General features: G+C 35.5%; 1 protein-coding gene across 1 annotated transcript; it reads right to left on the reverse strand.

The window, feature by feature from the left end:
- Positions 1 to 17228: 17228 nt before the first annotated feature.
- On the reverse strand, positions 17229 to 45190 carry LOC120221480 (sperm-associated antigen 16 protein-like). The gene is made up of 5 exons (XM_039218880.1): positions 45055 to 45190; positions 34934 to 34980; positions 33720 to 33815; positions 24073 to 24185; positions 17229 to 17382 (listed from the first exon to the last, which is right to left on the reverse strand). Exons 1-5 carry the CDS (start codon positions 45179 to 45181, stop codon positions 17229 to 17231), a joined length of 537 nt encoding a protein of 178 aa, XP_039074811.1. The 5' UTR covers positions 45182 to 45190.
- Positions 45191 to 72089: the final 26899 nt, after the last annotated feature.

The raw sequence follows: 72089 nt of genomic DNA on the forward strand, positions 1-72089 counted from the left end.
AAGAAATGCATTGAGAAGATGCTGTATATACATACAATGGAATATTATTCAGCCCTAAAAGTGAATGAAATCTTGCCATTTGCAATAACATGAATGGAGCTAGGTGAAATAAGTCAGTCAGAGAGAGACAAATACCATATGATTTCACTCACGTGGAATTTAAGAAATAAACGAAGGAGTAAAGGTGAAAAATGACAGACATGTATACAGACGTCAAACTGATGGTTACCAGAAGGGAAGTGGGTGGGTGGATGGTTAAATAGTGATATAGATTAAGGAGGGTAGTTGTAGTAAATGCCAGATATTATATGGGAGTGTTGAATCTCTAGATTATATACTGGAATTTAAATTAAAACTTCTAAAAAAATTACTGCTAATTCCTTTCTGAAAAAAACTATTTAGTAATCAGTTCAAATCCAGTATTGAGCAATTCTAGAGATAATTTTTTTAAATTCCATTATAATTCACATTGAAGGATTCTCACCAACATAGCGTATATAGAGTTGGGAGATGAACAGGCCACCACCTAGAGCTTCAAGAACATTCATATTTCATTTGAGTAAAAGGAAATTAAATGTATGCTGCCAAAATAATTTACAATCCAACTACTTACAAAATGAATTGTTTATAGAATTGAAATTCATATTTAAAACAGAATAATTCAAGATAATTACAAATAAAAGACAACCAAATTTAATTCTAAATGTCCTTGAATATATGTTTAAAAGACAATGTATTCGGTTACTTAGTTCTGATAATTGTGAAAAAGAAAGCATATATGTTCTGGAAAACAAAGATTTTATTCTGGCAATGCATATGAGACATATATACCACCTGCATATCATTTTAGTAAAATAATTGGTAACTTGATGAGAAAGGTTCATTAGTATCAGTATTGTAATAAGAAACATTCTTCAATGGGATACATCTTCTGCAAACCTGTGATAGAAACCAAGCAGGACTATTTTTTTCTAAGCCTAGGCGGTAGGTAAAAAATTAATAGGAATATTTTACCTACCTCAATAATACATTAGTTTCAATCTAATAATGTAAAATATAATTATAATGAAAAAGTAGCTATCTAACAGTCTTAAAGTTAACTGACAAAGTGCTACCTCATTGAGACTCCCATGTTCTGAAATATGGGTGGACTGAATTAGGGTGTTTACAATGTACAACAAGTCAGAATATAATAAATCTACTTCTCTGTTTCACAGAATTTCAAAACTCAGATTCACATAAAATAAATGCACAAAGATTTCTGCATTAAGAGCTATGTCAGAGCAATCACTGAGGAGCAGTTACTGTGATGCTGCCCAAGAAATGGGGTAAGCCTGATAGGGATTTAGATTTAGATTTACATTTACATTTAGATTTAGATACACTGTATATCTTTATAAAATAATTTAAGCTTCTTTGAACATCTATTTTGAGTCTACCACAGCTCTCTTATTTTCAACAACTTCATGAATTATATAAAAGAATGAATGTTTTATATCATCTGAAATGTAACCCATAAGAGGTTAAAAAATACTTAGAAAAATAATGCAAAGTTTCTTAAGCTGAACTATAAATGTGCAGCATTGCATCAGCTCCCTTTTTAAATATACATTTGCAGGCCTATTTGTACTTATCCCAGAAAAGAAAGCATAGGAATTGATTGAAGTATTAGACCTTAAAGTTTTTCTGACCATTAAATTGGTTTTCAGGGACTTGCTTTCTATTTGCACAAATGAAGTCTACTCAGTAAAACAATTTAAATTCATTTCATGGTGATGCTTCTGTTATGACCTTCCTACTGCCCATCTGCTTAATAAAAGGAAAATAAAAGTTGGACTGAAAATAAAATTTATAATATTTGTATAAGCAATTAGTATTTTAAACTATATAGTATTTTCTCATTACATTAATACAGCATCATAGTGATTTAAAAACAAATCTTTTACTAAGACAGACACCAGGAATTCTATTTCAAGTAGAGTACAGTAAGTTATTCGGTGAAACTTTCTATTTAGATTTGTATCATAAAGAACACACATCTTACATATTTTTCTCTTTAGTTCTATTCTATTTATGTACTTATTCAAATTTTTATTTAAATTCTAGTTAACATATAGTGTAATATTGGTTTTAGAAGCAGAATTTAGTGATTCATCACTTACTAATATAACACTCATTGCTCAACACAAGTGCCCTCCTTAACACCCATCACCCATTTAGCCCTTCCCCCACTTACCATCAACCCTCAGTTTGTTCTCTATAGTTAAGAGTCTCTTATGGTTTGCTTCCCTTTTTCTTTTTCCCTTCCCCTATGATCATCTGTTTTGTTTCTTAAATTCCACATATAAGTGAAATCATATGGTATTTGTCTTTCTCTGACAGACTTATTTCACTTAGCATAATACACTCTAACTCCATCCATATTGTTCCAAATGGCAAGAGTTCATTCTTTTATATGGCTGAGTAATATTCCATTATATGTATATAATCACATATATACATATAATACGTCTATTTTTTCATTTGTCACTCTATGGACATTTGGGCTCTTTCCATAATTTGCCTTTGTTGTAATGCTGATATAAACATCGGAGATGTGTGTCCCTTCAATCCAGTATTTTTGTATCCTTTAGGTAAATACCTAGTAGTGCAATTGCTGGGTCTTAGGGTAATTTTATTTTTAATATTTTGAGGAACCCCCATTCCGTTTTCCAGAGTGGCTGCACCAGTTTGCATTCCCACCAGTAGTGTAAGATGGCTCCCCATTCTCCACATCTTCACCAACATCTATTGTTTCCTGTGTTATTAATTTTAGCCATTCTGACAGGTGTGAGATGATATCTCATCGTAGTTTTGATTTGTATTTCCCTGATGATGTTATTGAACATATTTTCATGTATCTGTTGGCCATCTGGATGTCTTCCTTGGAAAAATACCTATTCATGTCTTCTCCCCATTTCTTAATTAGATTGTTTGTTTTTGGGGTTTTGAGTTTGATAAGTTCTTTATATATTTTAGATACTAATTCTTTATCAGTTATGTCATTTGCATGCTTTTTCTTAATAAGATGGCAGAATGACTATATAATTTCCCCATTTCAAGAAACCAGTATTTCAAAATCTATAATTAAAATATAAAATATTAAGATATTCATATTTGCATCATACTATAAAATACTATCCCCAAATCTCCATGTTTCAAATTATAAAGGTGATTTAACAGTGTGCTCTTAAAAATTAGTTTTAAGTGTATTACATTTTTGTTTATCATCCATGTTTTTTAAAATCTCCAATCTGATCTTTATTATTTTTATTCTGACATCTTTGCATTTCAATTGTTTTTTTTTTTTCTTGTACTTTAAGTTGTACAGTTTGGTTTTTGAGTCATTTCTTTTTCTCTCTTTTATTTTTTTTTATTTTTTTTTTTTACAAATAGTTTATTGTCAAATTAGTTTCTACATAACACTCAGTGCTCATCCCCAAAGTGCCCTCCTCCATGCCCATCCCCCCCTCCCCCCCACATCCATCAGAATAGAAGAAAACATCTGCGTGATGATCTCAATATATGAAGAAAAAGATTTGACAAAATCCAAAACCTTTTCATGATAAAAACACTCAGCAAACTATGAATTGAACTTCCTCAATCTGATACAGGGCCACTGTGAAAAACCCACAGTATACATCATACTTGGGTCAAAAACTAAAAGCTTTCCTACTATCCCACTAATATAGGAGTCAAAGATATCTTTTTTCTTTACTTCTATTCAAAATTGTAATAGAAACTGCAGCCAGGAAAATTACACACAATAAAAAACAAATCTATATCGGAAAAGAAGTAAAGTCATCTATTTTCAAATGACATGTATTCATATATAGACAACTCTGAAGAACTCAGAGAATAACTATTACAGCTAATGGAATAAGTTCAGCAAATTTGCAGATACAAAGCCAATATAATACATTGATTTTAAAATACTTTCAATATCCAAACTCCCCATGAAGACAAGAAATAAACTACATTTGAATCACAGAAAAAAAAAATTAGTTTTAAGTGAATGCTCCCAGTAAAATAATTTTATTAACTAGTTTTAACTAAGTATTTGGAGTAACCATTTAATAATATATTTACTGGGTTACTTTGTTATACAATTTGGCAAAAGGAAGCATACAGTTACTTGTTTATCTGCACCAAAGTAGGCCATCTTTGTCATGTATTTTTCTCATGCACAAAAAAAAAAATCAAGTTAACTTCTGGTAACAGTATTACATAATTACCGATTATTTCATTATTTTCAACTGGTAATAAATTCATTTGACCCACTAATATTAATATTGTAATAATCGTTGGATAGCCAAAATGGGTTCAACCATATTAGAAGAAAACTATCATTATATTCTTAACCAAAAAAGAAAGGGTATATCCATGTCCAGAAAAAATACCTTCTTAATTTAACAAGCAATTACCTAAACTCTAAACCATAACATTTTATGGGCTTCATTATTATCTTTATTTCCACAGTGTCTGAATGTCATTAAATTAAATGTCATTAAATTAAATGGGTCTTCAGAAAAGCTGGATACTCTCTGACCTTCTATACAAGTAAATTTTGTAAGATGTTAGGGCTGCTTAATAAAGCATCTAATTTGTCCTCAATATTAACTGCCACTTAATTTTAGTTTTCTTTGTCTATATTTCAGGCAGAAGGTTAAAAACAGTATTTCATTATTTTTAAAATGATACACTTTAATCTTCTAATTAGCAAGCCCTACTCAGTTTTTCTTTTCGGCCAAACCTTTACTACACTCAATAAAACTTTTTTGGTCTGCATTATATGTTTATTATGTAAAGGCCCAGCAAAGGACCACAGTAGTCTAAATGGGACAAGACTTAACTTTATAGTTCACTGTTAAAAAAATTTCCATCATGAAGGAAAAATGATGTCTACTCCAAAGGCAGTAAGGGGCAAAATCACCAATTACTCTAAAAATTATTTTGAAGTTTGTTTGTTTGTTTATTGAGAATGAGCTAGAGAGGGGCAGAGAAAGAAGGGGACAGAAGATCCAAATCAAGCTCTGTCCTGACAGCAGAGAGCCAGATGCAGAGTGTGAACTGTGAGATCATGACCAGAGCTGAAATCAGACGCTTAACCCACTGAGCCACCCAGGCGCCCCATCCTAAAAATTATTAAAAGCTTAACTAAAAAGCCAAAATGTTAACAGCACACATCACTTAAGTCCCTCCTATTTGTCACAGATAGGCCATGGGGTTACACTCCCTATTATATGGAGCTCACAAAATAAAACAAAATATATTACATTAGATAACTAGATGCAAAAGGTGTAAATTTAAATCTCTCTCATAAATACACAGTATTAAATTAAGGATAATCTAAATAAACAGAGGGATATACCATATAAAGAGAAGATTAAATTTATGAATGCATCAATCCTTAAAAATATATATGTATTTATAAATATGTGTACATACACAGACACACACTCACACACATATTCTTCCCAAATCATGTTATAAATTCAACTCAATCTCTAACCTTCACTTTTCTATAGAAATTAACAAAGTGACTCTAAAATTTATATGGAAACAGAGAGGACCTAGAATAGCCAAATTATCTTTAAAAAAGAACAAAGCTGGGGCGCCTGGGTGGCTCAGTCGGTTAAACATCCGGCTTTGGCTCAGGTCATGATCTCACGGTTCATGGGTTCAAGCCCTGCGTCAGGCTCTGTGCTGACAGCTAGCTCAGAGCCTGGAGCCTGTTTCAGATTCTGTGTCTCCCTCTCTCTCTGACCCTCCTTTACTCATGCTGTCTCTCTCTCTCAGAAATAAATAAAACATTAAAAAAATTTTTTTAAAAAGAATGGTGCAGGAACAACAGGATATTCCTAGAGTAAAGAAAATTAGTCTCAAGCTCCTACTTTACACTATATACAAAAATGTATGGAACAAGAAAATACCCCAAAAGCCAAAGCAATCTTGAAAATGAAAACCAAAGCAGGAGGCATCACGATACCAGACTTCAAGCTGTAATCATCAAGACAGTATGGTACTGGCACAAGAAAAGACATTCAGATCAATAGAACAGAATAGAGAACCCAGAAATGGACCCACAAATGAAGAAGCCATCAAAATTCTCACAGAAAAAGCAGGCAAGAACCTCTTTGACCTTAGCCACAGTAACTTCTTACTCAACATGTCTCCAGAGGCAAGGGAAAATAAAAGCAAAAATGAACTATTGGGACCTCATCAAAATAAAAAGCTTCTGCACAGGGAAGGAAACTATCAGCAAAACTAAAAGGCAATTGATGGAATAGGAGAAGATATTTGCAAATGACATATCAGATAAAGGGTTGGTATCTAAAATCTATAAAGAACTTATCAAACTCAACCCAAAAGCAAATAATCCAGTGAAGAAGTGGGATAAAGACATGAACAGACACTTCTCCAAAGCAAATAGTCAGATGGCCAACAGACACATAAAATGATGCTCAACATCACTCATCATCAAGGAAATACAAATCAAAACCACAATGAGATACCACCTCACACCCATCAAAATGGCTAAAATCAACAAGTCAGGCAACTGACAAGTCAGGTGCTGGCGAGGATACAGAAAAAGAATCTCTTTTGCACTGCTGGTAGGATTGCAAACTGGTACAGCCACTCTGGAAAACTGTATGGAGGTTCCTCATAAATTAAAAACAGAACTGCCCTACAACCCAGCAATTGCACTACTAGGTATTTATCCAAGGGATACAGGTGTGCTGTTTCAAATGGACATATATATAGCAACACTATCAACAATAGCCAAAGTATAGAAAAAGCCCAAATGTCTATCAACAGATGAACGGATAAAGAAGATGTGGTATATATATACACTGAAGTATTACTCAGCAATAAAAAAGAATGAAATCTTACCATTTGCAACTAGAGAGACAAATATCATATGACTTCACTCATATAAGGACTTTAAGATACAAAACAGATGAACATAAGGGAAGGGAAGCAAAAATAATATAAAAACAGGGAGAGGGACAAAAACATAAGAAACTCTTAAATATGGAGAACAAAAGAGGGTTACTGGAGGGTTCGTGGGAGGGCAGATGGGCTAAATGGGTAAGGGGCATTAAGGGATCTACTCTTTCAATCATCGTTGCACTATATGCTAACTAAGTTGGATGTAAATTTTTAAAAATTAATACAAAAATAAAATGTAAAGGGAGAAAAATAAGTAACTGAATAAATGTTATTCAAAAGTCACTATCATATAATAATCAATGACCTAGAGTTCGCAGTGAGATAGATCACCACCATCACCACATTTGTGACCTTGGACAAGTAATGTTGAGTCTGTAAAATGTGGTAATAATGTAAATTATACCACTGTGTTGATAATAAGGATCAAAAAAAATAATACATATGAACTATATAGAGTGGTGCCTGACGTGCACTATGGATACAATTAAAAAAAGAATGATAGGTATAAGCTGAAATAAAACTTCTAAACCTTTAAAGGTTTTAGAAGAAAGCATAGAATAGTATCTCTCAGAGCTGGGAATAGGCAATGGTATCTCAGACAAAATATGAAAAAAAATACAAAAAATTAATTAGACTTCATCAAAATTTAAAACTTCTGCTCACCCAAAGACACCACAAACTGGGAGAAAATATTCACAATGTTCTGATAAAAGATTTGTATGCATAATACATAAAGAACACTTACAAGTCAGCAAGAAGATGAACAATCCAACTAAAAATGGGCAGGACTTACACAGAAAACAGGAGAAATGAACACCCAATAATTACACACACACACACACACACACACACACACACACACACACACACACGTTCAATATCATTAGGTACTGGGAAGTGCATATCAAAATCATAACAAGCTAGTAAAATAGCTAAAATGAAAAATATTAACGAAACTTAATATTGATGACAATGTGGAGCAAACAGAACTCTCATACATTGTTATTGAGAATGTAAAACATTCCAACTCAATGTTGGAACATGGACTGTCGATTTCTAACAAATATGAACTTACCCTAAACCAAGTACAGAAATTCCACTCCTAAAATTTTAATCGAAAGAGGACACATTCCCAGAAGAAGACTTATACACAAATCTTCATAGTAATATTATTCATTAGGGACCACAGTTGGAAACAACGCAGTAGGAAAAGAATAAACAAAATGTGGTATACACAATGAAACAGAATACTACATAGCAATAAAAGGGGGGAAAATTACTGATAAGTTTAAAAAACATACATATATTTTACAGAGTTCATGCTGAGTGTAAGATACCAAACACAAAGAAATGTACATTCTATGATTCCATTTATGAAATCCTCAAACAGGCAAACTGATCAACTATCAGAATACTTATATATCAGGACACTGATTGCCGGTGCAAAGATACAAGGAACATAGAGAAGGGACACAGAAATCTCTGGATAGATAGGGATGTTCTATATTAAGATGGGTCTATAGGTCACAAAGCTATCTGCCAAAATTATGTAGCTACAGCTTGTACATTTTAATTTATGCAAATTATAATTCAAAAAATGAACTGTAGAGGGGCGCCTGAGTGGCTTAGTCGGTTGAGCGTCCGACTTTCGCTTAGGTCATGATCTCGCGGTTCGTGGGTTCGAGCCCCGCGTCGGGCTATGTGCTGACTGCTGGCTCAGAGCCTGAAGCCTGTTTCAGTCTGTGACTCCCTCTCTCTCTGACCCTCCCCTGCTCATGCTGTCTCTCTCTCTCTCTCCCTCCCCTAGAAATAAATAAAAAAAAAACATTAAAAAATTAAAAAAAAATGAACTGTAGAAAGTAAGATACTAAGTTGGGGTAGGGTAGGGTACAGGTAGGGGTAGAGATGAAATAAGAATGGCAGAAAGATGCTAAGTGTTGAAACTAAGAGGCCTATGAGGTCTAATATTCTATCTTGTTGACTTTCTGAATACTTGATATTTTTTCATAATTAGAAGTTATTATACGTAAATAAATAAATTGCTGTGTACCAGCCTTCTGGAAGAAATACCACTTTTGGTTGTTTATTAAGTGTTGCTGCTATTGTTAAGAAGGTTGACAAAGATAATGATGATGATACTATTCTACCTACTTAATATATATCTTATACCAGGTACTATGTTCATTCTCCTATAAAGGGTAAGTCAAGTACAATTGCTGCCTTCATCAAGTTTATAGGATATAGAGAAGATTAATAAGGAAATATAACATGCAATACAAGTTCAGATAACCATAAACTATAGTGAATGTTATAAAAGAAAAAAAGGGTGCTGTAATACAGAAAACAGGTTTAATCTTTATTGAGCACTGACCATGTAATAGACATTGTGCTAAATAGTTTAAAATGATTCTCCTCAAGGAAAGATAATATCAATCTATTTACATATGAGGAATATGAGTGATAATTATATTTGTATATCTAATAAAGGGTAGAGCATCATGTATTTGTGTTGCTCTATCCACAATACCTGATCTGATATTAATGTCTGTTCTAAACCAAAGTTTGAGTGGGGTTAGTATGCTGAGTTTGACAACACCAGATACTGTACTTTCAAGAACCTAAATGTCCCATAAAATGTTTGTTTGACTTCATTACTATTATGCTGTAGCCAGATAAGTCAACCTACAAAAAGACTATGCAGGGTATAATATATTCCCTATTTCCATCACGCCCCTCCATCCTATTTTTTTGTTTTGTTGTCTATTTCCAACAAAAACAAGCTCCCATCATGCTTTTTTAAAAAACTATCCATTGGCCTCACATTTCACTCAGAGGGGAAAAAATCAAACTTCTAACAAAGGCCTCTACCAATTACCCCCTGGTTCTAGGCACTACGGTCTCCTTACCAGCCCCCTAACAAACCAAGCTGTGCCCACCATAGGTTCTTTGTACTTCCCCTTCCCTCTGCCTGGAATTCTTTTTGCCCAAGTTTAGGCATGACCTTCTCCCTCAGTTTCTTCAGCTATCAGGCAGGACTTCCCTCACCACCCTATATAAAACTGCACCCCATTTATCTCTACCAGCTTCACCCATATTACTCTTCTTCATGGAGTTTACCACCACATGTTACATGTGTTACAATCCACATGTAGTTAGTGCCTATCTTATTGTACAGCACAGCCTTAGTGAGTGTTAGCAGTGCAGAGGTAAGAAATGAGGGGTGGGGGTGCGGAGGGAGGATGCCTGTCATGGAGTTAGAAGAAGAGGTAGAACGGCATGCTGTCACCAAAACTGAAGGAATAGAGGAATGAAACAGGATGCACAGTTCAGTAGAAAAGGTGAGGTGGAAGCCAGACTACAGAATATTAAAGTACAAGTACAACGATGTTTTTAGGGGTAAACCATCCAACTAAGAATATTTTCAATGTCTACACTACGAGAGATAACATAAAGCACTGTAGTCAAGATACAAAATAAGATTAAGCAAATGGGTTCTTAATAAAAATCGTAATAGCTTTTGTAGAGTGAGACAAATATTGTGGCATATCAACTATCAGATAAAACAAGGTTTATGAAATAGTGTCAGCTGTAAAAGATATGATAATTTCAAGTGATGCTTTCTAGTCTTCATTCAACCAACAACTCCTTAAGTGTGTGGCAAGTTGCTTAAATTCTACCTCTGCATTTAAAATGACAGTTGGGACTACATCAAAATAAACTATTGAAACTACATCAAAATAAAAAGGTTTGCACAGTCAAAGAAACCAACAAAACAAAAAGGCAATCCACTGAAGTGGAGAAGATATTGGCAAATGATATATCCAATAGGAGGGTAATATCCAAATATATGAAGAACTTATACAACTCAACACCAATTTTAAAATGAGTAGAGAAATTGGCATTTCTCCAAAAAAGACATACAAATGTCCAACGGACATGTGAAAAGATGCTCTACATCACTAATCATCAGGGAAATGCAAATCAAAACTACAATGATATATCTATCACCTCACACCTGTCAGAATGGCTAGTATGAAAAACAAAAGAATAACAAGTGTTGGCAAGAATGTAGAACACAAGAAAACCTCATGCACTGTTGGTGTAAATGTAAATTGGTGCAGCCACTGTGGAAAAGAGTTTGGAGCATTCTCAAAAAATTAAAAATTGAAATACTATATGATCCACTAATTCCACTACTGAGTATTTATGCAAAGAAAATGGAAACACTAATTCAGAAAGATAAAAACACCCCTACATTTGCTGCAGCATTATTTACAATAGCCAAGATATGGAAGCAACCTAAAATGTCCATTGACAGACAAATGGATAAAGATGTGTTTTCTCTCTCTCTCTCTCTCCCCCCCCGCCACATACACACAAACACACACACACACACACACACACACACACACACACATATTATTCAGTCATAAAAAAAGATAAGATATTACTCTTTGGAACACCATGGATGGACCTAGATGTATTCTGCAAAGTGAAACAAGTCAGAGATATAAGAGAAATACGTCAGAGTTTTTCTTTCAGAGAAATAAAAACAACATATGAATTCACTCATGTGGAATCTACAAAAGCAAAACAAATGAATAAACAAAAAGTATATAGACCTATAAATACAGAGAACAAATTGATGGTTGCCAGAGGTTAAGGGAGGTGGAAGTGAGGGAGAAGATGGACAAAATAGATGAAAAAAAGGGGGAGACACAGGGTTCCAGTATGGAACGAATAAGTCACATGAATAAAAGGTACAGCCCAGGGCATACAATCAATGACTCTAAAATAGTGATGCATGGCAACAGATGGTAGCTACATTTGTGGTGAGCATAGCATAACATATAGAGAGGTTGAATATGTTCTCCACACCTGAAAATAATGTAACAATATGTGTCACAAATAAAAAATATATTAAAAAATTACCAATCCAGAGTCATGAATTAAAAAGCTCATTTGAGAAAATAAAAACTTTTCTCTATATTCTTGACTCTAAAGACACCTGCAGATTAAAAGTGAAGGGGTGGAGAAACATTTATCACAAATAGATGTCAAAAGAAAGCCAGAGTAGCAATACCTAATATCAGACGAACTATTCTTATTTGTTCTTGTATTGTCTCTATCCTGCTTTCATATCAGGGTAGTACTGGCCTCACGGAATGATTCTGAATGTGTTCCCTCTATTCCATTATTGTAAGATTTTGATAAAAATTGTCATTAATTTTTTTTAATACTTGGTAGAATTCACCAATGAAACCAACCATGTGGTCTCACAGTTTTGTTTGCTGGGGGACTTTGGTTCCTAATTCAACTTTCATTCTTGTTATTACTGTAAGAAGATTTCCTATTTCTTGGATCTAAGATCTAAGATCTGGTGGGTTTTTTTTTTATAAGTTATCTGATTTGTTAGTATATAATTGTTTATAGTAATCTTTATCACAAGGCATATTTCTATGAGTAGATGTCATATTGTTTTCTCTTCCACATTTGATTTTGAATTTTGAGTCTTCTCTCTGTTTTTCTTAGTTAATATAGTTAAAGCATTGCCAAGTTTGCTTACTTGTTTTAGAAAAACTTGTCATTACCTTCAATATTGTATTATTGTTCATTCTGGTCTCTATTTTATTTATTTCTGATTTTTGTTATCTCCTCTACTAAATTTAAGCAAAGTTCTTCTTTCTCTAGTTCTTTGTGATATAATGTTTATTTAAACTTTTTTTCTTAATACAAACATTTATAGTATAAATTTCACTCCAACATCTGCCTTTGCTGCATCCCATAGATTTTAGAATATTGTGTTTCCTTTTCCTTTTGTTTTGAGGCATATTTTGATACCCCTTGGTTTTATTTGGCCCATTGCTTGTGTAGTACCATGTTAATATTTACATATTAAATATTAAATGTTTACATTGTAGACTTTCCAGCTTTGTTTTGTTGTTGCACAATTGTGGTTGAAAAATATACTTGGTATGATTTCAGTCTTCCCAAATTTGTGATATTTGTTATGTATCTTTATTATGTGATTTAAGAGGGGATTTTTCTGTGTGTACTTGAAGAAAATGTGTATGTTATTTTTCTTGGAGGGAATGTTTTATATATATATCCTTTAGAACCAGGTATTCTGAAGTATACTTCAAGTAAAAAAATGTTCTTGTTGAAAAATAGTAACAATTGCTTTAAAGGAGGGTACACATTTAAAATAAAGCATATCAGAGGAGAGGTGGGTAGGGGATGGGTGAAAGAGGCAAAGAATACTAAGAGTACACTTATCATTCTAAGCACTGAGTAATGGTGTACAAAATGTCGAATCACTACATTGTACACTTTAAACTAACATAACACTGTATATTAACTATACAATAATACTAAAATAATAATATTAGAAAACCATTGGAAAATATCAAAACCAGTAGTAATTCTAAATCTAGGAATTATTGAAGCAGATGTCAAGAGAAAGTGAATCCATGATGTTGAGTGTTAAAATTATGTTTAAGTAAGTGTAATAGTATTAATTTTGTAAGAAATTGCATTTGGATGTTTTTGCCTATTCTTTAATATGTCTGAAGGTGTCACAATAACCAAATACATGTAATTTAGGAAAAAAAACTTTAATGAAAGTTAATTGATTGCATAATCTGTTCAAAGCTACAAAAAAGGATTTTTACATGTTTATATATTATGTTATAAATTTTAAAATTGAGTATTAAAACATATGTGCAATAAAAATAAAAATTTTAAAAATGACAAACGGTCTGTATTTTAATATAAAAGTACAGGTATATTCTTTTTCAAGAAAGATTGTCAAACTTCTATCTATATTATTCTTCTCCAGTATCTAGTATATACTTTTACCTTTAAGGTAACACTTTTTAATACTACATTTTTCCCCTTATAAACATCTCTGTATAAAGAAATTTTCCAGTTATTTCTAAAGCTTTTTATAATTTATACATAATGTTGTACAAGTTTCAGGTATACAACATAGTGCTTCATATTTGTATATAGTGTAAAACAACCACAATAATTATAGTCAACATTCATCACCATACATACATATATATATATATACCATACATGAAACTCTTATATACGACAATCCACATTTGTAGAAAGATAGGGAAAACCTCAGTTCTAAAATTGGCATTGCTCACAACAGAGAAAGAGACCATTTTTTTATGTATAGTGATTCAAATGATATCTTAGAGTGAAATATTTCCCTTTTCATGTCTTCCTTTATGCTTCATCATTACTGAATTTCAAAAATATTAATGATGTGATTAAGAAAATCCAAGGATGACAGTCTTTAGAGATATTGATAATAATAGCTGACATTTTCAAAGCTCTTTGTGATTTACACAGTTCTTTAATATAGATTGTCTCATTTAATTATCACATCACTCCCTAGGAGTTAATAAAATTATGTATAATTACTCCCAGTTTAACAATAAGAAAACTGAGTTAATAAGTAACAGAATAATGGAAGCCAGGTATTTGAATCTTAAGTTCAATATTCTTTCCATGGCAACTCTCTTCTCCAGACAAATATTAACTTTATAGCTATATGATTTCTCTAACTTTTCTAGATACCAGTATAATCAAGACAATGGGTAAAGGCCAACTCTTTTTACATACTAAAATTAATTCTTATTAGAAAAATGTTTAACATCTACACTTACTTTGCCTTAAAAAATAGCTTTAAGGGGCGCCTGTGGCTCAGAAGTTTGAGTGTCTGGCTCTTGATTTTAGCTCAGGTCATGATCTCATAGTTTGTGAGACTGAGTGCTATGTTGGGCTCTGCACTGTGAGCACAGAGCATGCTTAGGATACTCTCTCTCCTTCTCTCCATCCCTTCCCCTCACTGCCACCAAAAGTAAATAAAAACACTTTAATAAAAACTTTAAAAAATAAATTAAAAGAGAGAAATAGCTTTAATCCTAACCAGGAAAACTTTAAAGTAAATTCTTTTTAAAAAGAACCCTATGTTTATTACTAATTCCTATGGGAAAAATACTTCAAAAGTCAAGTTGAAAAACCTGTATGATAAAACATTACAATTTGGGGCAAACTTGTAGTGAGACAGTAGTAGCTTGGTAATATTTATAAAATATTTTTAAGAATATATCCAAGAATTAGTTTCCATGAAAGTACAATGTACTTAATACTCATTTCATGACATAAATATTAGGCATCGACTAAGTCTCAGGCATCTTTCTTCAAATTTTCCATGTCAAGTAGATTAAAGGAAATAAATATTTTTCTTTTCTAATATGTTAAATTATATCAAATAAGATAGATTTGAGAGATAATCAGAAGCCACTGAAACAAAAATACATTTTAATAAATATAGTCAATTTTATATACATTTAGTAAACTGATATTTTAGTAAACACAAACAAGAAATAGATTTCATTTATGTGATATCTGTCTTGATTATGGGCTAACAGTTTTCAAAGGTAATAGTTTATATGGTTTTGATTACAGTTATTATATACAATATTCAATAATAAACCAGTAATCAACAATGAGTAGTTAATGTCACTATGGCAAAACTCACTGAACAAAACGACTCTATATATTCAAAAGAAAGTTAGCAAACTCAAGCAATAATTCAAAGGAGATCAGGAACTGAAACAGTATGCCAAGCAGCACTCTGAAAAATTTGCTGTGTCAAATTCCCAGTGCATCCATTAGGTGTCAATACAATAACACAGTGAGCATCAGGGCCAATAGTGCAAACCACTTCTGAGAAATGAACTAAGAATAGAGAGAATGCTTGTTCTAGTAACTTATCATTCCATGGATTATCATACACTTCTCTCTAAACCATAAAATATCAAAAAGTACATCCATAGATAGTATTAAATTTGTATAATGTGCGAAAACATTTCTATGAATGTAAACATAAGTGAATAAATGATCATACAAATTATCTATTATTCTTTTATTCACCACTTTTTTTTAAATTTTAAGTTTATTTAATTATTTATTTTGAGAGAGAGAAAGAAAGAACACAAGCAGTGGAGGGGAAGAGGGACAGGGAGAGAATCCCAAGCTGGCTCCACATCCGAGGAAGGGTTTGAACTCACAAATAGTGAGATCATGACCTGAGCCAAGAATAACACACTTAACCAACTGAACCACCCAGGCACCCCTCACCACCACCTTTTTAAAAGTAGGAGCTTATTTTAAAATTTCCCCTCACTTTACAATACAAAGCCTTGTTTCTTTAAACTTTTTTTTACAAATATCTTAAAATATAATGTTCCTATATGGTAGTTCCACTTATCTAATTTTTGGTTTTAATATGATCTTTAACAGAGAAAACTCCTCCTTAAGTATGTTTAATTTAAAAGAAAAATGAACAAAGCATGAACTTTCTCTACTCCATATCTAAGCATTGACTTTCCAATTAATATCTTATTTTTTTACTTTTTTAATTTTTTTAAATTTATTTCTTTATGAGAGATAGAGACAGCATGAGTGGGGGAGGGGCAGAGAGAGAGAGACAGAATCTGAAGCAGGCTCCAGGCTCCGAGCTGTCAGCACAGAGCCCGATAAGGGGCTCAAACCCACAGACTGTGAGATCATGACCTGAGCCAAAGTCTGATGCCCAACCAACTGAGCCACCCAGGTGCCCCCATTTAATATCATCTGAGATGAATAGATTCATCCCTAGTCAACATATTCACATATGTGCCTTTGCCAGAATAATAGTGTTTATTTAAATTTGTTCGTCAAAACTGCATGTCCTCCATTAGTTTCAGAAAGAAAGATTTGATTCTTCTCTATGTATAAATTTATGGTAGGAGATTGTAAAATAATAGTCTCTTTGGGGAAATTTTCAAATACTAAAATTCCTCTAATGAGACATACACTGTCTCCTTTCTTCCTCTCTGCCTTCTATAAATTTGTTATTATTTCAGAGATTATCTTATCCTCATAGGGGAAGATTTCACAAACCATGAAAAGATTATCAAAAACATAAGAAAGTGAGTGCCACAGAACAAATAACCACCTCCTATACAACTCCCTGCATTCCACTCTTGCTAGTGGATTGCAATTGTGAGATTTCTGATCATCAGTTCAATTAACTTGCTAGTGAGGACTTTCCCATTCATTCCAACTAGAATTTAAACAGAACTCAGTTCAGAATTAAAGCTCTGGTACATTGACCACGTGTTAACCTCATTCAGCTCTTTACTTTTATTTAGTCCAAAAGAAAAAATCATTTAAAAATTAACATACTTAGCTGCCTGTTTGTAGTGTTTCAAATCTTTCTTCAAATTTTTGTTCTCATTTTCTAAAAGCATATTCTGGGTGTAGACATCTGGAACATTCCCAAGATCTTTAAGTCCAGTTAGTCCTTTCTGTAATAACTCATACCTAGGATGAAATCAAACAAAAGGCTTTATATTGTTGCTTTTTACTAAACTGGCTTAATTTATGTACAATTCAAAAAGATAAGTCCTAGGAAATATTTATAGAAATGAGTTGTTGCATTAATTTTGTAAATTAAAATGTCAACATTCATAATATATATTTAAAATAACAATTCATTGCTAGGTACTCATATCATCATACTACATAAAATATAACCAAACATCTTGTATGTTCCAGGTGCTAATCTAGACATTGGTAAAATGAACAAAACAGTCCAAGCCCCCATCTATTCTAGTGTGGATGATGGTATGTTCTAAGAAGTAAAATAAAGCAGGATAAGATGATAGACTGAGGTGGAAATTGATGGGGATGTTTGTGATACTTTACATAGGATGAATCCAGAAAGTATGACTGATAAAGTGAAATTTGAGCAAAGAACTAAAAGATATAAAGGACTAAAGTTATGTAGATATGAAGGGGAAGAGCATTCTTGGCTGACAGAAAAGTAAATGTAAAGACTCTAAGAAAAGGAAATGCTTGACATGTATGATAAAAAGCAAAAAGCCAGTATCTCTGGAGTATCTGGAGCCAGCAGAAGGAAGAGAGTGGTGAAAAATAGTTAAGGAAGAGAGCCGGGAGCCAGAGAGAATATGATTTTACTTGAATCAGACTAAAGCCATTGGAAGGCTTTGAGAAACAAGTGACACTGATCAGATTTATGTTTTAAAAGGATTAGTCTGCCATCTCTTTGAAGAAACTGACTCTATAGGAGCAAGAGTAGAATCAGAGAGGCTAGTTAGGAGGCTGTTGCAATAATTCAAAAAGAGACAATGGTAGCATGAACAAAGTTGGTAGCAGTAGAGATTATGAGAAACAGGTCCCTTCTGGACAGGGTGTAAAAGTGGAGCCAACTTACTGATGAAGCCAAAAAAGATTTTCTTATGAATCAGCTGCCAAGTATTGGTTAAAAAAAAAAAAAAGTGGTCAAAGATGACTGCAAGGTTTCTGGAGGAACAACAGACAGCAATTTATGAGGATGGAAATGAATGCAGTAGGAAATGGGTGGTTAGAGAAATCAAGGAACTGCTTTCATTAATGTTAATTGCAATGTGAATATATTGCAAGTGAAGCTGAATACTGGGTCTAAATGTCCAGAGTTAAGGGGAAAAGTCAGGACATGGGATTCAAATGTGGGAATTATCAGTAAATAGATACTATTTAAAGTCATAAGACTGGACAAGGCCTAGAGCATGACTGTAAACAGAGAAGTAAAGAAGTGTCTGGACTGTTTCAAGAATTGGGAAGAGAAAGAAATACTACCAAACTAGAGACTAAGACAGACAGTGGGTAGTGAAACACTGAGTGAATATGAGAGCACCGTGGCTCATAAACCAAGTGAATAAAGTGTTCCAAGAAGGAAGAAATAAAAAACAGTGACAAATGCTGAAAACAGACTGAATAAAGAGGAATACTAAGGATCAGTCACTGAATTTGGCAATGTGCAGCATTGAGAAAACTTTCAGCAGAGTCATGGAGATAATAGTGCAACCATAGTAGACTTAAGGATAGAACATGATGGGGGCGCCTGGGTGGCTCAGTTGGTTAAGCGTCCGACTTCAGCTCAGGTCATAATCTCACGGTTCATGGGTTCTAGCCCCTCATCGGGCTCTGTGCTGACAGCTAGCTCACAGCCTGGAGCCTGCTTCAGATTCTGTGTCTCCCTCTCTCTCTGACCCTCCCCTGCTCACGCTGTCTCTCTCTCTCAGAAATAAACATTAAAAAAAATTTTTTTAATAAAATAAAGGAAGGACAGAACATGAGGAACTGGAAATAAACTCTTTCAAGGAGATATACCATAAAGCAGAGCCTAGAAAATCAAGATTATCTTAAAAAAGGATGTGGAGCTCAGGGTGTTTTTTGTCTTCTAGCCTTTTTAAAAATATAAGAAATATTATTATACATCTATATGCTTATGGGAATGATCCAGCAAGAAGGGAAAAAGTTTACAATACAGAGGGGCGCCTGGGTGGCTTAGTCAGTTAAGCGTCCGACTTTCGCTTAGGTCATGATCTCGCAGTTCGTGGGTTCGAGCCCCGCGTCGGGCTCTGTGCTGACTGCCAGCTCAGAGCCTGGAGCCTGTTTCAGTCTGTGACTCCCTCTCTCTCTGACCCTCCCTGCTCACGCTGTCTCTCTCTCTCTCTCTCCTAGAAATAAATAAAACATTAAAAAAATAAAATAAAAAAAAATAAAAGTTTACAATACAGAGAAACGAGAGGACAATTGCTGAAGCAATGTCCTTAAGTAGCTGGGCTCCAGTAGACAACTGGAGTGTTGGCCTTAGATGGCAGTGTGTATGGCTCAGCTTCTGTGACAGGTGAGAAGAATGCCTGAGAACAGAGGTGGCACGTTGGTAAGTAGAGAGGGAGGCAGAGATCATAGAATATCTATTTCGTCAGTGAATTGAGGAACATCAGAGAATCATTTACAGATTTTTAAATGATTATAGTTTTAAATTATATGTATACATGTAGCAATTAATAAAGCTAAATAAAAAAACAGTATAAACACAGAAAAACATTTCAGTAATAAAGTAACAAAGAAATACCTACACAGCTTGTTATAGGTAAGTGAAATATTTGTTTAAAAATGTTTAATTATCAGTATTTTCATGTTATAAATCATAATTTTATTAATATGTTATACATTAATAGAAGCCCTGAAGAATACCCAAAGGGTTAAGATTACAGAATCAATATTAAGTAGGGGCATCTGATGGCTCAGTCAGTTAAGTGTCCGACTTTGGCTCAGGCTCAGATGATGATCTCACAACTTGTGAGTTCAAGCCCCACTGTCAGGCTCTGTGCTGACAGCTGTTTTTCTCTCTTAAAAATAAATAAAGATTAATTTTTTTATAAAAAGAATCATTATTAAGTAATATTTGCCACAATTTATAAAACAAAACAGATAACCATTTAATAATAAATTCACTATTTCATAAATAGAATGTGATTTATATTTATCTCAGAAGAAAAGATATAAGAATTGATTGAAGTATTAGACCATAAAGTTTTTCTGACCATGAAATTGGTATTCAGCAACGTGCTTAATTTAATACAGGAAAAAACTCACTAAAGAAATTATTTCAATAAGAAAAAAGGAGTATATAGTCCTTTCTACATTAAATGCTATGTAAATAAATTAATATGTGGTAAAATAAACACAAATCAGGCATACTACACTATAACACGTACTATATCATATATATCTTAGGACATTCAAAACTAAGTGTATCATGACAAATTTCTGTAATCAATATAAAAATTCCAAAGATTATTTTAAACTCACTAAAACTGTTCAGATACTATAAGATCACTAGGAATCTTAATCCACAAACTCCAAAAATACATTTCTCAGTAAAACAAGAATTTTCTACATAAGATATTTTGTTTTGGTTTCAGGTAGGTGTGTGTGTGTGTGTGTGTGTGTGTGTGTGTGTGTGTGTGTGTTAAGGAAATATCCTGGCCTTTTTATTTCTTCCTCTTTATTCACTCACACTTAGAATAAGACTGAAAAGTGTTCAGATGGGGAAAAAATATTGCTATATAACTATGAGTAACTGGAAAAAAAATTAGTTTCAGTACTAATAGAACTGCCAATGACATTACTGCCAGTAAAATTACATTAATGGTCTTCACATTTACCATAAGATCCATAAAATACTTAGACTTATAGAGAAGTAGAGAATGTGCATGTATTCCAGAGAGAAAGTACATAGACTTTCATACAATTTGTCTATATACCAAAAGAGTTTAAGGCCCACTGACACAAATGAGAAATAGTATGACAGAATTTCAGTAAACACATCAATAGTGTCATAAGAGTAAGGGTTATTTTTCCTTCATGATGGCACCCAAGGCATAGGATGTAAAAGACAGGGAACAGTTACCTAGATGATAACAAACATCAAATGAGACTTTTTTCTCCATGTTTTCAGGGACAGTTACAGAAAATACTTCACCAACAAAGAAAAATTCCATTAGCTACTGCTAACCCACAGTGCAGACATTATTTGTGGTTCATAGAAAAAAACTCCTACTACACACACAATCTTTTTGTGTGTGAACAGCCAGAAAATAGTTTAGAATTTGAAAAAAAAAAAAAAAAAAAAAACTTTCTAGGCCGTATGTTCTCCACTGTGCTGTGAGTAACAGTGTTGTTGTAGCATGAATGCAGACACAGACTATACCTAAAAGAAAGNAAAAAAAAAAAAAAAAAAAAAAAAAGCTTTCTAGGCCGTATGTTCTCCACTGTGCTGTGAGTAACAGTGTTGTTGTAGCATGAATGCAGACACAGACTATACCTAAAAGAAAGGTCATGGCTATGTGCCAACAAAATTTTACTTACAAAAACAGAGGCAGGCCAGATTTGTTTGCTGACCTTGGATTTAAAGAATTTACTGCAATTACTGCTTAAAGATTAAAAGGCCACAAGTCGGGGCGCCTGGGTGGCTCAGTCGGTTGGGCAGCCGAATTCGGCTCAGGTCATGATCTCACAGTTCGTGGGTTCAGGCCCCGCATCGGGCTCTGTGCTGACAGCTAGCTCATAGCCTGGAGCCTGTTTCAGATCCTGTGTCTCCCTCTCTCTCTGACCCTCCCCTGCTTGCGCTCTCTCTCCCTCTCAGAAAATAAAACGTTAGAAAGAAAAAAAAGGCCACATGTCAAATTTTACTGCCCAGGTTTTTTGGTGACTTTAGGGTTTTTTGTTTTACAAACTAACAATGAGGGAACCTTGTTTTATCAACTTTTGTAAGATTAAATATATTCATAGCAATGAATACTATAAAACATTTTTATCTATAATAAAAACGATAATAAATATACTTAGTATTTCTATAGTCCTACTATGCAGAATAGTTAAAGGTTTCTGATCAAAGTAAAAACTGCTTCATGTGAAGAAAAAGTATCCAATACTGTGTAATCTTATCATAAACAGTTTGTAAATTTATTACAAACTGACATCTAGGGATAAGGATACAATTATTTCAACCATAGTATTACTAAACCATATTAATAAAGAGATATTTTATAAGAATATTACTTTAAGATTGTAGTATTATACTAAATGGCAGGCTTACACAGGGGTTCTATAAGTCCTAATTCTATTGCAGTTTCCTGAAATTTCATCTTAATTCAAATTGCTAAATCTAAAATGAAATCTGGTTCCAGATTTCTCAAAGGGAATCATTTCACACTTTGGACTATACAAACATGCAAGTACTACATGTCCTAACACATATTCTTAGAAGAAAAAAATAAACTGAGCCACATTAATTTTTCATTTCATTAGTACTGCAAATTAATCATCTACCTACTTTTACAGAAATGTATTTTCTACTACATTTGTAATTATTTCATAGGGACATTTTATAAATATTATTTGTGTAATTTCTAAAATTAGTAGGAAGACTATTATTTTTCTACCATCAAACTTATTCTGTTTCCTTAACTGTATTAATGAAAAATGATTCTTTTCATTAAATTTATTAACTTTAGATATGCAATTTAAAATAATAAAACTAATTGCTTCTATCTACTTGGTCTCCATAGATCAGAACCAAAAAAAGCAGCAAATAAAAACTAAAGCACAGATTAGTAGAAATTACAAATTGCTTCTTATATTTATTTAAAATTAGAATTTAGCCCCCAAATACTATACACATCTTAATATCATAGTATTCCCTTTCCATTATACGCAATGGCTTTTAAAGTTCAAACATATTTTTAAATGCAATTATTTAATGATATTTCATTAAGGAATATTAGGACTCTGAAAATATGCCTGAAGACATTACTGCTTTTTTTTTTTAATATTTTTATTTATTTCTAGGAGAGAGAGAGACAGCATGAGCAGGGGAGGGTCAGAGAGAGAGGGAGTCACAGACTCTGAAACAGGCTCCAGGCTCTGAGCTGGCAGTCAGCACAGAGCCCGACGCGGGGCTCGAACCCATGAACCCCGAGATCATGACCTAAGCCAAAGTCGGACGCTTAACCGACTAAGCCACCCAGGAGCCCCGACATTACTGCTTTAGCAAAGGAATAAAGACAGTATGCCTGATGATTTCAATAACCAACAAGTTATTAAAATTTTCCATTATAACAAGAAAATCTGCATTTAGACACCATTTGAAAATAAATGCTGCTTATTACCAAAGGAAGAAATATTTATAGAAAAAGAATAAATCAGTTGTGTGAGTAGTGAAAGGCAGTCCATTAAACTATAAGGAAAACAAGTAAAGTAGTACTGTTGGTAGGATATCTTAATGCAGGAAATAATACCCTTAATAATTATGCTGAACATATTAGAAAACTATTTTATAAAATACCTTGTCTTATACAACCCCAGGAGATATTCCATTTTCTTGATTTTTGAAAATTACCCAAATATAGGAAAGATGTTTAGTAAAAATTTCTTTTAAATCGATATCCTAATTATGCAAGTGTGAATGTGAGTGTGAGTGTGTGTGTGTGTGTGTGTGTGTGAGTGTGTGTCTTATGGTTTCAGTGGTGAGAATGGGAAAAGTTACCATCCATTTCACCCATTTTGCGTAAGGTGAGCAACTTCAAGTCTTCTAAGACACTTAAAAGTAGACATGTTAGCATTTCTGGAGAACAATTCATCCACATAATTGTTTACCATTCAGACTGAAAGCAATCAAGAGTTCTGGTCATTCCCATTTTGATTAGGAAATTGCAGAGAAAATCTTCTATTACTTCAGGTTGCTTTGAAGGAAAAACTGTTTTCTGCTCCTGAAATTTAAACATACAATTATTTATTTTGAAAACATAAAATCATCACTAAGCTTTTGTTAAGTTTATTTATTTTCTTTTTTTTAATGTTTATTTATTTTTAAGAGAGAGAGAGACAGAGTGCAAGTGGGAGGAGGGGCAAAGAGAGAGGGAGACAGAATCCAAAGCAGGCTCTAGGCTCAGGGCTGTCTGCACAGAGCCAGACAAGGGGCTCAAACCCACAAACCATGAGATCATGACCTGAGCTGAAGTTGGATAATTAACCAACTGAGCCACCCAGGCACCCTGTTTATTTTGAGAGAGAGAGAGAGAGAGAGAGTGAGAGAGCGTGTGCCCATAGGTGCAAGCAGGGGAGGGGCAGAGAGAGAGGGAGAGAGAAAATCTCAACCAGGCTCCACACTCAGCACAGAGCCCAACATGAGACTAGATCCTACAACCCTGGGATCATGACCTGAGGAAAAATCAAGAGTCAGATGGTTGACTGTGCCACCTAGGCACCCCTTTAAATAAGCTTTGATTACTGATACCAAAAGGCTGTTTACTTATTTTTCACCTGCTCATTTTTTCATCTATTTTTTGTTAAGTGTTATATTCCAGGGACTATTTTAATCACTAGGAATAAAGCAGTATTGAACCTAGACAAGACTCAGTGTTCATACCTAATGCACAAATAGGTGGAGACAGAAAATGAACTAAATTAAAAATATATAATATGGAAGATGGCAAGAAAAAAAGCAGATGATTGAAGGGCAGAGGACCAAATGCAGTGCAGATATGTATGTGGAGCTGGGCTGTTATGTATGTTCATTGATGGAGGAAGATTTCACTGCTAAGATAGAACTTAAGCATAAATCTAAAGAAAGATAGAGTCATATTCCAGTTAAAGCATCAGCAAATAAAAGACACTGAGGCAAGAGTATGACTGAATTATCTAAAGAACAATAAGGAGGTCAGCTTGCCCATTCAGTAACATAATACACATTTAAAAAAGAAAAAAATGTATGAACCTTTTAATTCGTTCAATTATTATTATTAAAAGAAATATAGGGGTGTCTGGGTGGCTCAGTCAGTTAAGCATCCGACTTCAACTCAGGTCATGATATGGTTCATGAGTTCGAGCCCCACATCAGGCTACCTGCTGTCAGCACAGAGCCCATTTCAGATCTTCTGTCCCTTTCTCTCTCTGCCCTTCCCCTGCTCACACTCTCTCCCTCTCTCAAAAATAAACAGGGGAGAGGCATGAGCAGCCATGGAGCGCACACAGGGCCAGCCACCATGAGCATGGTGGAGAGCATGGGCCATGGAGCAGTGGTGTAACTCCTTCCCGTGACCGTCCTCTCAGCCCCTAGCAAGGGCACTGTGCAGCAGCGGCAGCGGCACTAGAGCTCGCGAACCCAAGCAGGCAGAGGTGCCCGGACATGGTGGTCCAGGGTAATGTGGAAGGCTACCTCAGGAAACAAGCCAAAGTACACATGGTGGAGTGTCCCAAATACCACCACCATTAGGGAAACAAAATAACCAAACTCTCAACAAGAGAAACCAAGAGACACCATTCAAAGAACACTTCATGAACGGACAGGCCGTGGACAGTCAAAGAGCCTTCTTTACTACAACATCACCCACAGGGGCAGAGTGCATAACAAGCCTTTAAAATTAACAAGGGATAGAAAGCTAATCAAATGATGAAACGGAAGAACTCTCCTCCAGGGAAATTCCAGGAAGAAATGACAGCTAAAGAACTGCTCAAAACAGATATAAGCAACATAACTGAACAAGAATTTAGAACAACAGTCATAAAATTAATCACTGGGCTTGAAAAAAGCATGGAAGACATCAGAGAAACTATTGCTACAAACACTATGGAGCTTAAAAATAGTTGTGATGAATTTAAAAATGCTATAAATGAGATACATAATAAAATGGAGGGATCCAATGCATGGATTGAAGAGGCAGAAAGGAGAATAAGTGATTTAGAAGACACAATTATAGAAAAAGTGAAAGCTGAGGAAAAGAGAGATAAACTGATTGAGGAACACAAAAGGACAGTTCGAGAGCTCAGCGATACAATCAAATGGAACAATATCTGTATCATAGGAATTCCAGAAGAGGAAGAGAGAGAGAAAGGTGCTGAAGGAGTCCTTGAAAAAATTATAGCAGAGAACTTCCCCAATCTGGGGAGGGAAGTAGACGTTGAAATTCAAGAGGAACAGCGAACTCCCCTAAACATAACTTGAATCGATCTTCTGCACAACATATCATAGTGAAACTGGCAAAATATAAGGACAAAGAGAGAATTCTGAAGGCAGCAACAGATAAAAGGTGCCCGAACATACAAAGAGAAACTTATCAGAGTGGTGATAGACCTATCTACTGAAACTTGGCAGGCCAGAAAGGAATGGCAGGAGATCTTCAATGTGATGAACAGAAAAAATATGCAGCCAAGAATCCTCAATCCATCAAGCCTGTCATTCAGAATAGAAGGAGAGATAAAAGTCTTTCCAAATAAACAAAAATTGAAAGAATTAATCAACACTAAACCAGCCCTACAAGAAATCCTGAGGGGGACTCTCTGAGGGAAATGTTGCAAGGAATGCAAGATACCAGAGACACCACCACAAGCATGAACCCCACAAAGGACACAATGACTCTAAACCCACATATTTCAATAATAACACTGAATATAAATAGGCTGAATGCTCCAATCAAAAGACATAGGGTAGTAGAATGGATAAAAAAAAAAGCAAAACCCATCTATTTGCTGCCTACAAGAAACTCATCTTAGACTGGAGGACACCTTCAGATTGAAAGTAAGGGGGTGGAGAAATATATATCATGCTACTGGAAGTCAAAAGAAAGCTGGAGTAATTATACTTATATTGGACAAACTGGACTTTAAATTAAAGACAGTAAAAAGGGATGAAGAAGGGCATTATATAAATAATTATACGGTCTACCCATCAGGAAGCACTAACAATTATAAATGTCTACACACCGAATATGGGAGCATCTAAATATATAAAACAATTAATCACAAACACAATCTTATGGATAAGAATGTGCCAATAGCAGGGGACTTTAATACTCCACCTACAGCAATGGATAGATCAACTAGAGAGAGAATAACTAAAAAAAACAATGGACTTGAATGACACATTGTACCAGATGGATTTGACAGATATATTTAAAACTCTACATCCTGAGGCCATGGAATTCACTTTCTTCTCAAGTGCACATGGCACATTCTCCAAGATAGATCACATACTGGGACATAAAGCAGCCCTCAATAAATAAGAAAGAATTGAGATCATACCATGTACACTTTCAGATCACAATGCTATAAAACTTGAAATCAATCACAGGAAGAAGTCTGGAAAACCTCCAAAAACATGGAGGTTAAAGAACACACATCTAAAGAATGAATGGGCCAATTAGGCAGTTATGAAGAAATTAAAAAGTATATGGAAACAAATGAAAAGAAAATACAAAAATCCAAACTCCATGGGATGTTGCAAAGGTAGTCCTAAAGGAAAGTACGTTGCACTCCAGGCTTCTTTCAAGAAATTAGAAAGCGCAAGTACAAAATCTAACAGCACACCTAAAGGAACTAGAGGGAGAGCAACAGGAGCACCCCAAACCCAGTAGGAGAAGAGAAATAATAAAAATCAGGAAAGAAATAAACAAAACAGTAACGAAAAAAAAAAAAAAACAGCTGAACAGATCAATGAAACCAAGATTTGGTTTTTTGAAAAGATGAACAACATTTACAAACCTCTAGCCAGGCTTCTCAAAAAGAAAAGAGAGAGCACTCAAAGCGACAAAATCATGAATGAAATAGGACTTATTACAACCAACACCTCAGAAATACAAGCAATTATCAAGGAATACTATGAAAAATTATATGGCAACAAACTAGACAACTTAGAAGAAATGGACAAATTCCTAAACACACACTCACTGCCAAAATTCACACAGGAAAGAATAGAAAATCTGAACAGATCCATAACTAGTGAGGAAATCGAATCAGTTATCAAAAATCTCCCAACAAATAAGAGCCCTGGGTCAGATAGCTTCCCTGGGCAATTCTACCAGACATTTAAAGCAGAATTAATACCAATTCTTCTCAAGCTATTCCAAAAAATAGAAATCGAAGGAAAACTTCTGGACTCATTTTACGAAGTCAGCATCACTTTGATTCCCAAGCCAGACAGAGACCCAGCAAAAAAAGAGAACTATAGGCCTATATACTTGATGAATACGGATACAAAAATCCTCAACAAGATACTTGCAAATCGAATCCAACAGCACATAAAAAGAATTATCCACCAAGATCAAGTGCGATTCATTCCTGGGGTACAGGGCTGTTTCAATATTCGCAAATCGATCAATGTGATACATCACATTAACAAAAGAAAAGATAAAAACCATATGATCCTGTTGATAGATGCAGAAAAAGCATTTGACAAGATATAGCATCGCTTCTCAATAAAGACCCTTGAGAAAATCGAGATAGAAGGAACTTACCTAAACATCATTGAAGCCATCTATAAGAAGCTCTCAGCTAACATCATCCTCAATGGGGAAAACTGAGAGCTTTCCCCCTGAGATCAGGAACACGACACAGATCCACTCTTACCACTGTTGTTTAACATAGTGCTGAAGTCCTAGCATCAGCCATCAGACAACAAAAGGAAATCAAAGGCATTAGAATTGGTAAAGAAGTCAAACTTTCACTTTTCGCAGACAGCATAATACTCTACATGGAAAACCTGACAGACTCCACCAGAAGCCTACTAGAACTGATCCATGAATTCAGCAATGTTTCAGGATACAAAATCAACGTACAGAAATCGGTTGCATTTTTATACACCAATAATAAAGCAACAGAAAGAGAAATCAAGAAACAGATCCCATTCACAATCGCACAGAAACCATAAAATACCTAGGAATCAACCTAACCAAAGATATAGGAGATCTGTATGATGAAAACTATAGAAAACTTATGAAGGAAATTGAAGAAGACACAAAGAAATGGAAAAACATTCCATGCTCACGGGTCAAAAGAATAAATATTGTTAAAATGTCATTACTACCCAAAGCAATCTACACATTCAATGCAATCTCAATCAAAATTGCACCTGCATTCTTCTCAAAACTAGAAGAAACTATCCTAAAATTTGTATGGACCCACAAAAGACCCTGAATCCAAAGTAATATTGAAGAAAAAAACCAAAATGGGAGGCATCACCACCTGAGACTTTAGCCTATACTACAAAGCTGTCATCATCAAGACAGTATGGTATTGGCACAAAGCAGACACATAGACCAATGAAATAGAATAGAGAACTCAGAATTGGACCCACAAATGTATGGCCAACTAATCTTTGACAAAGTGGGAAAGAGGATCCAATGGAAAAAAGACAACCTCTTTAACAGATGGTCCTGGGAGAACTGGACAGCAACATGCAGAAGCATGAAACAAGATCATTTTCTCACACCATACACAAAAATAAATTCAAAATGGATAAAGGACCTGAATGTGAGACAGGAAACCATCAAAACCCTAGAAGAGAAAGCAGGAAACAGCTTCCTTGACCTCCACCGCAGCAACTTCTTACTTGACACATCCCCAAAGGCAAGGGAATCAAGAGCAAAAATGAACTACTGGGACCTTATCAAGATAAAACGCTTCTGCATGGCAAAGGAAACAATCAATAAAATAATAGGCACCTGACGGAATGGGAAAAGATAGTTGCAAATGACATCTCAGATAAAGGGCTAGTATCCAAAATCTATAAGGAACTCATCAAACTCCACACCCAAAAATCAAATAATCCAGTGAAGAAATGGGCAGATGACATGAACGGACACTTCTCCAAAGAGGACATCCAGATGGCCAACAGACAGATGAAGCTATGCTCAGCGTCCCTCCTCATCAGGGAAATACAAATCAAACCCACACTGAGAACCATCTCACGCCGGTTAGAGTGGCTAAAATGTACAAATCAGGAGACAATAGATGCTGGCAAGGATGTGGAGAAACGAGCACCCTCCTACACTGCTGGTGGGAATGTAAGCTGGTGCAACCCCTCTGGAAAACAGTGTGGAGGTTCCTCCAAAAATTAACAATAGAATGCCCCTATGACCCAGCAGTAGCACTGCTAGGAATTTACCCAAGGGATACAGAAGTGCTGATGTCTAGGGGCACATGTACCTCAGTGTTCATAGTAGCACCCTCAACAATAGCCAAAACATGGAAAGAACCTAAGTGCCCATCAACGGATGAATGGATCAAGAAGATGTGGTATATTTATACAATGGAATACTACATGGCAATGAGAAAGAATGAAATCTGGCCATGTGTAGCAACATGGATTGAACTAGAGGGTGTTATGCTGAGGGAAATAAGTCAGGCAGAGAAGGACAAATACCATATGTTTGCACATTATAGGTGGATTAGGAGGAAGTTAACAGAGGATGAAGCAGGAGAAGAAAGGGAAAAGTAGTTGGGGAGAGGGGAGAAAGCAAACCATGAGAGATTCTTGAATGCTGAGAACAAACTGAGGGCTGAGGGGGGGTGGGTGAGAGGGGAAGGGGGTGATGGGCATGGAGGAGGGCACTTGTTGGGATGAGCACTGGGTATTATATGGAAACCAACTTGACAATAAACTATTTAAGGAAAAAGAAAAATAAATAAATAAATAAGCACTTTTTAAAATTAAAAATAAAAAAATCATGAAAACAATAAAAAGAAATATAATGAATTTTGGCTCCTTGATCTTTAGAAACACTGACATAGAAAAAAATATGTGTGATGGAATGGCTTATACTACCATTTAATATTAGAATTAGATAAGTCTATTGTCTACATCAGGGCTCAGCTAACTATTTTAATAAATAAATTGTATCAAAACACAGCCATGCCCATTTTTGTACATATTGTCTATGACTGCTTTCATACTACATGAGAGAGGTGAATTGCAACAGAGATCTTATGGCTATCAAAATATCCCAGGGAACATGTTTGCAGACCCCTAACCTAGAAAAGTGGATATACTTCAGCAAGTGAAATATGAAATTAGAATAGCCATAAAAACTACAAAATCACATAAGCCCATGTATAAAATAAGTCAAGTAATGGGTAAATTCTTAGAAATATCAACGGTATGGTTACTCCCAGAGTGCATTCATTTTCTTCTCATTGGCAAGAACTTACCAATCTAACTGCCAATAATTTAGACAGACAGATCTATTTTAACATATAGAAACTCAGACGTAGACTTTCCTTCTTCCCTGTCCTTCTTAACTTGGTCTTGGTCACATACCAGGTAAATATTACATACCTAGTAATACTTACATAGAAATTCAGTAAGGAATGAATCTCTGTTGCCCTAAAAATTTCTTTTCTTTTTAAAAATTTTTTAAGTTTATTTATTTATTTTGAGACAGAGAGGGAGAGCGAGAGAGAGAGAGAGAGCGCGCGAACGAGCACAAGCAGGGGAGGGGCAGAAACAGAGGGACAGAGGGAGAGAGAAAATCCCAGGCAGGATCTTCATTGTCAGCACAGAGCCCAATGCAGGGCTTGACCTCAGAAACCATGAGATCATGACCTGAACTAAGTCAAGAGTCAGATACTTAACCAACCGAGCCTCCTAGGTGCCCCTAAAAAGTGCTTTTCAAAAGTGCTATATACATAATTTAATGCTGATCTTAATTACTAGTAGTTGCTACAACATTCAAAACAGTGATTAGCTGAAGCAAATTTGGCAGGCTACAGAAATTTCCTGACAAATAACTAAGGTTTTAAAATGAATTTTTTTAAAGCTCAAGCAGAATAATTTGGATTATCTTTCCTAAGGTCATTTTAAAAGGTATTATATAACAGTGTTGATTACATGCAGGACCCTATATCAAACATGGAAGATGCCAAAGTAGCAGAATATAGCATCCCTTCAAGTCTTTGCATTATGGTGGAAATTTACATATAACTGCTAAGTAAGGGATTAACATTGTTGGAAGTAAACATTCATTTGACAATAACAAATGTTATCTTGGCATTTTTGGTCAATAAATTTGAAAATGATATTTAGAATAAGATGGAGGATAGTTGAAGGAATTGGGAACATGGGAGGCAAAGGACAGAGAGACTGTACCTAATCTAGTTTCTAAAAATGTCTGTGAGCTGATGTTTGTACGTACATTTGTATGTATGTTGCAACATACCTAGTAGATTTCTGCCTTCTCAAATAGCGTTTTCTTTCTATTTCCTGAATATATCTGATACATATACTTTGAAAAATCTAAAGCAGAAATTCAACTACCTTAAAATTCCATGTTTCTTATACATGGAGACTCAGAATCCTATGAATGTATTATATACAACACACATGAACATACATACATGTTCTAAGCTATAAAGTGATCATAAATGTTCCTTTTAACTTTACATATAATATTCACTCAACATATCTTTGTTGAACATCTCCCACATGCCAGGCACCATGAAAGGTGCTAGGTATTAAATTTGAATGAGATACTTCCCTATTTCAAGGAATGAAAAACTAGTTGAATAAAAACAACATATCCCAGGAGCACCTGGGCAGCTCAGTAGGTTAAGTATCTGACTCTTAACTTCAGCTTAGGTCATGATCTCACAGTTTGTGAGTGAAGCGCCACATCAGGCTCTGCGCTGACACATGGAGCCTGTTTGGGATTCTCTCTCTTTCTCTCTCCCCCCCCCCCCGCTCCATTTACATCTCTCTCTCTCTCTCCCTGTCTCTCTGTCTTTTTCTCTCTCAAAATAACTTTTAAAAAATCCCCTACCACATTCTTTAGTAAAATAGCTCATAAGAAAAAAAAAGTTGTAACATATTAAGCATCCCTATCATATAAATACTTCCATGAAAAAAAAAAAACCCACATAGAATGTTTACAAAATACATTTTAGTATCTGTATACAATATCAAATTCTGTACATTAATGTTGAAAATCCTTGGTTTAATATCTGGTGAGATTAAACAGAGTTCTGAGGAAGGTGTCATTTGTCATGAAGTTATTTATGCAAGAGTAACCATGATGTGGAAAATGACAATCCAAAAAGGAAGAAAAAAGACTACTTAAAGTTAAGGTGTGATGATAAAAACATAGAAGAGAAAAAGGCACAATGAGTGATAGGATTGCACTTAGTAAGTAACATACTTAAAGTTTAAATGACTTTCTGGGGCCCCTGGGTGGCTCAGTCAGTTAAACATTCGACTTCAGCTTAGGTCATGATATCATGGTCTGTGGGTTTGAGCCCTGCATCGGGCTCTGTGCTGACAGCTCAGAGCCTGGAGCCTGTTTCAGATTCTGTGTCTCCCTCTCCCTCTGCCCCTCCCCAGCTCGCGCTCTCTCTCTGTCTCAAAAATAAGTAAATGTTAAAAAAAAAAAGTTTTTTTTAAAGTTTAAATGATTTTCAAAACATCACATAACTCTCACTGCTGAACTATAGGCTGTGTTCAAACTACACAAACTATAGGTTGTGTTCAAAATTCTCACCAAAATCTGAGTATCTGTATCCTTTTCTTGGACCATCTGAATTGCTTTTGCCAGATCTTCTTCACCTTCTGGAATGCTAAAATTGTCATCTGGTATCTAAATCAAAGAGAAAGAGTATAGAAAGAGTAAGCATGGAATATAAAAGTACCTTACTTCATTTTAGAAATAATTTTTCCTCATAAAATAAAAGATCCCAAAAATATACGCCTTATGTAAGATACCAGGTCATTCTGAAGTTCTCTGACAAACGTATAACCAAGCAGGAAGCTTTCTGACTTCCTCGTAAACATCATCAATGTCACTTCTGATAAATTCGAGATCAGTTTAGGGGCATCTGCTCTTATCTATAATGGCAAATGTAGTCTAACAACTCTACTGAGAAAAAATGTAAGGCCATTTCTTTTTCATAACTATCAGTAACTGCAAATCTCTAGTTTATTAAAAAATAAATAAATAAAATTCACTGCCGGAGTGTTAAGCTCTTGGAAAAATGCAATTGACTCTAATTATGATAATAATGATGGTTAACACTCACCACCTGCTTGTTACATGCTGATGAGTTTTATGTATCTTATATTAACTCCTTCAGTAATTTCATATGGCACATATTCATAATATCTCTATTTTACTAGTATAATAAAAAGTTTATCTACTGTTTGTTCATTTACTTGCTCAGGCCACAAATTGCTGCGCTTGTTTCCACAGTCTTACTTGCAGTGCCTGTCATTTAGGAATGACTCTATGTGCCAAGTCTCAGAAGGAGCGAGAGGTCCTATCCAAACAGTGAATGAAAGGAAAGATTTGAGGCAGTAACTACATTACCCACAGAATTAGAATTAAGCTGAAAGGAAGCATGGGATCTGAGCTACAGCCAGTAGTGGGAATCTGGAAAACCTATCCAAGAGCAGAATGGATGTTTGGGAAGGAAAGCCTGCTGGATGGGCAGTCTGGAGTTAGGATCCAGAAGAGAGGGGATAAGGAGGTAATTCTGAAGCACAATTAACAGGAAAACCAAAAGAGCCAGATGGATTAAACAATCTAAACTTTCAAACAGAACTTTCACACTTCACTTTTAACCAGCTGATATTAGCTAAATTCAGTTGAAAAACTAACATGTCTTAAGGAAAACAAAATATATATATATAAAATAAAATGAATATTTCATTAGAATGACAATGAATTTACAGAGTAAATATTTAAAATGAAATAATTACCTCTTCATATTCATAATCATCTTCAGATGCCTCAGTTATGGTGACCTCTGAAATCATGTCAAGTTTCAATCTCAAAATATACAGAATAAAATGATTTATTTAAAATTGATTTGACATTAAAATTCAGTATTAGATCCATTTATTTTACCAAGTTGGTAAATGTAATTTAAGCTCTTTTTAAAATTGATCTTCCCCATACAACCTACAAATATAGATTTTTTAAAAATATTTTTTAATTTATTTCTAGGAGAGAGAGAGAGAGAGACAGCGTGAGCAGGGGAGGGTCAGAGAGAGAGGGAGATACAGACTCTGAAACAGGCTCCAGGCTCCAAGCTGGCAGTCAGCACAGAGCCTGACGCGGGGCTCGAACCCACGAACCGCGAGATCATGACCTAAGCGAAAGTCGGACGCTTAACTGACTAAGCCACCCAGGTGCCCCTTCAAATATAGATATTTTAAAACAAAAAAATTTTATTATTAAACTATTGCTCTACACAACCCAAACCTATGAAAAACTACATTCCCACACATCTATTTACTATCTAATGAGTTCCAACTTGGTTCTAAGGCCTACAAAAAAGTACATGATATATATGAGATAGTGTAGATTAGAAAGAAAAAAGAAAAATTATGCACAAGAAAGCTATGACAGTAAATTTTTTTAATTTATCTTAAACTAACTTAATTTCTCAGAGCTCCAGAGTTATTTATAGTGCACTGTGACTTCTTAAAGTATTAACGAATTTCTAAAAAGCACATCAATATTCACATATAAGTAAAAAAACAGATTTCACTGTTTTCATAGTAAAAATTACTTAAATCTCTATTTATTTATTATATATTCCAATTTTAAAATTAAACTCATTCTGAGGAAAGGCAGCCGAATTTTTAAGCAAAGTAAACTATACAGTAATCATAATTCAGTGCTTCTTAAAGTATCAAGAAATAAGCATTAAAATACCAATGGAAATGACTAATAAAAAATTCTAACAGGGGTGCCTGGGTGGCTCAGTCAGTTAAGCATCTGACTTCGGCTCAGGTCATGATCTCACGGTTCCTGGGTTTGAGCCCCGTGTTGGGCTCTGTGCTGACAGCCAGCTCAGAGCCTGGAGCCTGTTTCAGATTCTGTGCCTCCCCCTCTCTCTGACCCTCCCCTGCTCATGCTCACTCTCTCTCTCTCTCTCTCTCACTCTCTCGCTCTCTCAGAAGTAAATAAAACATTTAAAAATTAAAAAAAAAAATTCTAACAGCATTGTTGTAAGACTTTCAAAAATTGTAAGTAAATTTAATTACAAATAAAAACTTCAAGATAACATTTAATTTTGAAAGCAATCACAACATATACCATTAACATTTTATTGGTTGGTGGGTTTACATTTCTCTCCACATATACAGATGTGATTATGATTATGCTAAGCTCAAAATGTATAAAATTAAACACTTTAAGGCATAGTAAAGGTTACCAAAATCAAAGATGAGATTAGCCTAGTTTTCATTTTGCTGCTGGTTAAGAGAAATTATCTTCTAAGAGTTAGCTAAAAGTGTATATAACAACTCACACTATTTATAATAAGAACTGATATCACTTATGCAGTATTTAATAGAAGCCAGACACTGTCCTTCATCCTCATCATATCTACAAGCTCTTATCATCATCTCCACTTTACAAATCAGGACTCACAAGCACAAGGCCACACAGGTAGGAGCTAACACAGTTGGTAATAAGCCCCAGAAGTTCAGGTTTAACTATACTTAAGCCTCTCTTGTTATTCCATATTCATTTTCTATGCTATGTAAACACTTGAAGTGTTTGCCAGTTATCAGTTCTAAACCTCTAAATGATAGGCTATCCAGCTTTGTTACTCAGCTCCATCATAACCAGTAACTCTTCACTGTTTACTCGATCCACTTGAAGAGACATTTAAGCCTATTTATTTATTATTTATTTATAATATATAAATTATATAAAATATAAATTATTATTTATTTATTTATTATTACAAAAGTAATACTGGGTCAAAAATAACTAATTAATTTAACTGATTAAATAACTAATTAAAAACTAATGTGGTAGATTAAACTACTACAGAAAAAAAATATACATACTTGCAGCTGATCCTAGAATACCCATGTTGGACACAAGGAGTGAAGTACCTACCTAAGTTAGTTAATCTAATACTATGGAACAGTTTCCAATAGCACTTGCCTCACCTTCCTTTCTTTAGTCCCTTGCCAGAAGCCTTCTTAAAAGACCACCAGGCTTCCACTAATAGTCTGTTCAAGGTATTTAGCTTTCATTAACATCCTACTTAAAGAACTTCTAACATTTGTCCTATTTCAGTTCCAGAGCCATTCTAAATACTCTGAAGTATTTCTTATGTTAGAACCCCACTTTCAAGCACCAAAATCTGTACTTTTTATTATTGGTGCTTAACAAACTCTCCAAACCTTAAGGCTTAACAGTTTATCTCACAGTTTCTGTGCTCAAGAATTCAGCAGGCTTAGCTTGTGGATTTTGATTTGGGGCCTCTGATGAGACCTCAGTCAAGATAGCATAGCAGCTTGTGCTGCAGTCTTCTGAAGGCTCAGTGGAGGCAAGAGGATCCATTTCAAAGATGGCTCTGACATTGCTGGCTAAAGGTTTCAATTCCTCTCCATGTGGGTCTCTCCACATGCTTCTTCAGCATTCTCAAGATATAGTGGCTAGCTACCCCCAGAATAAGCAATATAAGAAAACAAAGTGGAGACACAATGTCTTTTATGACCAAGCCTCAGAAGTCACACATCATCATTTATTCATTATCCTATTGGTTACATATATCAACCCTATTCAGTACACAAGAAAACTAAATAAGAGCATGACGACAAGAATGTGAGGATTGCTATGAAAGCTGCCTACCACAGATACCTTAAGGGGTTTCAAGAGTATTAAAAGAGTTAATGAATATAATTCATTTAGAATGGTGCCTAGCTTAGCGTAAATGCTATGCAAGTATTTGTTATTATTTTCCTTGTTCTAGAAAGAGACGAGTACCAGTGGAGAAGTCTCATAAGTCTCTCATGGCCCTGTTCTCCCAGGCTTTAAAATGAATAGATTAATAAAATTCACTCTCAATCTTCCTCCTTTCTAAGTTTAGATTTTTCTGATACATTTTCACTCAATTAGATAAAATTTCCTGAAGTTCAGCTACAGAAAATCAGTCTCTTTTTTATGGAAAAGTATGCCCTCTTCTTCATGACAGTTACCAAAACTTGACTTTGTATGAAGTCATTTGTCTTTAAGTCTCCAGAAAAGCAATGCCATCCTTCATCACTGCTCATACCATAATAAATTTCACAAAGAAGTAAATATTCTAAAATTATTTAGAGTTTAAAATTGCAAATTAGTCAACTGATAAGATTAATGTGAAAAAAAAAAACATCAAAGTATAGGTTGTTAAACATAGCAATATGCAGAGGAAAACAATTTGTCCTCAAAGATTTGGAAATATCAAACACTTGTCATACTGCTACCCAGAAAATATGTGAGGAAACAGTGTTCAAACCCTAATAATATATTGTTTCCCCCAAATCAAAACAGTAAGTGAAAAAGTAACTACCATTTTATAAAGCTTAAAAAGTTTTGCCATATGGATCATTCTCATATTTATTCTCACAACAATCCTCTGACATTGAATAACACAGATATAATCATTTCTAAATAAAAAATAAAAGAAACTTAAGGAGGTTAAGATATTTGCCCAAAATCATGTACCTATAAGTGACAAAGACAAGTTTCTTCAATAAAAATATCAGGAATTTTCTACAATATCATATTGTGTCTACAGGGACACAAGAATGTGAAATTTTTACCAAAATCCTAGGTAATGAATCCTCACCTATTTTCCAAACCTTCAAGTGCTATATTACCAACAGCTAAATCAAATCATTTAAATAGCTCAATTTGAAGGACCTAAAGGAAAGAGAAGTATAAAAGAGGGCTACAAACCCAAAGATTAAATTAGCCAAGGGTAAGAGATCAATGAGACTAAAGGTCAGGAACAGGACAAACATCCAAAATAGGAACCACTATTCTCCTTGATTGGTTATTTTCAGTATCTGCAAAAATGATTCACACACAAAATCTTCCCAAGAGCAACTGAGTTGAACTGTGATGTTGCAGTGTTACTGAAGAAATAAATGTACTTTGGCACGTGTGTTTGTATGCATCTGTCTATCTGGCTTAGCTGGCTAGCAACACATGGACAAATGCACAAATGAATCCCCAAATGATTGTGTGGCAGTTTACAAATATGCATATAGTACAAAATATAAAAATAAGTAAATATGGAAATTTAAAGTGAAAGAACAGAAATAAGATAAAGGTTAAGATACAGCACATGCCATAAAGTCTCATGAACTTTGCCAAACATAAGCCACAGGTTTGACCCAAAGCTTCCCAGCAGTCAGGGTAAAGAGGGGAATGTAATCAGATACCAATTCAGTATCTATCCAATGAAAACAGATGAGTTTCTCAGCAGATGTACAGCAATTTCTGGTTGTGAAGCCTGTGAGAAATTACACTATCCCCTTCTCATAAAGAGAACACTGTGCATTGTACTGATATTGATTCCCTTGGCCATTGGGGCAGCCAGAAACACTGAGTAAAGCAGGAATTGATGGAACACCATGTGTAAAAAAAAGGTTGGAAAACTGCTTTAGAAGCAATGTTGCCAGAACAGGAATAAGCAATTGACCAAGAATTGCCTGAATGATAAAAACCTTTTACTCTCATTCTACTTTTACTGGACAACTTTCTCATGTGTAATTTAATCTCTAAGGTGATCCTATTCTGCAGGAAATGTCCATACAATTAAGCTGGTCACAGTTCTCAGGCAAAGTGATTTTTTTTTCCATTGCAGAATAAGCCAGAATTCTGACTTAAAATCAGTTTCTTAATGCCAAGAAAAACTTCCTTCTTATTATCTGTCTAGTATTCCTTCAAAGACCATTGTTAAACTCCATTTTCAAAATTCATTTTTCCCTCCTTTCTGTTCTCTTTAGAACTAGTTATTGCCTTTCTGCTTGCTTAAGGTTGACATTTAATGTTGTGCCTAGTTTTCTAGTCTCCTCTTGCCCAGAGTACTATAGTTTGTGATTCTGCTTCCTCCCTGACTGCAGCCACAGCCCATAACATCACTCTATTCTAGGCGAGGTTCGGTATCCCAGAGTCAGAGCCTACACTCAGACTAGGGTCCCACTCCACATCTCCACTTGCTCTGGAATAAATTTAGTAACGCCTGTGATTTTGCATAGTATAAATCAGTTCCTTGAGAATACTTGATTACCATGGATGAACTAACTGGCAATTTCTGCACTGGAAGAATTTGTACCAGATCCTGACCTTGTAGATCCTATTAGAAAATAGGCCAATAGACACCCACACAGAAACCACCAGGAAACCCTCAATCCATCACAGTTTTACAGAAGACACAACGGCAAGAAGCCTCAGAGAAGTATTTCATCTGGCATAATGGAGTCGAGCGTGAGGTGACAGTTGATATGATGGGGTCACAAACAAGGCTCTGCAAAGGAACCACAGCCAGAAAACCATGAACGATTTTTAGAATGTGAACACCATACAAAGTTTTCCTCACACTCTGGTCTCCTCCCGCTGCTGCACTGGAGGTAGTGATCACTTCCAGCAGCAGCATCTTTATAAAGAACTAGAATGAAACATACAGCTAATTGTACTTTACATGATTTCCCAAAGCTACTATAGACAGAAACTGCTTTGTAATCTTTGCCATCACTGCAAAGCCAATGAACATAGAGGCAATCTAAAATCTAGCCTGGATCATCCATGATCAACATTTTACTTACCGAACTGAAATAAGAGTACTGTAAATAGCAAACATCACAGCCATGGTTCCCTTTCCTAGGAAAGCCAGTTTAAATAATGTAAGTTAACTGAATAACATATACAAAGATAGCAAATAACTGGCTACCACTTTCCCCACTGTTATTTGTTTTCTTCAGTCTTTCCCACCAAGTCTTCAGGTGGTCTCAGAATCTTATTAACATCACATACCAGGAAGCCACTACCAATTCAACAGACACGGCAAGAGGGAAATTTACTAGCTACCCCTGCCCCAGACACCACGGCACATCTTCTGCCTCAGAAACTGGAAAATAACTTTCTTTTCAAAATAGAAGTCTCATTGTTCCGATAATGGATGGTGGTTTAAGTTTTTCCAACTTCTAAGCCAGGAGATCCAAAGATATGGGCTCTATAGCTAAAAATATAGATACACCTCTATCTGAAAATATAATGGCTAGTAGTTAAGAAATTTGTTAACAACCTTATTACTCCAAGGATATTCTTTAGACCAGCAACACCTAGGAGCTTGTTAGTAATGCAAAATTTCAGCCCTCACTAGAACTTGTTGAATTAGAGCCTTCATTTAAAGATCCATATCTTTGATTCATATGCACATTAAAGTTTGCCCAGATTAGAGACACACAACAAAATACTTTTTTTTTCTTTCCAAATAGCCTATAACTTTCATGCATGTAAAATTTGGCACTCCAGATTTAGTAACATGCCTTTTGGTCTAGTTTCTACATTCAGACTGTCTGTCCTTGTATTTGAATATATGTAGGATGCAACTAAGATTCCATGGGCAAATTCATTTTTCCAATGATAATAAGAAATAGATGACTTAAGTACATAATGATTATTAAGGACTTGACAAATATCTACTCACTCAATACTACAAACATTCCAGAGAAGTTAACATAAAAGATGGGAAAAATCACTAAATGTTAAAAATTAAAAAAAGAATGTTAAATGATAAAAATTCAATTTTAATTATAGTTATCACTGAACATTACTACTGCAATGAGAGTGTCTAGGGATATAATTTAAGAAAACAAGCATGCATCTTAGATGGGGTATCTAAGTGTGATCACCATATTTCAATTGACTAGTTTAATGGAATCTTTAATTTTGTATTTTCAGAAATAGTTGACTTTGGGACTGAATCCAGAGTTGATCAGCTTCAAAGCACTGGCTTAAATTCACTCAACTCTCAGAAATTGCTGGTGGGGCCAGAGCAGACCTCTTCAGTGGTCAGCAAACTTATTTCCATGATCTAAGAAGCCAAATTCTTAGTGTTGGAATGCCTTGAAAGATAAAATAATCAATATCCAGCTAGGGGTGCAGAGAATCAGTCCAAAAGGAGGGAGATAACAAAAATAATACTTTGGAGGCTTCATTTTCCTAGAGTCCATGTATTCCATTATTCTTCCTTGAACAATTCTTTTGACATGTAACAATAAAACCAATTAAACATTAGTTTTCTTCATACAATTCATTCTGGCCTGGATCTCCCTATTGGACTGGGCATTCCGATCTGTCCACAGCCATACATTCACTGTAGTTCCTACTCCAACTGAAAACCTTACCCAAGCAGTACTGATTTCTAATAGAGAATTCATTCACAAAAGAACAATCAACTTTCTTTATAAACACTTGACCCTTTACAAAGCACATAGTTAAAATCTAGCCTTATGTTTTACAGTGTTGCAAATATCTTTCCAATGAGGAGTTCTCCAGAGAATTCATGTACTCCATAAACAGATTTCTTCAAAGCTATGGCTACAGTTAAGAAAGGAACAATGTACATGTGTGTTTGTATTTTATCTTGTGTAAGTTTAAAACATAAAGCAATAATATCCTGAACTGCTGCAGAAGAGAAAGAGATAACATCTAACTTTACAGGTAGTAGGTTACAAAGAAGAGGTGTGGCAGGGGTAAGAATTCTTTTTCCTGAATATGTTCTCTAAACTTATAAAGAAAATGGGGCCTTTACTAATGAAATCATTCCCTTCATGGTGGATCCTGGCTGTTTCTGGTTTGGGCCCTATTAAGGAATACATGTTCTTTGTGTTTAAATGCTTAACACCAAAGAAAAGGGGGACTTCCTGGGGAATTACAGTCAACCTCTTTTAAAAACTTAATATTAATATCTTGTTGTCTAGTATTCTAAGGAGCATCTGTTCAGTCATAAATAAGGGAAGCCCAAGACCAAATGCAGTAGATTAGAAGTGATTAAGTATATGTGCAAAGTAGAGAACATCAGATTTCTGATTCATTTGTGCATATTATAAATTTTATTTACCCACTGCAATAGCTCAATTAAATTACCTGAAAGCTAAAGACTTTAAACCCAAGAAAGTCTCACTTCAGCAACTATCATAATTGCCTTAAGAAACAATGTCAAATAACATTATACAGTCAACTCTTAATTATGCATGCTAAGAGAGCCCAGGGATACAGGGGTAATTGGCATTCAAAAGTAATCCTCAAACTTCATTTTAACTAAGAGTTAAAGCCTCAGTTATGACTAAACTTCTTACCTAAACACTGAATGTAGGAAAATTGGCTATGTGTGTAGTTTTGCTATCTCTTGACTACCCTTTGGTTGAAACCCAAAATAATAATCAACCAGAGAGAGATGGAAGAAAAGACCAGAGAATTTACAAACCAGATAATAAAATCCTAAAAAGTTAGAGTTGCTTCTATTTACAATTATGATTACTTGGAGAAGTCTTTGTAAGACAGGGTTTTTTTTGCAAACTGTTATATGTTCGCAATCGTGACCCAGTGATCTCCCTGAAAATTAAGTAAACCTAAAAGCTGTACAATATTGGAGTCCCACTATTTATTTCACAAGGATGTTTGCAAAAATGTTAACCCATTGTGTTTGCCTCATGTTAACAAACTGTGTTACAGAAATCGTCTTACTGTAGACAAAAGTAAGATGCTGGTTACCATTCACTACCAGGGACACTGAATAACTTTATACTTGATGCAGTTAGGTTCTGAAAGAATTGACTCGTTTTTGCATTTAAAAAGTAATCTTACCGGAAAAGGTAGTTATTTAGAGCTATGAAAATAGTACAATGCCTCATTTAAGACACTAAGGCACCTACAGATCTCATTTAAATTGATTTTGAACTATTGAAACTTATATTCCTATAAAAATCATGTTTGCATTGAATAAAATATCACATATTTTCTTTGATCTTTTCAACTATGTTCTTCAAAGCTCCCTGAAGCACTGATGTGTACAGAGCCTGAGTCAGGACAGGTGAAGCAGTTTGCCAAAGCCCACAAAACGAATCATTGCTGAATCTCTTAAGTCTTGAATTAAAGCTGGGGGATTCACAGTTGGACTAAAAATAATAACAATAAAGCAGATTTTAGAGTTTCTTTGATATCTTTAAGAATAAAACACATAACCCTCCTTCTCCTACCTGCCTGAAAAAAGTAGATGCCTTCTTCTCATGAACTCTCCTATCTCTCCAGTAAAATTACTCTATATGCCTACAGGAGGTGAGCTCAAAAGCCTTACCAAGAAATAGTGAACCTGATTATTCACATATGGCTATTCCATTTTTCTGATACTTCCATTGATAATTGCTCATCACTGGTTTCTTCCTAACACCTCTGAGACTTTTGAGCTCACCAGGTCATCATTTAGTTGCTTTAAAAAAAAGGTAAAAAAAATTTTTTTTATTGTAATGATTATTATTAAGTAGCCAAATTTGAAACTACCTAGGAAGTTGATGCTACAACAACAAATCATCTAAGCATTGGACAAATGAGCCATCTAGAGAGTCACAGGTTGAATATTCTGAGCTTCAGCTCGTTAAAACCCAGAGGCAGAAAGAAGTCTTTCCCTGTCTCCTAACTTTCCCGACTGAATTGGCTCCCACGGGATTCCGAAGGTTTAGGGCTTATTTAGGAAAACCACTGAGCGAAAAGAGGGGTTGAATCAATCTGTTGCACCACCTTAACATAAAACTTCCATCCAAAGTTTGCAGAGTGGTGACTAAGTACGAGATTCCTGAAGGTTCTTCCAACAGGAACGCGGCAGCCTAACACTCCTGAAAGACGAAATTTTTACTGGGTAGCTATCAGGGGAACACGGTGGCGGAGACACCACCATGAGGTCCGCAAGGCGTCTTGGCCGGCCACAGCCTGCGAGGGCGCCCCCAGTGGGAAGCCCGCGCCCTCGCCCACAAACCCGTTACCATGGGCAGCGCCTGGAGGCCGCGCCTACACTTAAGGATACGCTCCAGGTAGTAGGCGCCCTCCGCGGCCACCGCCTCCGCGGTGTCCCCAGCAGCCGTCAAGCCCATGCCCAACGCTTCTTCCAAGACCCGCAGGGCCGAGGTGGAAATCGCTTGTTCAGCGGCCATCTGAGGCGAGTCGGCCCGGCGCCTCCCTAAGAGCAACTGCGAAGACGCCTGCCCGAGACTCACGCAGTTCTCGCGAGAGTCTGACACCCTCACCGCTACCACTAGGCCAGTTGCGCGCACCTAAGGGTTGCGCCAGCCTTAAGCCTTAGGGCCCTGAGCTTCCCAGGTTACCACGGCAACGTCGTTGCCTAGTTACCCTAGGACGCCGCTCCTGGCCTGGATGAGATAAAATACAAGAAAATAGTAGGCTTGGATTATATACATTTTGTTGCCGAGCCTTTTTGGGATTTGGTTTGGTTTGGTTTGCATTTTAACCCTAGTATTTCTTTCTCACTTCATTTTCTTCCTAAGTTGCCTTTCTGCCAGTTCTTAGATGCCCCTCATCAGAATCCTAATTTTAGATGTGTGGAGAGCCCCAATTGTCCACTGGGAAAACTCCTGGAAAAGAGGAAGAACCTCAGTCCCAAGAGGAAAAAAAAAAAAAAAGTTGTAGACATCATAACTTAGAGATTGACTCAGGAGAACTACCAACCTCAGACGCTTAGCAATAAAAAACTAGGGTAGTCAACTTAGTCAATTTCCTTCTAGGGTTCTTTTAAAACGTTTACCTGGACATTTATTTTAACTTCAGTTTCATACACTGGGATTGGAAGATTTGTAGCATTGACTCTTGCCAAGAGAGAGATACTTTCATAAGAACTCTGAGGTCCAAACGGTCCAAACATAATGTATGATAAATGATATTTGTTCAATCATGTGCACTCCTTTTGCAATGACAGAATCTTCCTCAGGTTTGTATTGTGTACGTATCAGAAGCATGGACTGAGCCTTTTTCTTTGTAGATTCTTTTTCATTCTGTTTTTTTATGAAAACTGAATGCCAAACAGAAATTCATTATAAAAGCTCCCATTTATTACAACACACACACACACACACACACACACACACACACACACACACAATGGTGGTAAGCCTACTAATGAGGTGATTGAGAGCCTTGGTGTTGGAACCAGAGAGGCTGCATGCAGAGCCTGTCTCCACCACTTACTAGCTATGAAACCTTGGGCAAACCACTTAAACCAGGCCTCATTTGTAAAATGAAGATAATATTACCTAAAACAAAACATTGTTGCAAGGGGTAAAAATATAAAGTATTAAGAACTTACAAGACACAAAGTAGACACTAAGAAATAGGTGTCGTTTCTACTGAAGTTAACTGCTTAGTTTCGTTATGTTTATCAGAATAATCAAAAGTCACAATTAGACATAATACTCCTTCATTTCTCATATCTATTTTTTAATAACTTATATTTTGGGAGAGCCTGGGTAGCTCTTGATTTTGGCTCATGTCCTGATCTCACAGTTTGTGAGACTGAGCCCCATATCAGGCTCTGCGCTGACAGCACAAATGTCTTCTCTCACTCCTCACACTGCCTTTTAATTTTGTTGATTGTTTCCTTTGCTGTGCAGAAGCTTTCTATTTTGATGAAGTTCAAATAGTTTGTTTTTGTTTCCCTTGCCTCAGGAGACATATCTAAAAAGAAGTTGCTATGGCCAATGTCAAAGAAGTTACTGCCTGTGTTCTCCTCTAGGATTTTTATGGGTTTATGTCTCACATTTAGGTTTTTAATCCACTTTGAATTTATTTTTGTGTTTAGTATAAGAAAGTGGTCTGAACTCATTCTCTTGCATGTTGCTGTCCAGTTTTCCCAACACCATTTGTTAAAGAGACGATCATTTTCCCATTGGATATCCTTTCCTCCATTGTGGAAGATTAGTTGACCATATAATTGTGGGTTTGTTTCTGGGTTTTCTATTCTGATGTATTCAAAAAAGTTTAAGTTTCTCTAAAAAGGTAACAATAGAATAACCCTATGATCCAGCAGTTGCACTACTAGGTATTTACCCAAAGAATACAAAAATACTAATCAAAGGGATACATGTACCCCAATGTTTATAGTAGCATTGTCTACAATAACCAAATTATTAAAACAGCCCAAGCATCCATGATTGATGAATGGATAAAGAAGATGTGATTGATAGATATATATATTACTCAGCCATAAAAAAAGAATGAAATCTTGCCATTTGCAACAACCATAGATGGAGCTAGAGAGTATTATGCTAGACAAAATAAGTCAGAAGTCATAGAAAGTAATAATCATACGCCTTCACTCATATGTGGAATTTAAGAAACAAAACAAACAAGCAAAGGGAAGAAAATAAAGAGGGAGGCAAACCAAGAAACACATTTTTAATTATAGAGAATAAACGGATGGTTACCAGAGGGGAGATGGGTGGAGTATGGGTGAAATACTTTTCATGATGAGCACTAAGTAATATATAGAATTGTTGAGTCACTATTTTTTACACTTGAAACTAATATTACACTGTATGTGAACTAACTGAAATTTAAATAAAAACATTAAAAAATAGTAAATTAAAGGAATATATAAAAAGCACTTATATACTATATCTACTATATAAGAACATATATGAGAACATTTTTAAGAGAAAACTTAAATGTGTTTATTTTTTTAATTTTTTAATATTTATTATTTTGAGAGACGGAGAGACAGAATGCAAGTGGGGGAGGGGCAGAGAGAGAGGAAGACAGAATCCAAAGTAGGGTTTAGGCTCTGAGATGTCAGCACAGAGCCCAATGTCGGGCTCGAACCCGTAAAACTTTGAGATCATGACCAAAGTGGAAATGGAATGCTTAACCGACTGAGCCACCCAGGTGCTCCTAAATATTTTTAGAAGCATGAAGCACTCAGGGCACCTGGATGGTTCAGTCGGTTAAGCATACGACTTCCTCTCAAGTCATGATCTCATGGTTTTATGGGTTCCAGCCCTGCATCAGGGTCTTTGCTGACAGCTCAGCACCTGGAGCCTGCTTCAGATTCTGTGTCTCTCTCTCTCTTTGTCCCTCCCCTGCTCATACTCTGTCTCTGAAAAATAAATAATAAAAAAAAGTTTTAAAAAGTTATTTAAAAAAAAGTAACATGCAGCACTCAAAAGAGAGTAAAGTCTTAACAGTGTCATTAGAAAATAAATTACAGCCAATATTCGCTACTTCAGGTGGAGGGGAACTGGAAATGATTCTTGTCAAAAAACTTAAAACAAAAAAAAGTCCTGTAACTGGAAGTATAATTACTGCACTCCTCATAAAAAAATTATACTTTTTAAATTTTTTAGTGCTTTTTTTCTTTTTTTGAGAGAGAGAGAGAGAGAGGGACGGAGCTTAAGTGGGGGAGGGGCAGAGAGAGAGGGAGACACAGAATCCAAAGCCAGCTTCAGGCTTTGAGCTGTCAATACGGGGCTTGAACTCACAGACTTTGAGATCATGACCTGAGTGGAAGTTGGGTATTTAATGGACCGAGCCACCCAGGTGCCCCGAAAAAAACAAATTATTTTTTAACATGGAGGTCTAATTCTTTAAAAATTCCACATAACCAAAGTTTTGCTTCAGAGTTCCCAAACTGCTTATGTCAATTTCATGGGTTTTAAATTTCAAAATCACCTAAGATATTTTTGGTTCAACTATAATTTGAACACATTTCACTGTGACTTAAGCTACAGTATATTTAAAAGTTCAACTTAGAGGCATCTTTAATATTTTATGTTATTTACCTTTGGATCTCTACAATAAATGTGTAATGTGCTAAACCAATGAAATAAAACAAAAATAGTCTTAAATATAAACAGAATGAAAAATTGCCTTCAGATAAAAAACAGGATGCAAACTTTTGTGGTGACTGCTAATATCTTAAAACTAATATGTCTTTGTAATGGATGACTTTTAAAATAATATATTTACATTGAAATTCTTGTTCTGTTAGTTACTACTTTAATTTAAAAGGGATGTAGAAGCCCTACTAAGAAAAACAAAATACTTCAGACCACAGTAATGGTTTCAGTTATAATGCTATTCTACAGTCTTCCTATCATGCAGTCCTTCTATTCTATGGTCTTTCCTTTTTAAAGTGTTTTACAAGCTTCTTTAAAATAGAAAAAAAAAAAAAGAAAAGAAAAGAAAGTACCTGAACATTTTGATGAATGAATAGCAAGCACTCTAATTTTCTCTTGAATATGTTTCTGAAAGAAATAAATAAAGAACCAATGGAGACAGTCAATATGAAGCAACAACTGCAAAGGATAACAGATTTTATTTGATCCCAGCCTAAATTCTCCATTTTTGTAAAAGTGAAATTATTTTCAAAAGCAAAGCCAGGAAGAAATTTGATAATGGATATATTCTCTTTATTTGTAGTTTCAAAGCATAAAATATTCATATGCAAAAATTTAGTAAAAAACTATTCAATTTTCACAAGTTATAAGTGTTAATTTTCTTCCAGTAGAGCCCAAGCCATTTACTGATACATCTTCCTATAAAAGTAACTATCTTATTTTCTTTCAAAACTTTACAGTAAGCAGTAACCAGTTTTAGAATTTTGGAATTCATAAAAGTAGTGGCTATTGACTGTGGTGAAAATTATTTTTCAGCTATACAGCTGTATTTTCCCTTTTTATACTATCAACCATTTGAAAATCCATGTCTTCTGTACTCATAGTTCAAGTAAGTCAAATAGGATCAATCCTCTGACTCTGAGGATCACATGACCCTAGCCTAACCTAATAAAAATAGTTCATTCTACTTGGCTACAGTGATCAGTTCCTGAGTTGGTATGCAACCTAAAAGGAGCCAATGAGACTTGGTGGAAATTTGGAGGGAAATCTAATAAAGAGACTCTTACCCTGTTCTTTGGGACTTCAGGTCTAGAGTTGCCATGGTTACCTTGCAAGTATGAAGACAACTTCTGCCCAGGAATTGCAATGACATGTAGACATTGAAAAACAGAGAAAACCCAAGTCCAGATAAAACCACTTGAACCTCTAGTATACTCATATATATTTCCTTGTTCTGTCTGCTGAGGACCTAGAAGCAGCAATACCCCTATTGCCTTGACAACATCTAGTATAATATCTTGGTTTCTAATACCATTTTCCAATAAAAAAGATGGCCACTGGAGAAATGGCCAAATCTAGGGCTGACCTAAATGTATGTGATGAGCCTGGATAATCTTATAGTGCCAGAAAATAAAAAAGTAGCCCCATCACTAAAACAATGGGGCATGTTAAAGAGATGCATAAGCCAATTGAAAGAGTTTCACCAAAATATGCAAAGCTAGAAGAATTTGAACAACAAAATAAAGTAGTATTTTTTAAAAATATTTTTTCTTGGGGTGCCTGAGTGGCTTAGTCGGTTAAGCGTCCGACTTTCGCTTAGGTCATGATTTCGCGGTTCGTGGGTTCAAGCCCCGTGTCGTGCTCTGTGCTGACTGCCAGCTCAGAGCCTGGAGCCTATTTTAGAGTCTGTATCTCCCTCTCTCTCTGACCCTCCCCTGCTCACGTTGTCTCTCTCTCTCTCTCTCTCCTCTCTCTCTCTCCTAGAAATAAATAAAAATATTTTTAAAAAATATTTTTTCTTTTCTTTTTAACTTTTGTTTTATTTATTTTTGAGACAGAGAGAGACAGAGCACAAGTGAGGGAAGGGAAGAGAGAGAGGGAGACATAGAATCTGAAACAGGCTCCAGGCTCTGAGCTGTCAGCACAGAACCCGACGTGGGACTCAAACCCATGAACTGTGAGATCATGACCTGAGCTGAAGTCAGATGCTCAACTGACTGAGCCACCCAGGTGCCCCTGGATTATACTTTAATACTACTTTATTTTGGGGGCAAATGGGTGGCTCAGTCAGTTAAGCGTCTGACATTGGCTCAGGTCATGATCTCACGGTTGGTGGGTTCGAGCCCCATGTCGGGCTCTGTGCTGACAGCTAGCTCAGAGTCTGGAGCCTGCTTCAGATTCTGTATCTCCCTCTCTCTTTGACCCTGCTCTGCTCATGCTCTCTGTCTCTCTCAGAAATAAACAAAACATTTAAAAATTTTAAAAAAGTATAATCCATAGTATAAAATAAATATTATGAGTCTATTTGATATAAATGATTACATATGTAAATAAACACAGGAGAATGGACACATGTCCTTTCAAGAAGAATTCCAATTAATGTATGTAGATATGCCACATTATAGGAGTGAATGACTGCTAGAGACCAGCTCCAGTAGGTCCAGGGGTCCCAGTAAAAACTTTCCAGAACATTGATATGCATAGGTGTATGGGTAACGGCCCAGAAGTGGCATTCTGATGATAAATTCCTTAATCAGTAAAAATTCTCCAGAACATTGATATGCATAACGTTATTATTATGATTTAGATAAGGGTACTCATGCTCATCATATGAGGAAGGAAGGTATCTTTAGCACTGAAATACAAACAGGATAATGTTTTTAGCATAGTAAAGGAAAAAGTTAGTTCTTTGTGAGCAAGGGTCAATAGCCTGTTTATCGCTTAATGGGAAGTATTAAGAAAAACAGGGTTTTCAGTAAATGCAATGTTTGCTCCCATAACCACAAAAGAAAACATCTAAACATCAGCCATAGGGCTTATAGTTCCTATAACATCATCCATGCCCAGGGATAGTACATCAGTCTGTACCAAAATTATTATTTTATTAATGTAAACCCGAAGGCAATAGCTGTCCTTTTGTGTCATTGATTACTCAGTCCTGATTACTATTTCCAGATTATTAAGCATCAACGTTTTTCCAAGCTACAACAATTTCCTTCAATAGGTACAATCATCATACCAGGGCTAGAATAAGTCACTCACAGATCCCAATCAACAAGGTGCTTTGGAGGTTAATGCTCAAGCAGAAACAATTTAGTGGGGATAGGTATTGGTTATCATCTGACAGCAAGAGACCATGCAAACTTGCCTTAACCTCACAAGGAGTTTTCTCAACTAGTGAGTTCAGAATGGGTCCCAACAGACCACAATTCCCCACCCCTTAAGTGTGTACTGCACATGGTGACTTTCTTCCAAAGAATACAATATGGAAAAGGAAGAAGGTGGAAAGAGTAAGTTTACAGTGGAGAAACCTGGCAAATACTGCCTCAAAACCCATGACCCCAGACTAATAATGAGAAAAACAAAAGACAAATTTCAGTTGAAGGACATTCTACAAAATACCTTATCAGTACTCCTTAAAACAGTCAATACCATTAAAAGCAAAGAAAATGTGAAAAACCATCACAGGAATGATGATTAACTGTAATGTAGGATCCTGTACAGAAAATGGACCTTAAGTAAATATTAAAGACATCTGAAAAAAGTATGGACTTCAGGTAACAATATTGTATCAATATTGGTTCATTATATGTGATAATTGTACATATTCATGTAGGATGGTAATAACAGGGAAACTTAGGTATGGCTGTATAGGGACTTTATATATTCACAACTTCCTGACAAACCTAAAACTATTTTTAAATTTAAAGTTTATTTTAAAAAATTACTTTAAAAATCTTGATTCTAGCAATGCCCTAAACAAAATTCACCCTTTGACCTTTCTCTTATTTGAAACAATAAATTACTTGTGCTTAAGCAAGTTTCTGTTCGGCTTTCTGCACTTGCCATTCAACAAGACCCAGTTGATACATTGACTCTATAGAGAATCTTTGTTACTTTCATACTATTTAGAGATATACTTTACTGCTATTTTTTTTCTTAAAGTGTCTGATATAACATATCTATATGCATTTAGACACACAGATGGAAGAAATAGTTTCCTCTCACACATTATTGAAAACTAATTGGGGTATTTTAGAAGTTCAGGGCACCCTCTTCTATCTTGTCTACTGGTCAGGCACTCCTCATCTACAGACTGAACATAGAAGATGAAAGAAGTCGCAAAGTTAAAGGCAGCAACAATAACAGTGATTGGAAGAAGAGAGAAATAGTGCAGAGGAAAGGAAAGGAGGAAAAAGGAAAGGAAAGGAAAGGAAAGGAAAGGAAAGGAAAGGAAAGGAAAGGAAAAGTATGGTAAAGAATGGAAGGAAAACAAAAGCTTTCTCTTAGACATATATGTGCAATACTCAATTCTTTGAGGAAGATGGGAAGCATAGTTTGCATTTTTTCTTTCTTTAAAGATAACTCTTTTGTTGTTCATTCATTGGGAGAGTAGGACTGGCAGTGGATAAGCCAGTTAGCACATTGTATTCAGAATGGTCAGTTTCTGGGAATGTTGGAATAGAGAGTTACGTCTCAAAGGATTTATCTAAGTTATATGTTTACATGTCTGAGTATAAACTGAGTGTTAAGAGACAAAGCATAGAGTCAAGCAAATCACAGATCCCAGCATATTGAGAGTAATGAATTAAGTTAGGTAACAGACAAAAATCCAAGATACATATGTCAATTCTAAAAGAGTCAGGTTTTAACTATTGTAATGAAAATGTTGTATATATTATGGTAAATTAATTCTTCAGTTCAATATTTATACTTGCTTTAAACCCTACTTTTTCCCCCTCATTCTGTCATTTTGGTAAATATTGCAAGTATTATTGCAAATAAGAATATATTTCATACAATTATAAGAATTTAGAAGAGATTAATATGTATAAGGCATTTAGCACAATGCCTGGCATGCTGTAAATATACAGGGGACGATCACAAATCCTAACTGGATCAGTTGCATTTTACTCATTGAACACACCTATATTAGAGAATTATTTTGTGCCAGGCACAAAACTAAGCTTAAGAGAAAATATAAAAATATGCATATTTATTCTATGCAGCAGAAATATTGGCATTGCACATATCTATTTTTTAATCTAGATTTGTGTGTTAGGAAATTGACCTAAGTTCCAGGCATACCTTCCCCCAACATCACACAGATACACTGTGATTTTGAGCACTTACATATTTTATTTTTCTTATCAGTAATTTTATAAATTAATTGGATACAGGAGGAGCTTCCAAAGATTTAGTAAAATCTGCAGGAGAAAAATAATCTCTTTTATAAAAATATCAGAAGGACTTGAATAACAACAGTTGCTGATGACAAAAGAAAGCAGGAGAAAGGGAATCTAAGCAAGGATAGCAACAAATAAGCTGACAATTATGAAGACTCTACTTTTCCCTACTTTAAGCAGAAATCTATAGAAACTGACATCCTGCCAATATTCCTTAACATTTCTGTTGTGTTTACAGAATATTATTTTTTAATTCTTTAATAACTCCAATATTCAGGAAAAGCTTACTTATGTAAATCTACTCATTCATTACCATTTTTTTCATATTTATATGCTTTAAATAGTCAGTGCCTTGGAATATTTTTTTTACATAGAACATTTGAAATGTTAAAACAAATAGAATATAAAATATTCATATGACTGAACTTAGCAGCAAGAGAACATTGAGTAGGGACCATTGTTTCCAGATGGGAATTATTGCTAGATGATCAAAAAACTTTAATAAACATAGCAAAGTGTCCAGTGGCTACTGGACTGTATATTAATAGGAGGTAAATAATTTATTTTCTAAGAAAGCTCCAGTCATGAAAAAAATATTTTCAATAATATCATTCACAATTTTGGCTTCTGAGAACAGAAAGTCATCTGGAAAATATTTCTGAAAATCCCTCGTTCTATATGGTTTTATGACTGTGAAGACCATTGAGCTAACCACCATCCCAAACACTCTCAATCATTAATTTTCATTCCCTGGCAAACATAGTGTATTTTATGCCTGTCATTTCAACTTGTGATATTGTAAAATGTCACTTACCATTATTCTCTTTTCTATATTTTTTGTCAATTTGTGAGAGCCATGTATAAATTATTGAAATTAGGTCTTAGTCTATAAATTCTAAGTATTTGCACACATGTATCATCTTGTTATGACTCTATAATATATTTTGAAATGAAAAACTTTCAATTTTTCTGTAATTATGGTTATATTTTATTTTATGTCTTCTGGGTTTGTAGTCTCAATTAAGAATATCTTGCCAGGATGCCTAGTGGCTCAGTCAGTTAAGCATCTGACTCCAGGTTTTGGCTCATGTCATTACTCATGGTTTGTGAGATGGAGGCCCACATCAAGCTCCATGCTGACAGCACAGAGCCTGCTTGGGATTCTCTCTCTGCCCCCCCCCCCCCGCCCCTCCCCTGTTTGCACTCTCTCTCTCCCTCAAAATAAATATTTTTTTTTTTTAAAAAAGAATATCCTGTCAAATCTTAGGTATTATAAACACTCTCCTGAATACTAAAAACTCTCAACATTCTTATTTTTTATTTTCCACATTTGTCTTATTCATCTGTATGTGGTTTATTTTTGTGTAAGAGACAAAATAGATTCCTACCCAGTGGATAGCCAATAATACCAGAACTTTTAAAAATAATTTCTCCCTTCCCATTGAATATATCAACATTTTATATACTAAATTCTCATATATACTGATATTTATTTATAAAATATTTATTCTATTCATGTTATTTGTTTCTATACCAATGCCATACTGATTTGTGTTTAGTGGCTTATTTTTTTTTTTTTTTCACATACAATGTTCAGATATCTGGAACCTCAAGATCCTATTCCTATACCTTTTTTCTTAGCTAATTTTGGGCAATAATCATTAATGTTATTTTATACATGTCTCCTTCTTCCCAAAAAGTCCACTTTGAAATTTTAATAAGAATTGCATTGAATATATATATTAGTTGTAGAAGGACTGACTTCTTAATAATGTCTTCCTGTCCAAGGACATAGTGAGCTTTTCCATTTGTTCAATGTTGTTTTACGTCCTTCAATAAGATTTTGTATTTGTATATCATGTGATCCTGAGATACATAAAAGTATGATAAATTATTTGCTATATACATTTTACAGAGATTAAATGATTCTTTCAAAAAAGAAAATATTTTATATATTACACCTCTGAATTATGAGGGTCTTTGATTTTAAACACTTCTTTCTGTCTTGTGAAGCATTCTCTGTGATTTCATTTGATTTGATTTATCTAATAGTTATTGAATTTAATCAATGTTCTCTAGGAACTATTTTCCGATAAAATTCTAATATTTTGTTCTATTTTAACTCATTTTTAAAAATTGTTTTGGGGCACCTGGGTGGCTTAGTCGGTTGAGCGTCCGACTTTCGCTTCGGTCATGATCTCGCGGTTCGTGGGTTCGAGCCCCATGTCGGGCTCTGTGCTGACTGCCAGCTCAGAGCCTGGAGCCTGTTTCGGAGTCTGTGGCTCCCTCTCTCTCTGACCCTCCCCTGCTCACGCTGTCTCTCTCTCTCTCCTAGAAATGAATAAAACATTAAAAAAAATTTTTTTAATTGTTTTAATATTTATTTTTTGAGAGAGAGAGAGAGAAAGAGAGCAAGCAGGAAGGGACAAAGAGAGGGAGAGAGAAATCTCAAGCAGGCTCTGCACTGTTAGGACAGAGCCCAATGCAGGGCTCATACTCACAAACTGTGAGATCATGACCTGAGCCAAAACCAAGAGTGGGATGCCTAACTGACTGAGCCACCCAGGTGCCCCTCAACTCATTTTTTATTAGTATACCTGTATTGATTGCTTCATCTTGATATATTGCACCATAAAACATCAGGAAAAAAAGAGACAAGAAACGTTCAAATAAAAAATTTAATAAATTAACATTCAAATTTATACAGATTTGATTATTGCATACCACCTTTTCTTCATACAGGCTCCTATTTGCCTTCAGTTATTTCCTTGTTCCTTTTTTTGCCTTCCTGATATTCAAATTTCTGATGATTTAAAACTCTGCATAACTTTTTTGGGCTTCAGAAGAAAGAAGTTCAGTCGAAAATGTAATATTCATATTTATTGATTTCTTCCATGCACAATGACTAAGTACTAGGCATCAGTGATAGGAGGGGAGTAGACATTCAAAAATAAGTAACAACACACATTTATTTATTTATTCCATGCACAATGATTAGTACTAAGCATCAGTGATAGGAGGAGAGTACAGATTCAAAACTAAATAGCACATGATTCCTTATTCCAAGAAGTTTACAATCTAATAGTTAATTCTAATTTGAAAAATTATTCAAGAAAAAATGACTATTCCATAAATATATAATAGAATAAAATTGGAAAATGTTATCAAAATAGTAAGAAGTGGGTAAAAGACACAGCTTAGGTTAAGAATAAAACAAAGACTAAAAAAAAGGGAAAAAATCCAAATAATTAAAAAAGTGGATTCTTTAATACATGATGGTGTGTGACTACATGCATATCTTTTGAAAATAAATTTTAAAAGTTTATGGTATCAGAGTTGACTTTCTATTTAAAACTATAAAGTGATCATATAATTTCAAGGTATAAATAACCATCATCTTTCTTGCAAGTGGTTCTGAGTGTAGTGCTCAAACCAGCATCAGCAGCACTTGGGAAATTGTTAGAAATGCAAATACTAGGGCCCAATACAGAATTACAAATCGGAATCTCTGAGGTGAGGTCAGTAATCTGTTTTAACAAACTTTCCGGATTATTTCGATGCACACTGAAGTTTAAGAACCATTGCCCTACCACATTTTTCAACTAGTTTTCCAATAGGTATCTTCAATGCATCTGGATGTAAGGGACCCAAAAAATAAAAAATAAATAAAATCAGTGGTTGTAAACAGGTGTTTGGTATAGTGCTTTCCAGTTGTCTCTGGCCACTCATTAAGTAGTTGATGAAGTCAAAGCACACATTCAGGATCGCTCTTTCACAAATTTTGATCTCTGGATAATCTACCCCATCTGTTATTTCCCATCCACAAAAGTTTTTCCCAGTAACTATGCCCATTGTTACTTTAATTACTACCCAAAAAGGGTCAGATGACATTGCCTACAAAGTGAGAAAAGGATATTTATTCCATCTCTCAAATGTCATTGTTTATAATGCCTTGGGGAGTATTTGTCAGAGAGACAAATGGCAATGGGTAGTCTACACACACACACACACACACACACACACACACACACACGGAATGCATTTTACCAGCCTTGGATTACACTTCCTAAAGAGCTGGGAACCTAACGAACACAAATAAGAGAACTAATGAGACCCAAACCATTCCTTTTCTACTGAAAGAATACACATAAATGCACAGGTAATATTTGAATTATTTCATCCATGTAAAATTTTTGGAAGTGTAAAGTAAAATAATACAACATTTAAGGCTATAAAACAACATATATATTATATATGGATATATAATATATATGTGTTTATGCATTATTTTTACTGATTTTTAAATAAAAATATAGGCATACATGTCTCTTAACCAAACAATAACCTTTATCATCTATGTTAGAGCTTCATTATCATCACTTGGCTGAGGAAGTGGAACAAAGGCAGATGAAGATATAGAAATAACTTTTTGAACTAGCATTTGATGCCTGTCGGAGTCAGAATGCACAAGAAACTGAGGGAAAACCCAAGGGCAAGAAGAGAATATTAGTAATGATAGTCAATATAGCATCGTCATGAATAGTGCCAGCTCTGGAGCAACCATTTACCAACAAGGTGACACTGGAAAAGTTACTTAACCCTTGGGCATCTCAATCACTCATCCATAAAACAGGATTATAAAATAATTTATATAAAGTTATAGCAAAGTTTCTGGAACATTATAAGAGCTCAGTAAATCTTATATATTATTGACTATTTTTATAGACTAATCTAAGAAAGGTATGCCTTCTGGGGCTTAACAAATCTGCCAAATTTCAAATACCAGACGCAAGGATAAAGCTGAGCAAATTTTGACCAAAGCACTCCCACATGCCTCCCACTAGATTTCTGTTACCCTAGAGTTTCTCTTTCAACTTCTTGGGAAATTTGGCAAGCAAGAACAGGAAGCTTGAGGGCATTGATTCTCAAGGTGGGAATGAGCGCTGGGTGTTGTATGGAAACCAAATTGACAACAAACTATTTAAGAAAAAAAAAAGTGGAATAGAATTGGTCTTTGCTCAGTGAATCACATATAAGACCCTCCTGATATATTTGAAATAATGAGTTTTTAAAGGAAAAGAGGAGGGTATAGAAATAACACTGGTGATGGCACTAAAAGACAAAGCTTAATTCTTGCCAGTTTGAAAATATCAACTTTTTATAAAATAGTAACATAATATATGTTATAAATCAAGTCTTGAATCAATGGAATTTGGTATAAAGCTGAGAAAGCAAGCCAGAAACTATTGGAGAACATTTCAAAAAGCTAAGTATTCTAAAACCCCCACTACCTGGAACTCTTTGAATGATTTATAATTTTGCATGCTCAGACTTTGCAGGCACAAAAAGCTTTACCTCTGAAAGTTTAAAAAAACAAAATTTAGGGGCATCTGGGTGGCTCAGTCAGTTAAGTATCCAACTTTGGCTCAGGTTATGATCTCACGGTTCATGGGTTCGAGCCCCGTGTCGGACTCTATGCTGACGCTAGCTCAGAGCCTGGAGTCTGTCTTTGGATTCTGTCTCCCTCTCTCTCTGACCCTCCCTTGCTCATGCTGTCTCTCTCTCTCTCTCTCTCAAAAATAAATTAAACATTAAAAAAATTTAAAAAAACAAAATTTTGGTATATAACTGTTTAAAAGGTATTGTACATTTCTCTGAATCCTTAAAGAATTTTGCTGAAACTCTAAATCAGCTTCCAGATGCTGGGTATCGTTATTATGAACATCTACTATTTCACTATCTGTAAATCAAAGGCAGGTAAGACTGACCTATTTTAAATGTCTCTAGATTTGTAGTCCTACAACTGCTTTCAGTAATTATGTAGTTTCCTCCTTCGAGAATAAACTGTTCTCTCTTGCTTCTACATGCTATCAGCATGTCTACATAAAGCCTCACTCTAGAGTTTATTTTGTTTTGTTCTAATCTGTAGAGGACCTGTCAGAATTGTGTGCAAAATAATAATAAACATCTTTTGAAAGATGAATGAAACAAGGTGGCAGTAAGTGAGGTGCTATTTCTTTTTAGCAGGAGGCCCTCTGTATTGACTTTGGTAATATTGCTAACCAGCGAATTCTAAAAAGGTATTGTCATTTTATGAAAATAGAGTTAGCACCAGAAAAATAATATATTCAGATTCAGACTCTTAATGTAAACTAATTTATATAACAAAAAAAACCTTTAATTTAAAGGATAAACTATACTAGTGTTTTTAAAGGCACTAATGGACAAAAAAATACAACAATAAAATAATTGTATTTAAATTATGTTACAATTTATGCACTTCTTATTAAGAGAGATCAAGAAGAACAAATAAAAAATTGTTCCAGTAATTATTTTATGTATGTTTGATCTCAGAATCTTAAAATTATAGTTTTAGACATGGAAACTTCAAAGATGATTCTCTTCTTTCCTTTCTTTCATAGATGTCAGCCTGATGTATTGATCAAAGTGTGAGTTAATGGTGGAGCAAAGAGAACTGGAAGCCAATAAACTTATATCTAGGTTTTTACTCTCCTTATTTATTTTTTTAGAACATTTATTTATTTTTGAGAGGCAGAGAGAGACAGAGCATGAGAAGGGGAGGGGCAAAGAGAAAGAGACACAGACTCTGAAGCAGGCTCCAGGGTCTAAGTTGTCAGCACAGAGCCCAATGCAGGGCTCAAACTCTCAAACCGAGAGATCATGACCTGAGCCGAAGTCAGACGCTTAACTGACTGAGTCACTCAGGTGTCCCCACTCTTCTTATTAATGCATGTATTAACTAATGCTCGACAGAATAATTCTGTCAACTGTCAATTCTCACAGAAGGACCACCAAAAACATAAATAAATAAACCTGTTGACTAGCCGAGGTAAGTGCATTAAACTTACTTCAGCAAGGGATATTATCATATTCATAGTCTTAGTAATATTTCAAAGTCAGAGCTTAGGAAGAATATTTATTTACAGAGTTTTGGAGTCTTCACTCAAGTTATTTAAGGAGAGTCTTTTGGAAGGGATCTTCTGTCCAAATGTCTTTTGTCTTTTGTCCAAATGAATTGGACAAAGTTAGGCCTTAATAGTCTAGGATCTGAGATGAAAGTCCTAATGTAAGTCTTAATAAACTAATTGATGTCCTAAGAGGTGAGGTAAGTAAACTGGTATTCTGATGAATTATTTTCCCAGATGAGAAAACTGTCCAGAAAAATTGCTTTGCAAGTATCTTTTAAAGCAAATAGCCAAGATGTTTATTGGTTTGGAGTCTAATTTAAAATTTCCTGGCTCAAAGTAATGTTGACATAGGTAGTCTCAGATTACTTTCTGAGATTTGGTCTGACCTCAGGAAAATTACTTAATCAGTTAATGTCTCATTTTTCTCATTAGCAAAATGAAACCCAAACTCTTACTTGGCTGTCAGAATATCTCGAACTCTTTAACTGTCAGCTATCATCACAAAATTGAGGCCTTACAAGCCACTCCAAAATTCAGGAGCAAACAACAATTCTTTCCTTCTCGCTTATGTGTTTGCAAGTCAATTGAGGTTCAGCTGATCTAGTCTAGGCTCACTTAAGCTTGACTCCAAAGTTGGGTTTAATCCAAGTATTTTCCAGGTATCTTTCATCCTCCTTGGCAAGATTCTACATAAAGTGTGCTCTTCTCTTGGTAAAAAGAAATAGCTTAACAAGGCAAATTCAGCCACTTACACACATTTCAGGTCTTTGTATGTGTTTGTACTGTAAACCCTGATGGTTGGATTTCCTCTTTTTTGTTTTTTTTTTAATATTTTTTAATGTTTTCTTTATTTCTGAGAGAGAGACACAGTGTGAGCAGGGGAGGGTCAGAGAGAGAGGGAGATACAAAATCCAAAAGAAGCTCCAGGCTCTGAGCTAGCTGTCAGCACAGAGCCCGACCCGGGGCCCGAACCCGCAAACTGTGAGATCATGACCTGAGCCAAAGTCAGACGCTTAACTGACTGAGCCACCCAGGTGCCCTGGATTTTCTCTTTTTTGTAATGAGGTGCCTGACTTCAGTTTTGATTGCCCGAGTATCCACTTCAAAGATGGCTGTCTCCAGGGGAACCTGGGTGGCTCAGGCTGTTAAGTGTCGAACTCTTGGTTTCAGCTCAGGTCATGATCTCAAGGTTTGCAAGATTGAGCCCCACATCAGATCTTGCACTGTCAGTGTGCAACCTGCTTGGGATTCTCTCTCCCCCTCTCTCTCTGTCCCTCCCCTGTTCACATTTGCGCTCTCTGTCTCAAAATAAGTAAATAAACTAAAAAATATATTAAGAAGATGACTGTCTCCAATAAACACATTGCCAGTCATATGACTAGGTCTTCATCTAGCCATCCAGGCTGCACACCTACTCCCCGTTTTAGAGATCTTGGTTGGTTTCAGTAACTGACCATTTGGCCCCTTGTTTATTCTCTTCCTGTGCTTTAAATGCTTACTGTTATGTTTTGAATTTACCAATACAGAATGAGCCCAAAAATCCTAGCCCCAACCCTTAACCCCAATAAAAACAGAATTCCAGACCCTGTTCCTCTTTTTTCCTCTCTCTCCCCATTCCCTCATTGTCTGGCACCAGGTATGCCATGTAATTCATTTTTTTTTAAATTTCCTGATGGTTATTGCTGAGGACACCTTATAATCATAATAAGAACTGCAAAGGCCAGCCAAAGCCAACATTGGTTATACATAGGCACTGGCACATAACAATATCACATCCATTAAAATCCCCATTGACCTAAATAAGACTCAAATATCCAACCCAAAAATCTATCCAAACGGAAGTCCAAAAATCAAGTGAATAAAGCATCAGCCATGAGGCTATATAAAGGACTGAAGAATTGGGACCCAATAATTCAACCTACCAAATCTTTTGAAAGAAATTCTCTTTAAATTTAGCCTTCAACCAGCATCAGTCAGAGATGTTTTGGCATGTTAGAAAGCCTCTGTGCAGGCATAGAGAAGCACTCAAATGTGATTAACATGGATAGGTTCTCCCCCACATCATTCTTTGTATCATTTCCACGAATCACTTTCTAGCCTGTTAGAATCAGAATCTGATAAAACTTTTTGTCATTGGGCCAATCAAGGAAAATAAAAAATACTGAAATACTGATTTCACATGAGACTGTTTCTATGTTAAATCACTTAAATGCACCCAATAAATCTATCCTCTTAAAATGAATATGTAAGAATCTTACAGAGTTTATATAACTCTATGAGATAAAACAGCTTCAGTGCCCCTTGATTGTTCAAGTAGCGCCAAAAGAGCTATCACTACTCAAGTTATATTCTTCTTTCTTCCAAAGCCCTCAATGCCTATTTCTAAAATTACAATGTCCTTTTGCTTCCATGAGCATACACTATGTTTTTGGTATAACTATAATAAAACTAATGATTACAGGGTAAATTATAAACTATGAAATAATTACTTAAAATTCACATTAAAGTGAAAAATAATTCAAGTCAAAATTATCAATACACAAATACAGTTTGTTATTTTTAAAGAAGACAGTCCTGAAGAGGTCCTTTAAAGAAGACATTGGCTAGAAGTCCAAATGTTAGCCCCTAAAGATTGAAGGTGTGAAATTACTGTTCTCTCAATCTACCTGTGTCAAAGACACAGCACTAATATAACTCATGACCTGGTGATTAGTGTGTTCTTTTGAATTCTTAATAACAAAAGCAATTTATTAACCCCAATTAATAAATAAATGATAAGAATAGATAGCAAAAGCAATATTGCTAACAGGCAATCTCATATTAAGAAAATAACTTCTAGAGCACCTGAAGTATCTCAGCCAGTTAAGCAGGCAACTTCAACTCAGGTCATGATCTCATGGCTCATAAGTTAGCCCCGGTGGGGGGCACTGTGCTGACAGCTCAGAGCTGGAGCCCGCTTCAGATTCGGTGTCTACCTCTCTCTCTGCCCCTCCCCCACTCATTCTTTCAAAACTAAATAAACATTTAAAAATAAAATCTCTCTTAAAACTAAATAAGCATTTTAAAAATTTTTTAAAAAGAAAATAACTTCTGAAGTTAAATTTTAATTCTAAAATGTTCAACAGAAGCCATTAACTGTAGAAAACAATAAAATCAATATTCTCACATTTTACCAGCATCTTCTACACTCACAAATTACTCATATTAAGTGTGAAAACACAGAAATATGGCGAATCACTACTACTTTTACCCTATCCATATTAACTATTATTTTTAAACTTAAACAATATTTTCATTAAATTATAATAATACTGATATCTGTTTTATTTATTTAAAGTTATTCTTGGGGCGCCTGGGTGGCTTAGTCGGTTAAACGTCCGACTTTCGCTTGGGTCATGATCTCGCGGTTCATGGGTTCGAGCCCCGCGTCGGGCTCTGTGCTGACTGCCAGCTCAGAGCCTGGAGCCTGTTTCAGTCTGTGACTCCCTCTCTCTCTGACCCTCCCCTGCTCACGCTGTCTCTCTCTCTCTCTCCTAGAAATAAATAAAAAACATTTAAAAAAATAAAATTATTCTGAGCACTTCTATATGCCTGGTGGTATGCTAAGCATCAGAGATACAAAGGTGAAGAAAATTCAGTTTAGGAGGAATTGGAGTTTTACTGGAAAAGCAAATAGCTATGCTTCTTTTACTCAACCATAGTGTGAGCAAACTCCATGAAGCCAAGATTCTCTACTAGGCACACAAACCATCCATTGTAAGTAGCCATGGTTGCTGCCATCTAGCAATTAATTGAGAGAATAACAATTAGAATACAGAGCAGAAAACAGATACATAAAGAAGTACAAACCAAATACTACGGGGACTTCAGAGGATGGACTCGTCAGGCTTCATGAAGGATCTACTTTTATTCCCCCTAATGTTTTATTTTTTATTTTTGAGAGAGAAAGAGAGAAACTTATGAGCAGGGGAGGGACAGAGAGAGGCAGACACAGAATCAGAAGCAGGCTCCAGGCTCTGAGCTGTCAGCACAGAGCCCAGCGTGGGGCTCAACCCCACAAACTATGAGATCATGACCTGAGCCAAAGTTGGATGCTTACCCAGCTGAGCCACCCAGGCGCCCCTTGAAAGATCTACTTTTGAACTTGCCTTGAGGAATGTAAACTTTTCATAAAACATGGGGAAGGAAAGAAACCATTCCTGGTAAAGAAAATCATTTGGTTGAAATGTTGAGTAAATAGAGAATATCTTAGACAATTCAGGCTGCTGTCATAATATATCACAGAGTGGGTGGTTTATAAACAAGAGAAATTTATTTCTCACAGTTCTGGAAGCTGGAAATTCCAGGATCAATGCTGAATACAGCATGGTTGTATTCTGATGAGGGTCCACTTCCTGGTTCACAGCCAGTGTCTTTTCACTGTATCTTTACATGGTGAAAAAGGTTAGAGATCACTCGGGAGGCTCTTGCTTAAGACACTAATCCCACACATGAGAGTTCTATCCTCATGATTTAAGTATTTCCCACATATATACTTACTAATATCATCACTTTTGAAGGTTAGGATTTCAACATTTGAATTGGGAAGAGAGAGCAGATAAACATTTAGACCATAGCAGAGAAGAATTAAAAGGTAGTTATAGGGGTGCATAGGTGGCTCAGTCGGTTAATCTCACAGTCCATGGGTTTGAGCCCCACATCAGGCTCTGTGTTAACAGCTCAGAGTCTGGAGCCTGCTTCAGACTCTGTGTCTCCCTCTCTCTCTGCCACTTCACCACTCATGCTCTGTTTCTCTCTCTCTGTCTCTGTCTCTCTCTCTCTCTCAAAAATAAATAAACATTAACAAATTTTAATGTAGTTATAATAATTGCTTTAAATACACAAGGTTGTTTTTGTTATACACTTTTCAGTGCCACAAGCTAAACCCTTTTCTACCTCACCCCTCATTGTTCTCCATACACTCCAAATTAGAGAGTTGTTTCTTTGGTGGTTTTGGGTCATATTGGGGAAGGTGTCCACTCAATCCAGCTACAATAACCTTCATCCTGTTCTGTGGACAAAGCCACCTCATTCTTGCCTCAACTCTTTGTACCGCTATGGCCTCTTCCTGGAAGTCTGTAGGCTTTAAGGAGGAAAAGTAAAATTTCTTCATTGATTATTGCTGGGAAATATTTCTTCTTCTTCTTCTTTTTTTTTTTTTTAGAAAATATGAACTCTTTATTGTTTGATTGTTTCCTGTGACACAATATCAATCTGCCTCCATCTTCTCTTTCCCTCTATCCCCCCCCCACCTTTCCTTATGGCAGCAGCAATAATTAAAATGTGTTTGCTTTAATCTAATCAAGTATATGTTTCAAGGTCTCCCCTTTGTAAGTCACTTCCAAGGCCTTTGGAGAGACTATAGGAATTATTTTCATTGGAGTAAATTTTTGTAAAATTTTCAAAGAGTAAAATGTTTTAACAATCATCAATGAACACATCCATCTGTTTCCACTCTAACATCCTTCTTGTGATATTTCTGTTTTGTTTAAGATGTATTAGAATGATCAGTGGTATTTGTAGAAATCCTACTAAGGGAAAAATGAGTTAAGAATATATTTAGTTTGGGTAAAATGGACTATGTTGATATGGTTCACAGACATTTCTAAGTATAATTAAGTTATTGCTAGACCTCCTCATGTACTGTGCTCACTGGGTCCCCTTGTTTACTTACCCAGGATTCTAACAGTAAAGTGAAAAGGTAGAGATCTTATTTCTATATGAATGTTCCCTATGGCTCCAAGAATTGAAAGAATATGTGGAATGGAAGAAGAAAAAAGTTTGAAACATGTAGATCTAGAAGCAAGTCTGTGGAAAATCCTTCTAATAATCAAACCTATAAAATTATGAGACAAGGATTCAGTTCTCATGGTTCACTAGTCAAAACAGAAATGTCTTCCTGTCAAGAATAAATGCAATAATGCAACATTTACTATCATTAATTATTATTAAACACTCTTTGTCTTTTACCTCCTTTTTTACGGCAATGGTAAAATAGAATTCATCAGAATTCCTCTACAAGACACCAACTTGTACAATACTGAAAGGAGACATGCTTATTTGTAAAATCATGTTTTATGCATTGCAATATTATCATGAGCATGACAAGTTGCAAGGCTGAAATAAACTTTTCTGAAATACGAATAATAACAAACAGATGTCAATTTAACCATGGTAGAGAAAACCTAAATTACCTATTCCCTCTATAAAATAATGTTATAAGTTCATCATGTAAGAATGTTATCAAAGAATCAATACCCAAAAATATAAGCCAAAAAACAGCTAATTAATAAATATTCTTCCTGGATTTTGTGACATTTTTGGTATTTTTCAGCTTTTAAAAATTTGTGATTTATTGTAATTTATTATTTTTTCATTCAAAATAATTATGAATGTTTATGGTTAGCTTTATTCATAATTCTGTATTTCTTTTCTTAAAGAGGGACTCTAAAATGATATAAGCTTCAAACCCTAAAAAACTGAAATCTGCCCTGAATATATTATAAGCATTTACACAGAGTGTTGGGATCTTGGGTAAAGAACTGAAATAATCCTGGATCAGTAAAGCATGCTATTGCAGATCACAGTAGAATTACAGACAAAAAACCTATATAGTAATTCTTAATGGGGTATGGGCAATTTTGCCTCCCAGGGGACACTTGGCAATGTCTGGAGACATAGTTGATTGTCATAACTGGAAGGAGTGCTACTTGCAACTAGAAGGTAAAGGTCAAGCATGCTGCTACAATACACAAGACAGTCCTCCACAGATCTCCAAATTATCTGAATTTGTTCAAGAATTATCTGGTCCAAAATGTCAGCAGTGGCAAGGTTGAGAAACCCTGACCTATACTAAGAATGCCAGACAGAAGATGAACTTGCACTTATTAGATCAGCGCTAAGACAAGGAAATAGCCATTCTGACCTGGACCAGTATGGATCAAAATGAGCTGTGGACCCTCCCAGCTTGTCAAAGCAGATGATGTCGATCTGGAGTGATGGCAGGAGACAACTAGGCTAGAATGAGGAAATCTATTCCCCTGGCATTTGTGGCTACAGTTTTCACTGATAACACACTGCCATCATGCCTATTTATAATTTGTTGTTACAACATCCTTACTCTTTCTAAATCTCAAGCTTCTCATCTGTAAGAAGGAAATAATAATCCTTTAAAGAATTATGATAAAGATTTTAAGTACATAGCACCCTTTCTTTCTAGAATTCATTACGTTTTGTTAGGACAGGGGTTGTATGTGAAGCATGAACGTAATGTCTCCTTCACGTCTCACACTCCCACACACACTCTCAACCCTAAAGGCCAACATAGCCAGATGACGACAGTGGGAAAATCAGAAAACCTAGAGCAAAGTGTTAACTTTTCAGTTTTAAAAAGTCAGCCCAGATGTAAAATATTTAGAAGAATACCTACTGAGGGAAGGGTTTGTCTTGCTTTGCTTTGCTTTGCTTTTTGCCTATCTTGCAGATCAGAGAAGAACTTCCAAGCCAGATGGAAGAAGAGAGACCACAGGAATCTAAGTGACAGACCGGTAGAAGTCCTGGGTCTTGTTCTCCTTCAGGTCAAGTGGGTGATGATGGAGCAGGGGAATGTAGAGAGAGGAGAAGACCTCTAAATGATGTTGATACTCCAAGATGACAGAAGAATGACTTACTGTCTATCGGAAATTCCTAAAAGCCATAGCTTCTCACACAGGCCACCATGCCATGAAGCAGCGGAGCAAGATGGCCACAGTTTACAGGTGGAGAACCGAGGCAGCTCCAGTAACTTTCCCACAGCCCCAGAGGAGCACCTGAGAGAACTTGCTCCTTCCCAGTGTCCATGAGGAAAGCACAACAGTTAACAAAGAAAGAGAGTGCATACCAGTGGGTGTCACCCAGATGTGAGAAGAGAGGCCAAAGAGAAAGAGGCTTGAGTCCTCTCCCTCAGTAGTAATTGAGGTTTATGCTGTTTCAGCAAATGCTATCATGAAAGAAGTTGCCACCTGAGAACTGCACATCTCAGCAGAGGCCTGAGGAGAATTGACTTAACACCCCATCCCCCGGTTGCCTGTGTAATCTCCATGATTTAAAAATCAAATTCAGACAGAAAGGAGAGCGGGAGGTAAAATCCTGAATTTAACTGAGTTCAAACCTCAAATGCCTGAGAGACATCTCAGAAATGATTAAAATTACCTAGACATAACCAGAGCACGGTTTCTAAGTTGAGTTTTATGATTGCACTTATGGGTTTATGGCTTGTGAAAAATCACACACTATATGCACAGATGGTTTCTATACTTCTCAGCTAGTCTTTGGTATTGCTTTGATAAAGCTTCAATTAAAACATAAGTGCAACCCACCAACAAAAATCTCCATGTATTTTTTAAAGAAAGGCATGTAAATCAAGGAGAACAGAATACTGTGTTTAAGGAAGTTTTTGGTCCTTAGAGAGGGTACAAGAGAGAATCAATACCCTGCTCAAAAGACAGACTGATGTGGGTAGCTACTGATACATTACACCTTGAAGAGCAAATTGTGAGGCATATCTGAGAGCCATCTCTTCTGTTTAAAGCTTGAATAAATATTTGCTGAGCACCACACTAGCCTATATAGCTATCATAGTAATCATGGAACACAAAGAAAAATAAGCATATTCCTTGACTCCAAAGAGCACATAGGGACTTTTCCTTGTTTACTTGTAGTATAGTACCTAAAGACATAAAAGCCCTGTCTTATGGATTCTGAATGAAAAGATGTCAAAGACTTGAACCTGATTGAGTTGAATCAATTTGAGATCGAAATTAGAGATGATTTTTTTCCTCAAATAGCTCCTGTTAACATAGAATAGTATAACTGAATGATGCTAGGCTTCTAAACAAAACACAATGTCCAATCTGTTTGCATATTCCTAGATAACATGTTTCACTTTTGTTTATGCCATTTCTGTTTAAATATGGAATTAGCAAACCTGATATTTAAAACTTAGTTATTTTTTGGCTCTCATAATAGATGAGATATAATGAATGGGAGAATAATGGGATGTGCTCTTTGCCAGAATAAAAAACATCTTTTCCAGATGAAAGACAAATCAAATATGTTGAAGTAAACTATATATACATATACACAGGCCCAAATATAATAGTCATCCATCAATTTTCTGAGTTAGCGAGACGTTCAACAGCGAATGAAACAAACATAGATGATCTCCCTGTAGTTGTCTACAAATTATTCTTTATCAATGCATTATTTCACATCATCAATCAACCATGAACACCCTGGGAAAGCAAACTAGATCTCCATGATTAAAGTAAAATGAAAATCCTAGGACGGCTAACCCTATCTTTTTGATTGGAGCAAAACATTGCAAGAAGGAATTCTCATGCTTAACGGCTCCTGTGAAAGGAACATTAGCAAGGAGTTTTAGAGAAATGCTTAGAAATCCATTTGTGCCTGTCAATAACATCCCTCTTTTTAAGCTGCTAATCCATTAGAGACTACTGGCTGACTTGGTATTTAACTGCACAATAGAAACAGTACACCACTGCAGGTAAAGTAGTGAACTAAGTTTCTGTTGTTATTGTTGTTGCTATTGCTTTATTTGTTTTAGGATCAAAAGGTAGCAGTAAATGGATTTGAGACTGACAAATGATCTGGTAGGAGGCAATTTCAGCAGTCTCAAAGAAGATGCTAATACAGAGCATCTTCCTAATGAAAACTGTGTTGACTAACTTTTATGAGCACTACTATGTTCTACATGCAATGTTCTTGAAAAGGGATAATAAATATCAAAGAGAAATAAAGAGTATTATTGTCCTTATTGTAAGAAGATAGATTTTCCTTAGCGTGATTTCCATAAGACTTTGCTCTGTTGTGCTGGCAGAAGCTCTGAAATCATTTTATATATACCAAAAAAAAAAAAAAAATCATTACACATGAAAGAATATTAGGCTACCCCAATGGAGCTGTTAATAGCAAAGATACGAAGGAAATTTTGGTCTTTTAAAACAGAGAGTAGCCAAAGAATGAAACTTTGATGTCATTTCAAATTAATAATGACTTTCAAGATTGATTCTTGGATGGAAGTCCTTCTCTCCCCTTAAGTGAAACCCTGTGTGCCCCTGGTGTGAGCCTCCACCGGCTCCAAAGCAGCACATTATTAGAAAAGGACAATAGTGCCATCTACTGTCAAAGCGCAGTATCACTCATACCAGACTGACCGGTAGATTTTTCCAGGTACTGTGATAAAAACCTTTAAATTATGTGATATTAAGTGTAAATTCTCTAAACTATTAACGAATATGCAGGCACTCTCATATTATTTTAAACAAGAAGTACATTCTATGATGTTTCCACCAATTATTTTTGTATGGCTTTATATTTTATTTAAAGCACTGTTTTAGACGGGCACCCTCCTACACTGTTGGTGGGAATGTAAACTGGTACAGCCCCTCTGGAAAACAGTGTGGAGGTTCCTAAGGAAACTAACAAGAGAACTCCCCTATGACCCAGCAATAGCACTGCTAGGAATTTACCCAAGGGATACAGAAATGCTGAGGCATAGGAGCTCATGTACCCCAATGTTCATAGCAGCACTCTCCACAATAGCTAAAACATGGAAAGAGCCTAAGTGTCCATCAACAGATGAATGGATCAAGAAGATGTGGTTTATCTATACCATGGAATACTACATGGCAATGAGAAACAATGAAATCTGGCCATGTGTAGCAACATGGATGGACCTTGAGGGTGTTATGCTGAGCAAAATAAATCAGGCAGAGAAGGACAAATTTCATATGTGTGCACGTATAGGAGGATTAGGAGGACCTTAACAGAGGACCAACTGGGAGAAGAAGGGGGGAAATGGTGGGGGAAAGGGAGAGAGGCAAACCATGAGAGACTCTTGAATGCTGACAAAAACTGAGGACTGATGGATGTGGGGGGGAGGAGGGATGGGCATGGAGGAGGGCACTTGTGGGGATGAGCACTGGGTGTTATGTGGAAACTAATTTGACAATAAACTATTTGTAAAAAAAATAAAAATAAAAAAAAATAAAGCACTGTTTTAGA

The sequence above is a fragment of the Hyaena hyaena genome, unplaced genomic scaffold (genome assembly GCF_003009895.1).
Source record: "Hyaena hyaena isolate Hyena2069 unplaced genomic scaffold, ASM300989v1 scaffold_782, whole genome shotgun sequence".
In the NCBI taxonomy this organism is placed as follows: Eukaryota; Metazoa; Chordata; class Mammalia; order Carnivora; family Hyaenidae; genus Hyaena; species Hyaena hyaena.

Coding starts and splice junctions, on each gene's coding strand:
- LOC120221480 (XM_039218880.1), bottom strand. CDS start 45,181: ATGGCCGCTGAACAAGCGATTTCCACCTCGGCCCTGCGGGTCTTGGAA. Junction 34,981..45,054: donor GGGCGCCTACTACCTGGAGC/GTATCCTTAAGT, acceptor ACATGATTTCAG/AGGTCACCATAACTGAGGCA. Junction 17,383..24,072: donor GATTGCTTTCAGTCTGAATG/GTAAACAATTAT, acceptor ATTTCATCCTAG/GTATGAGTTATTACAGAAAG.